Source organism: Schistocerca serialis, chromosome 4 (genome assembly GCF_023864345.2).
Source record: "Schistocerca serialis cubense isolate TAMUIC-IGC-003099 chromosome 4, iqSchSeri2.2, whole genome shotgun sequence".
In the NCBI taxonomy this organism is placed as follows: domain Eukaryota; kingdom Metazoa; phylum Arthropoda; class Insecta; order Orthoptera; family Acrididae; genus Schistocerca; species Schistocerca serialis.
In genome coordinates this window covers 882,704,263-882,776,351 of record NC_064641.1, presented here as the reverse complement: position 1 = coordinate 882,776,351, position 72,089 = coordinate 882,704,263, and the positions used below count along the sequence as shown (strand labels likewise).

Genomic DNA, 72,089 nt, shown 5'->3' with positions numbered 1-72,089 from the left:
AGAAGAGCAGATATGAGAACAGTGAGAAAATTAGCATCGTAATTGGTGATCATGAAGTAGATGAAGTTATGGAATTCTGCTACCTAGGTAGCAATATAACTTATGGTGGAGGGAGCAAGGAGGATACAAAAAGGAGACTAACACTAGCAAAACGGGCTTTCCTAGCCAAGAGAAGTCTTCCAGTATCAAATATAGGTCTTAGTCCAGGAAGACTTTTCTGATAATGTACGTGTGGTGTGCGTACTGTAAGACCTTCACTACACACACCATCGGATTATTTGGCTTGTCGCTCTAACGAAGTAGGCGAGTGTCAGCAATATGTCTCGTGGTCTTATCGTGGCGTGTTTATCTTCTGCTGTTACGTCAGACGATAGAAATGCCACTTGCATGCTTAGAGTAGCAGATTGACGGTGACCAACTTTAAACAGAACTTGATTAATTTTCACACACATTTATTAAAATAATAAAAATCATAGATATTACGTAACTTGATTCTGGATGCTGTTTACAATTGACAATCTGAAGTTTCTTTGGTCTTGGTACGTTAATCTTATTCTCACATATCTCTGATACTTGACAAAGTGTCTATACATTTCCCTTCATGGCTATGTACAGAAATATGATAATCTTAATAGGTGCGGACTGAAACTTGACTATAGACTGGTACAGACTAGTGCAGACTGGTACAGACTAATGCAGACTAATGCAATTGGAGGTCTGTACACTCGTTATAATACCTCGCGCGTTCAGGTATCATTGCGTGAGTGTGATCCGCAAGGAGAAAAGGTTCTACATTAGCAGCAATCTCATTGGCTGCGTTACATATTAATACGCGGATCGGCGGAAGCAGAATTTGGTCCGTCTCAAAGACAGCGCCATCTCGTAGTGCGGAGACGGACGACCGCTGTGCCTGCGCTGTTGTGCTTAGCGGGGCGCGCTCTAGTGGGAAAATTGTGTACGCGCTGACTACGCGGAACTGTGTACACAACAGTACGTTTGGAGCGCAGCATTGTATATTAGTGACATGGACTATGGGAAAACAGGAACATAAGAGAATCGAAGCATTTGCGATGTGGTGCTACTGATGAATGTTGAAAATTAGGTGCACTGATAAGATAAGTAATGAGGAGGCCCCCCGCAGAATCGTCGAAGATAGAATATATGGAAAACACTGAGAAGAAGAAGGGATGGGATAATACGAAATTTGTTAAGACATCAGGGAATAATTTCCATTGTACTAGAGGGAGATATAGAGGCTGAAACTGTAGAAGACAGAGATTAGAGTACGTCCAGGAAATAACTGAGGGTATAGGTTGCTAGTGTTGCTCCGAGGTGAAAAGGATGACACAGGAGAGGAATTCGTGAAAGGCTGGATGAAAACAGCCAGAAGACTGATGCTAAAAACCGATCGTTAGCAAAATGTAGCAGCAAGTCGCTAAGGTGCATCGATGTCTTCCTTTCATCCGAGATTCTGGGCATCCCAGACACTACTAAAAGAGTATTGGTCTAGTTCTCTAGCATTAGTGAATTTTTGTATTAAATTAACATTACAACGAATCTGTATACTAGATTATACTGTTGAAGGTATGTATACAAAGTAAGTTTGTTTTTAGACATATAAATTTCATTCCTTACCCTATTATGAGACTTGTATACGATATAGCAGTGGCACTCAGCATTGAAATTTGATATTAAATCCACATCCAGTTTTGGTAGTAATAGGTATAAGATCCTTTACATTCAGTTTTCTGTGCTCTGTATAATCTATATAATAATAGTTTCCTGTGATGCACATAAAATATTTCTTAACAGGCAGTTGTCTCCTAGTAATTCTATATTTTAAAGCTCATATGTACAGACCAGATCTCCAAAACAAAAGTTATAAAACTAAGTTCTTTTCCGAAACATGGATATGTCTGGTGCATAGTTACTTTCTAATAGAAGCTTTCACTGAACGAAATACGTTCTTAAGACAAAATGACAAAAAAATTAACGTTCACGAAAGAAAACATTCTCCGAAATTGACTGCTGAAAGTTAATGGAATGCAAACGCAAGTTGTAATTTATTGGTCACGGGTGTATTTAAGATACAGTTGTTTTTTACTTCGTAATTTACTAAGGCCAATGAAACCCTAGGTTAACATCCTGTGGCGCAATTTTACGCAACATTAGTGTTGTGTTTGCAATTTTCAGTTGCAGTTCAAGCACATGGCGCAGATACGCAATAAAGCGGTAAGGCATCTTCACTGTGGGACAAGTGGCATAGTAGGAGCACTAACTGGTTTCTTAACCTTGATAACGCTGTGGCAACGAGCACTTTGTTCCACCTACCTACGGCGCTGACGTAACTCAAGCCGTATGAAATTACACGCAGTAGAGGCAGAGGTGATAACAGGCCCTGATAACAACACGGCGGCAGTTTCCGCACAACCACTGTTGCAACACATCACACCGTGTGTAGGGCAGGACGCCGCTATGTAAACACTTCTTTCGTCTAGTTACCACAAGAGGCAGTTTACACGTGTGATACATGCCACTGGCCCCCATTTCATGAAACGAACTGCTTTATATTTTAGGAAAAAATTAACTCATAGCAGTTTTCGATTCAAAACAGTAATACTGTTTAATATTGTGCGCTTATGACTGTGCAGCTCCGGAAGCAGCAGATAATGGACCTAAAATTTTGTGTGTTTTCCAACAACTGAAGAATATATTCGTCGTAATTCACTGAAGTTGATTACAGAGTTATTACAAGTTGACACAAGAGTTCTATTTACATGTTCTACTATATTCTGGTATGCTTTGCATTATTGCCAACTTTCGCCTCAATGTCGTCCAAACTGTTTTCCACAATACTGTTAGAAACGCTACATAAAATTATTTGTTGACAGATCTTCACGCCAGTCGACGTTTTCCGTTAATCGAGAGAGTCGGACAACCAGAAAAAAATGTTCAAATGTGTGTGAAATCTTATGGGGCTTAACTGCTACGGTCATCAGTCCCTAAGCTTACACACGACTTAACCTAAATTATCCTAAGGACAAACACACACACCCATGCCCGAGGGAGGACTCGAACCTCCTCCGGGACCAGCCGCACAGTCCATGACTGCAGCACCTTAGAACGCTCGGGACAACAAGAATTCGAATGAATTAACTTAGTGATATTTAAGCTCACTTAATGCATTTATACGATTTTTTGCTTCATTCCTCTCATTAATTTTAGGCACAGGGAGAGTGTCTTTGCTATAAATTTGTGTACCATATATCAACGAACGATTTAATATTAGACCCATTCAGATACGAGAGCATGCTCATTCTCTCCCACTAAATCCCGTAGTATCAGGTTTCTACCTTTCAGCAAAGAACGTAGTTCCGCTATCGCAGCCAGTAAGAGTCCGGATTTCCATGCAAATGCATGTTACATGCATCTTTGCAAGTTTTAGCCATCTGCAATGCATCTTTCACAGATTTTTTTCTATGTAATAGCACGAATTTAGGCATTTATAATTTATATTACATCATTTTTCTGGCTACATTGCATAACTGCATTTATCACAGAACTTGCATGATGCCATCTTTTAAGTCATGTTGTTAAGACTCTGCCGGCCGGTGTGGCCGAGCGGATCTAGGTGCTTCAGTCTGGAACCGCGCGGCCGCTACGGTCGCGGGTTCGAATCCTGCCTCGGGCATGGATGTTTGTGATGTCCTTAGGTTAGTTAGGTTTAAGTAGTTCTAACAAGGGAACATCCCCATCGCACCCCCCTCAGATTTAGTTATAAGTTGGCACAGTGGATAGGTCTTGAAAAACTGAACACAGATCAATCGAGAAAACAGGAAGAAGTTGTGTGGAACTATGAAAAAATAAGCAAAATATACAAACTGCGTCGTCCATCTATAAGATAGGCAACATTAAGGGTATTATGAAGCGAGGAGTGCCGTGGTCCCGTGGTTAGCGTGAACAGCTGCGGAACGAGAGGTACTTGGTTCAAATCTGCCCTCGACTGAAAATTTTAACTTTTTATTTTCAGTTTATGTGAAAAACTCTTATGTTTTCATCACTTTTTTTGGAGTGATTATTACATCCACAAGAAAACCTAAATCGGGCAAGGTAGAAGAATCTTTTCATCCATTCGCCAAGTGTACTAGTTAGGTGGGTCGACAACATATTCCTGTCATGTGACGCACATGCTGTCACCAGTGTCGTATACAAAATATCAGACGTGTTTTCCTGTGGAGGAATCGGTTGACCTATGACCTTGCGATCAAATTTTTCGGTTCCCATTGGAGAGGCACGTCCTTTCGTCAACTAATCACACGGTTTTGCGGTGCGGTCGCAAAACACAGACACTAAACTTATTACAGTGAATAGAGACGTCAATGAACGAACGGACAGATCATAACTTTCCGAAAATAAAGAAAGCAAAATTTTCAGTCGAGTGCAGATTTTTTTTTTTTTTTTTTTTTTTACTTTAAGCTCAGAACTCACGACACTTGCCACTTTTTTTTTTTTTTTTTTTTTTTACTTAAGTGTCCTACATCTATACAAATACATAAATAAGATTTACATACAAGTTAAATGAAAGTGAAAATAAAAATTCGTATTCCAAGCGGATTTTTTTTATCTTGTTTTTGGGAGCAGGAAGGCAGGGTAAACAAACAATCTTTATTCGTACAATTGTACTATCTTAGGGATAAGAAAAGGATCGGGACAGCAAAAACAAAGCAAAACAATTTGGAAACCAGAAAATCAACGTAAAGGCCGCCCTTTTTTTGTGTAATATGAATAAAGTAAATGACAATCCTAGTCACGGGCGGCAGTGAAAATGAGGTTATCATCTGCATCACAATCCCGGCAGCACACGGTGTCGCATCATAAATCTGGCAGACAGCCATATAATCTTGACCATTTCTGCCTTTGTGGGCGGCATATATTTATGTATTTCTCCTGCGTCGACCATGTAGGGGCCAGTTTTCTTCTCAGTCTGCTATATGCCAATATAACTGAACCGCGCAGTATTGTCTCTAGTCGTTCTGCTGCAGGAGTCTTCTCAGTTCTGGGACACCCCAGCTGTCGGGCGGATTGTGAAAAACACTTCCTAAGAAATTGGAAAAGTAAGTCCTGTATTTCGTATGACTCCGTATGAGCTCGTGTTGTTCTTGTAAATACATCCAATAATCCATCACGGACTTAATATCGTACGAATACAAATATTTCGTCGCATGTCCAGCGATCCAATTGACCGCATACGTCTTTTGTTTGGGAAAAAAGGTCTTGTCCGGTAGAAAAAGTACATCCGATGTGATTTCTGTGTAGTTAGTGCGCCGAAGGAAGGCCAGTATTCGACGCGTCAGCATCCAGACGTCCCTCGCTGCGCCACACACTAAACCATGTTCTTCCGTTGCTAACAGGCCACAGTTTGTGCAAAGAGGAGAATCGACCATATGAATTGTATGTAATCGACTCCTGGTCACAAGTTTACGGTTTATAAGAATGTACCACATCGATCTCGCTGCTATTGACAGTAATGGAGTATGCACTGCACACCAAATGTGGTTCCACGTTCTCGACGGGTATTTGAATTCCATGACGTTGCGGGCATGGTGATCCATCAAGCACCTATAGATCTCCCGAGTCGTGGGTATTCTCGTCGAAGGTACTTTCAGACGAACATAACTGTAATCAACAAGAAATGAGGCAATGTGTGCAAGAGAAGGCGAAATATTGCCCACCGCAATAGGGGGTTCGTACGAAGGCGGAACAAGTGCTTCTATCAGAGCTGACGTTATGGTGTGCTTTCGTTGTTGCCAATTTCGTATCATCGCTCGCATGTAAAGCGCCAGAGCTTTGTTTCGCACGTTTGTGAGGTTGAGGCCACCGTTCCGGAATTGTAGCGTTAACGTGTCATATGTGATCTTAAACAACATCCCAGTACTAACATAGTAACCAAAGGCAGCCATGAGGCGGTCTGCAATACCCTTCGGTATTGGTAGGATCTGCGCTAAATGGGGCAGTCGTGACGCTATGTGAACGTTAGTGTATGCCACACGCTGGATCATGTCAAAGGCTCTCAGTGAGTTGTTCCGTATCGCCAGACGAACATTTTGCAGAAGCCGCCGAGAACTCGCCGCCGCTGACCGCCGTAGTGAACGGGTAAATGTGATCCCCAGACATCTCAGCGATTCCACCGTCTGAAACGGTCCCGGTATGTCTTCCAGACCCCGTCCAATGTGCATAATTTTGGATTTCGGCATGTTAATGACACTGCCTGCTGCCGTCCCGTAAGAGTCTAGATATTCAACAGCCTGATGCACTTCATGACCTGATCTGACAAGAAGGATCAGGTCGTCCGCATATGCGCGACAAACGAAAGAGTTGTCATTAAGCGCTATCCCAGTAAGTGAGCGCCTCATAACACACATCAGCGGCTCAAGCGCTATCGCAAACAGCATCATGGAGAGTGGGCACCCTTGTCGGACGGAGCTGTTAATAGGAACCGAGCCCGCTTCCCGACCGTTTACAATCACCTTCGATGTAGCCCCTCGTATTAGCCTCATAATGATGGAGATGAAAACAGGTGGAATCTCCATTCGGCTCATGACTGACGCCAAGAAGTCATGGTTTATCCTATCGAACGCACGATCGAAATCCACAGATATCATCGCTGCTCGCATTTTACACGTTTCCGCAAGGGCGATAACGTCACGGTTTCACTTAACGCCGAGGAGATGTTGCTTCGCACCCCTAGGCAAGCCTGATCAGGGGATATTGTCCTGGATATCGCCAGCTTGAGACGAGACGCTAGTAGCCGTGCAAAAATTTTATAATCGGTGTTTAGCATAGTGAGAGGCCGATATTGATTAACACTGCGACTCCCCGCCATCTTCGGGATGGGAAGAAGAAAGCCCGTCACAAAATCCGACGGTAGGCGCATGTTCGGACTCATCGCCTCATTGTACATCGACACCAACTGTGGCATCATCATGTCCACGAATTCTCGATAAAACTCTAGCGTAATCCCATCTGGCCCCGGTGATTTATGGGCCGCTCCTTTTGTGAGTGCCATCTTTATATCGTCTTCTGTGAGTGGCTCCATAAGCGCTGCCTTATCCGTCTCTGTCAGTGTCGTTTGCAGATGTTGCAGTATCTCTTCCCCTACCTGATGGTCCGTCGGTGTACCGGCATAGAGATGGCGGAAATGCTCTAAAAATTCATTTGCAATGTCCTGTTGTGTTGTCAGTTGACGGCCATCTAAACCGTGGAGCACTGTTACCAATGCCCGGCGGTAACGCTTATGTTCCCGCGACACATGGTGCATCGAGGTACGTTCCCCAGTGATGGTGTCAAGACATCTTGCCCGTATTGGGATGCCACCCAGTCGTCGTCGCGTGATCAATAGGATTTGTGCCTTGACACGATGAACTTCCGCATGATGTTCTGCAGACGGCACCTGGAAGGACAGCTCACGAAGCATGGTGTAATAATAATCAAGAGTGTCTCTCTGCCATCTCGCCTTATCCCGACCATACTGTATTAGAGCTCTTCTTATTGCCGGCTTAGTGCACTCGAGCCACCATTGAAGCACGGAGGTATACGTTGGTAGATGGCGTTGACATGTGGCCCATACCTCCTAGACTCTCTGACGACATTCGGGGTCCGCCAAAAGGGACGAATTGAGCTTCCATGTCCCGCGGCTTCTCCACACACTTTGCCTAGGGAGTGACATGGTACAAATGTAAGCCAGATGATCAGTAAATGCCGCAGGCCATCGTTCCGCGTCGACCACCTTATCCTGTAGGCCAACCGAAACATATATTCGATCGAGTCTGCTCGCCGAGTGACTGGTAAAAAAAGTATATCCCTCATGGTTCCTATGAATCATGTCCCAGGTGTCGCTTAACTCCAGATCCCGGCATAGCACATGCAATTCACGACAGGTATTGTAATGTGGTGTCTGGTCTTTTTGGGCTAAAACACAATTGAAGTCACCACCTATAATGAAATGATCGAATCTGCCGGTAAATAAGGGCACAATCTCTTCCGAATAATATCTCGCACGCGCCCGTCTGTTGTCTGTGCCGGAAGGGGCATAAACATTGAGAATGCGAATTCCATTAACAGTTATCGCCAGTCCTCGTGCCGAAGGTAGATAAGCCAGGTCTCGGACCGGAATCCCGTCCCGGACCAATATCGCCGTTCCACTGTCGTTGTTCGAGTGCGGCGAGGTGTAGGAGATGTATCCATGTACTTCCTGGAACTCAGGAATGTAAATTTCCTGCACCATCAGTATATCCACATCCGACGCGTATATCATCTCCCTAAACAACTTCTGTTTCACGGGCGATCTAATGGTATTTACATTCACTGTCCCTATTCTGTATGCCTGGGGTCGAGTAGCTGTCATCTCCACATGATGTTAAAATGACAAAGTTTCACAGTGTCGATAGTCCCTTTGCACATCCGCCGAGGGTCGGCCGAGAAACGTGTCCCTGCGGCATTAGGTTTCTTGAGATGCGGACGGATGCAAGGCCCCACCAATAGAATGGTCCGCATCGGTGATGTCGTCGTCCTGCTCATAGCAGCTGATACTATTGGTGTGCTCCAAATTTTCCTGTGCGGCATTGATGTGTGACATCTGTTGTTCTTTCGCAGCTGTAGACTCCACCGCCGAAGGGGTAGCAGGCCCCTGAGCGGATGCGTCGTCTGAACGATATGACATCATTTCACTGTCCGAGTTCATATGATCTGCGACATCCGAAGCTTGTGGTTCCATGTCAGACAGGTCCATAGTGTTAGACTCGTCTGGGCTCCCTAGAAGAGAAGGGAGCGTCTCCGCAGAGTTTAGTCGGCGCTTCTTGCGGCGCTTTGGCGAGCGTTGTTTGCGGGCCCTAACCTCGGCCTCTGGTGTTGGCGCATCTTGCATCTCCTGCGTTCCCGCCGCCGCCACAATACCCTGCGGCCGTTCCACTTCAGCTTCCATGCCTATTGTGATGCTCTCATCCTCTTTCTGCGCCACCTGTAGTGTCTGAGATTGGAGGTTGGTCGGAGCCATTCCTTCTTCAGTGGCGTCCGTAGGCGCCTCAATCAACTGCGGCGTCGGTTCGATGGTGCGCTCCGACCTCGGCGTCACCTCCCCGCGAAGTGCCGTCACGTAAGTCATCGGCAGTGACGTTGGTGTGGTCGGATTCTGGAAGTCTCCGCTGGGGAGTTGCACGAGTCTCCTCTGCATACACGCTGATCGAAGATGTCCTTCACCACCACACCCGGAGCATGTCCTGGGCTGTCCATCATAGATGACAATAGCTCTACAGCCGCCGATGCATATGTACGATGGCACATGTTTCGTAAGGGCAATTCGCACCTGTCGCACACCATTGAGCACTGGATACGTGCTAAAACTTGCCCAGCGTTCGGCCGTATGACTAATAACTCTGCCATATGGCTGGAGTGATTCAGTGACCAATGATTCGGGTACCTCGAAAGGCAGCTCGAAGATTCGAATCGTACGCACGCCCAGGCCCGAATGAGCGACTAAAACTTCGCCAATATGACCATCGGAGTGTCGGAACTGGAATCCTCGTTTGGTGGCTTCAATGATCCTATCACATGCTGCGTCGTCAATCATCTTTACGTAAAGAGTGCTGCTCACGATTGATAAATGAATTCCAATAATCTCCGTGTAATTAAGATGCACTTCGTCCCTCAAGAAACGTTCGATTTCGAAAGCCTTCGGTCTTGCATACTCGTTACACAACGTGAACTGTATCGTGGTTTTTCGGAAATTGTGTGCCATGGCGTTCGATTCAAACAGTAACACACGCGAGTGACGACGGTGTAAACACCGGTTCTTCCGCGACCGTTCGCAGCCGAGACGTAAACAAGTCCGAGCTGCTCCGCGGCGAAAGGCGGACTGCTTTTTGAATCAAGGACCTCTCGTTCCGCAGCTGTTCACGCTAACCACGGGACCACGGCACTCCTCGCCTGACATTGCGCTTATTGTTGCCTATCTTACGCATGGACGACCCAGTTTGTATATTTTGCTTATTTTTTCATAGTTCCACACAACTTCTTCCTGTTTTCTCGATTGATCTGTGTTCAGTTTTTCAAGGCCTATCCACTGTGCCAACTTATAACTAAATCTGAGGGGGGTGCGATGGGGATGTTCCCTTGTAAGTTCTAGGGGACTGATGACCTCAGATGTTAAGTCCCATAGTGCTCAGAGCCATTTGTTAAGACTCTGCTCCTCAATCAGTGGAAACGTAACTTTTAGACCGTCTGCTGTTTCTCCGTCTGTAAATACTTGTTTTTCTTAGGAACCGGTTGAGTCATCCGGTTGAAATTTATATCCATTACCAAGGCGGCGAAAAAAATTAAATCTTATCTACTGAATGGAATCAAAAGATACTGCCATTTATGTCACATACTTTGATACCTGAAAAGTCACTCATCAGAACTACAGTGGAACCATCTATATATACAGTTAAATTTTTAGCCCTAAAATCGAGTCCTACTCGCACTTTAACGTTTTTTTTCATATTAATTACTCTAAAATATTTACAGACTGCACACCACGTATTAAAATGCAGCAATAATTTGATATTTTTATTATTTCTTATGAGTATTGTGCCTAATAAATGAAATAAAAAGTGTCCTCTAGTTGTTAAGTGATGCAGCCTCGTGTATGGTAACGGTCGGGAAAGCAATTACAATATTTTGTGCTATCCTAAAATAATTTACATGTCTAGCCCACGCAGTACATCGTGCGGCTCAAACAGCACGTCTAAAATATAGCCCCATGAAATATAAATATTTAATAAATTTGACAACATTAATTAAATCATACGCAACATTTTTTCCATTAAAGATAATCTTGAAAATAGCTACCCGTATTGCCGCATTTAGAGATAGGCTGCCAGATTAAGCTATGCCACCATACCCTATTTAGCCAGATTGGGTGCGTGGATAACGCTGCCTTCTCTTACTGTGATGATTCTGATGATAGTAAGTCGGTAATAGACCGTAAATTTGCGCGTATTTGTTGACGTTAACATCTGTTTGCTTCATTCAATCGAAATTCCTTAAGGGGAGCCGGAACGATGAAAATGACAAAATTAACGTTTTTTGGTCTTTTTCATTATAAAATTATTTGGAGTTTTCTGAATAAAACAAATCAAGTTTCACCCACCTAAGTGAATTCAGAGTGTGTTTTTTATCGCTGCAAAGTTGACGCGCCGCGTAAACGGTTGTAGTGACTTGGTGTGTCACCTCTGACGGCGCCGCTCGCTGGCTGCAAGCAGGGTATCTTTGCGGAATTAGACAGTGTTTTGGTTTCCAACGTTGTATGCCTTCATCTCTGTGACAAGTGACTGTATCTATCCCGTTAATTGAATTTTTTTCCGTTTTAGGACGAAGGCACTGAAGCAGGTTGAATTAAAGACGGGCATGTGGTATTCAAGAAAACAGATTTGAAGCGAGATGTGATTTACATTAGATCAAATTCTGCCCATTTGCCTGCGACAATAACGAACAATTGGTGGAATCTTTCACAGTTATTCAAGAGGTTGAAAAAATTTGCAATCACCATACAGGGAGGTGGGTGTTGCAGAAAGAGTTAGGCTGAACAAGGTTATCGGATCAAACCCTAATTTTGAATGTATGAAGCTGACGAAAAAATATATTGCGACGCAAATGGAAGAGACTTTCACCTGATCTGGCTTTGCCCGAAATTTCTTCACTTCAGTATGCGGCTTATTGTGACGCACGAAGGTTATTTTCTACGTCCAAAAATATTCTGTCAGATAAGCGTTTGAGTTTAAATGCAGAAAATTTGGAGCAGTTTCTTGTGGTCCACTGTTGTAGAAGTTAATAGAAGTGACTATAGAACTGAAGTTTTATACTGCACACTTTTATCGCTTTGCTGCCTCATTGTGCGTGTTTAGTGAATGCATGCGTGTTTTACGATCTGATAGTGTACGACAATCCGGGCTCTAGTCCAGGGTTTTACTGTGTAAGATAGTCCTATGGAGCCTGTCGAGAAATGCTATTCTGTTCAGAGGGCTAAACGTTGTAAGTTTATCGTACGTCGTATTGTAATTTTTGACGTATGGTGGAATAGCTTAGAAACAATTTCGAGATATACGAGTCCGGGTTTGCAATGGCAGGCAGCTGTCTTTTCTTCTCGCCGACAGTGCGAGCAATGGAAACTTGCAACTTACTATTCCAGATGAGTAAGAACAAGAATAAGAATACTCTAGTCACTAGGTCAATTTCATTACATGCACGGACAAGGTGTAAGTAGTTAGTAGTCTAAAAATTTTATTTCACTTTAAAGATGTAGATTTCTATTATTTGTAAAACGCTGAAATTAGTGCTTAAATCAATAAAATAAAACTGTATCTAACTTACCGTCACATACTATATCGAGGCAATATAAAACGTTTAAAAACATGAGTACATATTTCTAATAGGGACTCCGTAGTTGATCAGTTTTACGGGCCCCTTAAACTGGCTCTGGTCACCAGAATATCTGCCACATACAGGGTGATCCCATGATTATGTTACAAACCTTCAGGGATGATGGACTAGGAAGGGTAAATGTATCAATTTGAAGTGAGGTACCCAGGTCCGGAATCGACAGAGTCGAAAGGTGTAAGCGTAAATCTGCTGAAGTTCCACTACGGCGCTCAAACTAAGGCCCCAACTTCCGAACTTTGACCACGACGTGCAGAATACTCGGCTGAAAGCCCACCAGAACCCCAGATAATTTCGCTTGTTAATGGGCTAGTAACAGCAAACTTAACTTTGTGTCAGAGGGATCTAAAATCCTAAGTCTTCCATACAGTAATAATGATTTCCATTTACCTGCACAAATTTCGAAATATGTTACATTTACAACTGTTGTTCATAATGACGTCACCTAGGTCAATCCAGACATGGCATCGTCGCGTAAAGTTTTGTCGTTCCCATACTAATATCCCCGTTGTCGTTTGAACAGTGCCGCAGGCAGCGAGAATTGTTGGCAGGAGATCCTCTTCAGTCTCGACAGGCGTTTCGTGCACAACGCTTTTCACGTAGCTCCAGAAAAAGAAATCAGGTGGGACGGGATCAGGTGAGCGTGTTGGGAAAGAAGCGAGACATCCACTTCCTATTTCCTTTTCAAGAAATGACTGAGCGTAGTGTTAACGAAGCTTGAGTCCAAAGTGAGATGGGACCTCATTATGTTGGAACCACGCTCGTTGACGAATAAGTGAGATATGTTCCAGGAACCTGGGTAGTATTTCACTTAATGAACACTGTGTACACTGGTGCATATAAATTCGAAGGAAAAAGAAACGGGGTTAGTAGGTAATCATTGACCATCTGCCCTATTGTTGACTGATAATCTGTGTTGATGGCTCTTCAGAACTGTAGTGTGGGGATTCTCATTGATCCAGAAATGACTATTGCGACTGTTTAACATTTCATCTCTGTTAAAACAGGTTTCACCCGTAAAAGGCAAATACGCAGGAAAGTGAGAACCGATTGTAAGGCGACGCAGGAACCATTGGCTGAACACGACACGAGATTCGAAATCAAAGCAGGAGCCAAAGCTTACACTTTCTGAGGGTGGTAGGGGTGTGGCTGCATTTCCCGTAATACAAGGTGGAATCCAAAATTTGCGGGACTGGTGCTGCCATCTGGAACGTAGGAGTAGTAGATCTTTGCAGCACTAGGTCGCGAGAGCTGCATATCTGATGAGTCAGTGTGGGGAGTGAAATTCAGCTGAGAGGACGTGTTGCGTGTCCACAGTGATTTCCGTAATACTCTGTGTTTGGTGTGTGGCGATTTTATGATGGATCCGCGAACCGAACAGCGCATGTGCATCAAATTCTGTGCGAATCTTGGGAAAAGTGCTACGGATACGCTTTCAATGATTCAACATGTGTTTGGGGGACAGAGCACGAGCCGTACGCGTGTGTTTGAGTGGCATTCTCGGTTCAGGGCCGGCCGTACAGACGTCGTAGATGATGCTCACACTGGAAGGCCTGTTAGCCGCACAACGCCACACATTGTTGCCAAACTTCAACAGTTTGTTCGTGCGGATTGGCATCAAACCATTCAAGACCTAGTGGATGAAGTGGGTATTGGTTATGGAACATGTCAACGAATGTTGACTGATGAATTGGGCATGCATCATGTCGCCGCAAAATTTGTGCCGAGGATCTTGACTGCCGATCAGAAGGCACAGCATGTTGAAGTGTGCACGGACTTTCGTCAGACCGCATCTGACGATCCAACCTTCATGTCACGCGTTATCATCGGCGAGGAGAGCTGGATTTACGCTTATGACCCAGAGACAAAGCAAAAATCATCCCAGTGGAAAAGCCTGGGCTCTCCAAGACCCAAAAAAGCGAGACAGGTGAGGAACAAAGGGAAGAGCATGATCATCGCTTCCTTCGATACCAAGGGAATTGTGCACAAAGAATTCGTTCCATCCAACCAAACAGTGAATTCCGCATATTACTGTGACGTTTTGCGATGGTTCTGTGAAAACGTGCGGCTACGACGGCACGAACATTAGCGTCAAGGGAACTAGCTGCTGCATCACGACAACGCGCCCTGTCACATGTCCTTGCTCATCAGGACCTTTTTGGCAGAAAACGACATGGCGGTTCTACCCAACCCACCATAATTGCCAGATTTGGCACCTTGCGACTTCGCGCTATTGCCAAAACTGAAACTCAAGTTGAAAGGCTGTCGGATCGACACTCCAGAGAGGATTCAAGAAGCATTGCTGGCGGTGATAAATACCCTTAAAGAACAGGACTTCCAGAAAACGTTTCACCAGTGGCAGAAGTGCTGGGGCCGGTGTTTACGTGCGGATGGGAACTGTTTCGAGGGTGATGGTGACCGAAGGTAAGATTTTCAACGGATGGCAGCACCAGTCCCGAAAATTTTGGATAGCACCTCGTGCTCACCACATACTACTCGGCGAAACAATCTTTTTAAGTGCAACTGCTCGAATGCTGGTTGCAGGAGTCCTATCCACTCCAGCAAACATTGCGTCTTCTTTGTTGGGAGTGCGTGTAGTCGTCGTACTGTGGTACCAATTGCCCTGCTCCACATAATCGTTGGAACAGTTTTGGACACATGGTGTCATCCGAATGTCTTCTACGCAGTTATTTGGTGCCGTACAAACTTTGTGTTTGTCTGCTACTTCCATTCGCGTGACCATACTCGAAAATCATGTCTGGAAGTCCCGTCACTGTGTGCAAGCCTATTTGATTAGGGCTAGTCGACGATAGTACTTCAACTTGTAAACACAGACTGCAGTCTGCTACAGTACAGAAGTTGTATACCGCGACTGCTCATCTCAGTACACAGTTCACCATCTGCAATATGTGCAATTCAGTGTAGGTCGGGACTGCCTACGCTAAAATCTTACCAACAACAGTACGGGTACATATATTCCACTGCCAGGGTATCAGAACGATTTTCGCATATAACTTTCAACTCAGTCGGTTCTGGACCAGGGTCAATTACCTCAAATTGATATATTTACCCTTCTCCATCATCCCTGAAAGTTTGTGTCATCATCAGGGGATCATCCTGTGTATCTGTTGGCCAGAGCCATTCAGTAGTAGGTCCTGGCTCTAGAGGTTAAACAATTTTGGACAGAGAACCGAATTTTGACGTAAATCGTTGTTCATGTTGTGGAACTATATGTGGTTGCAGTAAACTTGGAACGGGTGTTTGCTCACGCATCGTTTAATAAGGTGATGATTTTTATGCTGGTTCATTGAAGTCCCTTTCTCTAGTCTGAGCTGTACATTCGAGAAACCCCTAGAAAAAGAAAAAATATATTTTCTCCCTTCTCGAATCCAGTTTCGAAATAAGTGGTTAAGGAGAGGACCTGGTCACTGCAGTTATTATTGAGAAAAAGGCAGCTCCCTCAAAAGGATGATGCTTCAATATGCCGGTGCTGTTGTGTTTAAGATCAATCGCTCTCGTAATATGTATGGCAGAGAACAATGCAAAAGGTCTGCGTCTTCGTATAAGGTGTAGGTCTTTCTTCGGTTTTGTAGTGATAAGACTGTAGCCTTTTTGAAGTTTGGTGAGAGTCTACCTGATTCCATTAAGCAGCTGAAGAAGAAAGCAAGCCAGATCCACAGAATTTGAATTGCTCCGGTTACATCCCGTCGAAGATTACAACATTGCACCTCAGAGATTAGTTAAGGCTTCTTGCACTTCTCAACATATCAATGACTGGGAATGTAAGTCATGTCACAATCACTTGGGTCACCTTGAGCGCTTGACTGTTGGTCATTGTTACATGTATTTCTTAGATTTACCATTTACCTGCCGCTTTGTAACGGTATAAATAAGTTGCATGTGAGAACGCGAAGTTATTCGTTTCGCATAGCTGAAGGCAACTAAGTTACACCAGATAAATACGAATACAATCAGTGTGTGAATTTCCGAAGAATCTTTTCGTACCTTTGTCACATGTTTCGGACGTGTTGTTTCCTACGGCAGAGATCCGGGACTGATTGTTGTAGTTAGTCATTGGCTAACGAAATATCTGCAGCGATACTATGGAAGCACAGGAGTCGTATTTTACTGCAAACAGCTGCAAATATCTTTTCCATTGAGGCTTGGAACGCTGCATAATACAATGGGCGTATCTTGGTCATACGTGGTGGCACGATTTGTAATATATTGATGATTCCTTGCTACTATAGTGTTATCTTCAAGCTGTGAGAAAGGAGGACAGGCGTTCCAAAGCGCGGAAGCAGAGACGATGCTGAGGGCAGACGAAACAAGGAGAGATATTGTTACATGAAGTAAACAGTAAGGGGAGAGCCTTGCGAAAATGCAGACGCCCCAGACGGGGTCCCAGGGCGTTAGTTACTCTTCAAAGATTTAACATGTAACTTCATATGTGGTCTAGAAGCTGTAGTAGGTTGCAACCGTAGAACTTTGTAACCAACAGGCACGTACTAGCGTACAAAGCCAGCTTGATACCAGGCCTGAGAACAGCAACGTCAGTAAACTCACAAGGGTTAGCAAGAGAGCGAAAACTCCAAAAACTGTTGACCCAGCAGTCCCTACTCCGGGGAGCCCGAAGGACGGGGCTAAATGACGTACAACAATAATGTTGCAAGACTTATTTGGCAGAGCGGTTGCGTTTAGCTTTCAGCTGAACAATGTTGATACCAAATACGGACTTAGTGCAACTGCATTAACATCCCCGCCTTAGGAGCAGTAGAGGCGACCTGACTAAACCACGATTGGTAGGCCCCTGCAAGAGACCAACGGGATTGGCTGGATAGCTTTAAGTGGGGAAAAACAGTGTCCCCACGCGGCTCTTTAATACCCCTAGATTCCGCATTTTGGCAGAGTTCTCAGTCAGACGATCTGGGCGCCGTATCCGAGTCCGTCGACTCCAACCTCGGTCCAGCTCCGCGTAAGTCTGCTCTCTCTCACTACGAGTGCCTCAGTGAACAGTGTCACATTCATTATGTTTTGTTTTGCAACTAAATTGTTGCCTTAAGATGCTGCTAGTGTTTGCTACTGTGGTTAGCATCCACTCCTGGGATTTCTGCACTGGCTTCTGTTGTAACAGTGTTATTCATGCTTTTTTTCTAACCCTAGAACTAGCCTCCAGTATATTAGTTTGTCTTGTCTGGAATAAACAACTATTTCAGAACCCTGTTTGTCCAAGAGTCTCCACAACGAGTTCCCTACCGAGTCTCACCACCTGCATTTCTAGAGAATACCTGTAGCAGTGTTGGTTCAGATAGAAGAAAACAATCAAATGCCTTCACTGTGAATTGTCCTTGTGCCTTCTTCTCTGTACCACTCGGGAGCGCAGACTGACCAGCAACCCCTTTTTCCCCTCTCCCACTTATGTCAGGACACGACAGATTGAAAGAGCAATTTTTTTAGCTGAGAAATGGAGAAACGAATGAATAACGCTTGCTGAAATAGACGTGATCGTTAGCCTCCAGTTCACGACGAATTTTCCATAGTCACAGAAGTTCTATGGGAAATCATAAGGGTCCGTCTTCTGTCTTCACGTAGTCCGTGCAGTTACCAGAGGGTCAAGAGCGACTGCGGTGAGATCCACCGTACTCTTGCTTCTCACCTCCCGTTTATGAAGCAAAATACAGCATGGTTTTAAATAAATTTTCCTTACTTGAGAAAAGCCCCACGAAAAACGTTATCGTAGGAGAATGAAACTTTGTGGAAACATTTGTAAGGACGTGCTGAGGACAAATGACGAATAAGCCATTGAAAGAATCACATCTGAATTGGCATGAGAGAGGGTAATATTTGTTAACTGCGCACCATATTTACGTTGCAGGTTACAAACAGACGACCATCTGCATGCACGACAGCCTGGAGCAGCCTGATATAACCATCTGACAATTGCGCAATACTTGTCGAATGGTAGACTGTGGCATGTTAAGATGTCGTGACACCACTCGTGTACTGCTTGCAGATAGCACATTGCTTTCAACATTCTCAGCCATGGTAATAGTAACTTCTTCAAAAATTTGTGGCGCAATTGGCCGTCGGCCTCTCGAGGAGCAATTCCCAAATCGCCGTTGAATTCCAACTTCCGAATCACGTTCTTCAACCCCGGTGCGGAAAGAGCACCTGTCCATGTTCCTTTAATGCTTCGATACTCGCGAACAGCATTGCTGATGTTTTGATAAAACATCTGTACGAGTAATGCCTTGCTCACCTTGTCCAGACCCATGCTGACTGTCTGCAACTGTAATGCACACTGACGCTTGTGTTTGAACCCTACTGAACACTACGCCACCGTACCAATACCGTTGCCTAACTGTAAGTCATCACACTAACACTACTTTTCTTTGTTTTGGTTTTAGGGCGCAAAACTGCTATGGTCATTAGCGACTAACACTACTAACAACGCAAATTCTGCAAAACATATTCTGAACATCATGCCTATGAAGTTTGGTACCCATACAATAATTATTTTTGTCGTAACTCTTCAGGCTTTCCCGGCGATCTAATGACATCTTGGGTTGTCGGGCGTTCTGCCGGATATCAGCGTCATACTTGCACGATATTTCGATCACGTAGCTCGTAGCCTTCATCAGGTGCGACCTGAGACTGCTCCTCGAGTGGACTTGGTCCAGTATTTATGCCTATGGCCTTCCCCCTCCACCAGCGGCTGCAGGCGCTTCCCCTGTGGTCCGCGCCCATTCCCTGCGACCTGCTGGAGCGTTGCTGCTCCGTTTTCCGTCCGCTGCGGTTCTAGGTGTTCCCTCTGCGGTCCGCGCCCACCAAACCCGCTCCTGGGGGTTTCATCTATGGTCTGGGGTACCAAGCGTTCCCCCTGCGGTCCGCGCCCGCTCACCACGACCTGTTGGATCGTTGCCGCTCCGTTTTTTGTCCGCTGCGGCTCTGGATGTTCCCTCTGCGGTCCGCGCCCACCAGTCCCACTTCTGGGTGTTCCATCTTCGGTCTGGTGCGCCTGGCAGTCCGTCAAGGGCTCGTTTTCCATCTCCATGTCTCTGGTTCTTCTGTTTGTGTAGTGATGCAGCTGGCCCCATTGCTCCTTTAACAATTCCAGAGCCGGATCCCAGGCTCTGCTTAGCTGGTACCCTGTGTCACGGTTCATAAGAACGTCAGCCATTTTAATTTATATCGATTCTCTTATAACACTGTCCCAAAATCTGGGTGTTTGTGCTAGAATTCTAGCAGTCGAGATGACAGTCATCTTACCCACATGGCTGTAACAGATCGTGCAGCCACGTCTCGATCCCTGAGTCAACAGATGGGGACGTCTGCAAGACAACAACCATCTGCACGAACAGTTCGACGACGTTTGCAGCAGCATGGACTATCAGCTCGGAGACCATGGCTGCGGTTACCCTTGACGCTGCATCACAGGCAGGAGCGCCTGTGATGGTGTACTCAACGACGAACCTGGGTGCACGAATGGCAAAACTGTCATTTTTTCGGATGAATCCAGGTTCTGTTTACAGCACCATGATGGTCGCATCCGTGTTTGGCGACATCGCGTTGAACGCACATTGGAAGCGTGTATTCGTCATCGTCATCGTCATACTGGCGTATCACCCGGTGTGATGGTATGGAGTGCAATTGGTTACACGTCTCGGTCACCTCTTGTTCGCATTGACGTCACTTTGAACAGTGGACGTTACATTTCAGATGTGTTACGACCCGTGGCTCTACCCTTCATTCGATCCCTGTGAAGCCCTACATTTCAGCTGGATAATGCACGACCGCATGTTGCAGGTCCTGTACGGGCATTTCTGGATACAGAAAATGTTCGACTGCTGCCCTGCCCAGCACATTCTCCAGATCTCTCACCTATTGAAAACGTCTGGTCAACGGTGGCCGAGCAACTGGCTCGTCACAAAACGCCAGTCACTACTCTTGATGAACTTTGGTACGTGCTGAAGCTGCATGGGCAGCTGTACCTGTACACGCCATCCAAGCTCTGTTTGACTCAATGCCCAGGCGTATCAAGGCCGTTATTACGGCCAGAGGTGGTTGTTCGGGGTACCGATTTATCAGGATCTATGCACTCAAATTGCGTGAAAATGTAATTACATGTCAATTCTAGTATAATGTATTTGTCCAATGAATACCCGTTTATCATCAACATTTCTTCTTGGTATAGCAATTTTAATGACCAGTAGTGTATCTTGTTACAAATATCCACATAATTGTGTAGGCTCAACGAAATTTCTTAGCTCGAATTTTATTGTCCTCTGTCATTTCCAAGGATATCGATAGTCCTATCTACATTTAGAAATAAGTATTGATAATAATTTTATAAAGTTCCAATAGTACAGTCTGGTTTTACCGATAATTCTGAGAAGTATTTATTGTTATTCCATAAATAGAAAACAGATATGTGAGAGTGGTTTGAAAACTTGTCGGAATCACCACGAGAGGTCAGCGCTAGAGAAACTAGTTGTTCACGTGATATTCATGGGGCTGTTGCCTGTAAACACGTACCACGTCAGTGCTCTTGGAAGAGAGCTGGGACGGTGACGTGGCTCTGTTATTGTTCCTGCGTAGTGATTTGGGAAGATGGAAATATCGAGAATTCTGCAGTGATTAAGTACTTCGTAAAGAAAGGTATGAAAACAAAGGACATTCTGGTTCTAGGCGCTGCAGTCTGGAACCGCGTGACCGCTACGGTCGCAGGTTCGAATCCTGCATCGGGAATGGATGTGTGTGTTGTCCTTAGGTTAGTTAGGTGTAAGTAGTTCTAAGTTCTAGGGGACTGATGACAACAGATTTTAAGTCCCATAGTGCTCAGAGCCATTTGAACCCAAAGGATATTCACGCTGATTTCTAAAATACACTGGGGGATTCTGGTCCTTCATACTCAACCGTTGCCAAATGGACAGATGAATTTAAATTCGGTCGGGGAGCTTAGATGTGATCCGCCCAGTGGTCGATCAAGATGTGTCACTACTCCAGAAATCATTGCAAAAGTTCACAAAATGGTCGTGGAGGATCTCCGATTGAAAGTGCGTGAAATTGCTCACGCTTGCCAGATGTCATCTGAAAGATTATATTACATTTTAACTGAAGAATGAGAAATGAAAAAAACTATCTGCAAGATGGGTGCTGCGACTCTTGATGTTGGATCAAAAACGCATGAGAATGGACATATCGGAACAATGTTTGGCCCGTTTTAGGAGAAACGAACAAGGTTTTTTGCGCCTGTTTGTGACCATGGATGAAACATGGGTGCACTACTATACCCCAGAGAGAAAACAACAGTCAAAGCTGTGGAAACACGCTGATTCTCCGCCACCAAAGGAAGCAAAGACAATTCCTTCTGCGGAAAAGGTCATGACATCAGTATTCTGAGATGCGAAGGGGATTCTGCCCCACTGGGCAAACAATCACTGGAGATTACTATGCTAACCTCCTGGACAAATTGCGACTACAGATAAGCTAAAAAGGCCAGGTTTAGCAAGGAAGAAAGTCATCTTCCATCAGGACAATGCTCGCCCGCAAACATGTGCGGTCGCTATCGCAAAATTATATGAACTAATGTATGAACTGTTGCCACACTCGCCTTGTTCGCCTGATATGTCTCCGTCAGACTTCCATCTCTTCCCAAAACTGAAAATTTTTTCCATTGGACTTAAATTAACTTCAAACGAAGAAGTGATAGCCGGAGTTGACAACTATTTTGCAGTCCTCATTTTCGAGATGGGATCAAGGCACTGGAACATCGTTGGACCAAGTGCATTAGTCTACAAGGAGACAACACTGAAAAATAAAAATAAGTTTCAGTGATGTAACTACTTTTTTTCTATTCCGTTCCATGAACATTTCAAACCGCACTCGTACAAATAAATAACAGCCTCCCACACCACCATTCAATGAGATTCTTCAGAATTTTGTGGAATTTAAACACGTATGTGATGCTAGGTCTAGTGATAGGAATTTAAACGGCGGTATGACGCATAATATAGTGGTAAGGAATTTCACATCACCAACGCTGCTCATGTTTCCAGGAAAGAAAATCAAGCGGTGAAAACTTTTTCGCAAAATCAGGATTCGAACCAGTTACCCTATCGTCTAAGGAAAGGGTTAGCACCTACATCTACATATTGACGCTGCAAGCTACCGTGCGGTACGTCGCGGAGGGTTCCCTACACCACTACTAGGGACTTCCTTTCCCGTTCCACCCACAAACAAGCGAGGGAAAAATTACTGTCTAACGGCCTCCGTTGAGCCCTAATCTTTCTTATTCTATCTCCGTGGTCCCTCCGCGAAATGTACGTTGGTGACAGTAGAAGCGTTCTGCCGTCAGCTTCAAATGCCTGTTCTCTAAATTCTCTTAATAGCAACACTCGAAAAGAAGGTCGCCTTGCCTCGAAGGACCCTATTTTAGTTCCTTAAGCATCACTGTAGTACTTCCCTGTTGTTCGAACCTACTGGTAACAAACTTAGCAGACTGAAATGGTTCGCTGTCTTCCTTCAGTTCAGGCTTGGTACTCGAGCAGTACTCAAGAAAAGGTCGCACTAGTGTCCCATATGCGGCAGCCTTTACAGATGAACCGCTGTCCCGAAATTCTCCCAATAAACTTACGTCGACCATTCCGTTTCCCTACTACAACCATTACATGCTCATTCTGTTTCATGTCGCTTTGCAACGTTACGCGCAGACATGTAAACGACTAGACTTCTAGCACTACATCGCTAATGCTGTATTCGAACATTATCGATTTGTTTTTCCTATCAGTCTTCATTAACTGACATTTTTCTACATTTAGAGCTAGCTACCATTCATCACAGCAACTAGAAATTTTGTCTAAGTCATCTTATATCATTCCACAGTTACTCAACGACCACATATTCGTTTTACGATGGAGGTGGAAGAGGATGGTTGCCTTCCCTTTCTTGACGTGTTGGTCAGAAGGTAGGATGATGGATCATTGGGATATGCAGTCTACAAGAAACGTACTCACAGCGACTTGTACTTACAGGCTAATAGTTGTCACAAAATGGCTCTGAGCACTATGGGACTTAACAGCTGAGGTCATCAGTCCCCTGGAGCTTAGAACTACTTAAATCTACCTAACCCAAGGACATCACACACACCCATGCCCGAGGCAGGATTCGAACCTGCGACCGTAGCGGTCGTGCGGCTCCAGACTGAAGCGCCTAGAACCGCTCGGCCACCCCGGCCGGCAATAGTTGTCACCATCCGGCTCAGCATGAAGGGGTACTTCGTACTTTGGTATACAGGGTACATGTCGTTTCCGACGCTAAGACTTCGCCAGCTGAGCTGTCCCATCTTGAAGTTAAGTTTCTTCAAAATGGTTATAGTGATAGACAGATCGAACGTGCGTTGCGCTATCGGCCAACCGTACATCGGGTGATTGATGATAATTCTGAGTGTACACGTAAGTCTACCGCCTTTTTGCCTTACGTAGGAAACACCTCCAACAAGATCGGCCGTATTTTATGGAAATACTATGTGAAATGTGTTTTCCGACTTCCATATAAAATTAGAGTGCTTTTGAGTTCTGTTAAGGATGACTTTGGTCTGCGTAATGCGGGTGTATATCGCATTTCTTGTAGCTGCAGCATGGCATATATTGGTCAAACATCAGGACCGTGGAGGACCGATGTACTGAGCATAAACGGCACACACGATTACAGCAGCCAAGTGGATCTGCTATTGCCGAACATTGCTTGGATACTGGTCACCCCATGTTATATAATAACACGGAGATACTGGCATGCAAGTCCAGCTACTGGGACTGTGTTGTTAAGGAAGCAGTTGAGATTAAATTAGCGAGCTACCTCGTTAACAGGGATGGAGGTTTTTGTTTAAACTCTGTTTGGAATCCGGCTCTCTCCCTTGTCAAAACAACAGTGGGACAAAGTCAATGCTACCTCACCTGCGAGTTCGTAGTCTCACTATCGATATCTCTGACTTTGGTCATCTTTGGTGGCACTAGTGTTCAGTGTGTGTGTCATCTTTCCTGCATCAGTCCGAGAACTGAGGTTTTAAATTTTTTAAATTTGCATGTGCGTCGCCTGTCCGTTGCAGTTTGCCTTGAAAATGGCGGGGGGTGTTCTCCCTCCGAAATATCGGTGGTTGCTGAAAGTGTTACCTGGCTGAATTCCCGGAAGTTATTTGAAACACATATTCCTGTACACCACAGCATCATCAGTAAACCGTCGTAGACTGCTGCCTGCCCTGTTCAACAGATCATTTATATACACAGAACACAATAGCGGTCCTGTCACACTTCCATGGAGCACTTCAAACGATACCACAGCAACAGTTACGTACGTACTACAAAAATTTTGATTCGTTACTTCGACTTGTGCTATAACAATTTATGGCCTGATCCCCGCCTGCTTTGCCCTGGTGTTCTCTGCCTTTTGACTTGCCACTCCAACTGCCGTCTGCATGGTGTAGGTTAGGAATTTGACCTGAACTAATGATGTTCTTTCTCCCCACTACTTCTCATTTCAGACGTTATCTCTTGTCTGTGTGTATCGCCTTGTTAGTTGCAGTCTAGGTGATTGCTTAACATAAGCAGGTGGAGCAGTTAAAGTGTATACGTCGACCACGTCACGGCAGCAGATATCGCAGTGAAGAGCGGTGGCCCTCTGTGACGTAACTCATTTCGCGCCAAGGCCACAGCACGGCTGAGAGAGGCACCTCCTATCGTCTGATAAACAGCGGTCAGTGCCGCTCCGAACCGCGAAGCAGACACTGCTGGGGTAGTTGCAGCAGTAGCAGCAGCAGCAACAATAACAACAGCAACAGAGCCACACACGTGCGTACTTCCTGTAACACTAGAGTGGATTGCCATTGTTGTCGTGTTCTCCATTCTGAGGAATGGTTTGATGCTACTCTATCCCGTTCAGGTCCTTCCATCTCTGCCTAAATACAACATACATTCACTCGAACCTCTTTACTCAAGCCAGGCCTCTACAATTCTTATTGCTATACGCCCAAATTGCTTAATGAAGCAATATTTGATGATCAGAATGTGTCCTATCAACCTATTCCTTCTTTCAATAAAGCTGTGCTACAAACGTCTTGTTTTCCCACTTCGATTCAGTATGTCTTCATTAATTATCTGATCTACCTCCATACCCGTAATTTCCAGTATCCTGTAAAGTCAGGTTTTAAAAACTTCTCTTACTTTCGTGTCTGTTCTATTTACCGTCCGCGTTTAACTTCCGTACAAGGATACAATCCAGACAAAAAATATTAAATGATGACCAGTTTCTCTTTCTCAACAACGCTTTGTTTGTTACAGCGCGTCTGCATTTTATATCTTCTCTGCTTCGAACATCGGCAGATATTTTGCTGTCCAAATTACAAAACTCATCTACTGCTTTTAGTGTCCCATTTCTCAATGTAATTCTCTGATCCCCGCCTGATTTAATTAGATTATATTCTCATTCCATTGTTTTAGTTTTGTTGAATCCATCTTACAACTGCTTTTGGTGACACAATGCATTCTCCTCTAATGACTGTCCACTATCTTTAGCGCCTCTGTCAGAATTACCATGTCCGCTTGAAATCTGAAAGTTCTATTTTATCTCCATTGCGAGCCAGTGTGGCCGAGCGGTTTTAGGCGCTTCAGTCGGGAACCGCGCTACTGCTACGGTCGCAGGTTCGAATCCTGCCTCGGGCATGGATGTGTGTGATGTCCTTAGGTTAGTTAGGTTTAAGTTAAAAAATGGTTCAAATGGCTCTGAGCACTATGGGACTTAACTTCTGAGGTCATCAGTCCCCTAGAACTTAGAACTGCTTAAACCTGACTAACCTAAGGACATCACACACATCCATGCCCGAGGCAGGATTCGAACCTGCGACCGTAGCGATCTCGCGGTTCCAGACTGTAGCGCCTAGGTTTAAGTAGTTCTAAGTTCTAGGGGACTGATGACCTCAGATGTTAAGTCCCATAGTGCTCTGAAACATTTGAACTGATGACCTCAGGTGTTAAGTCCCATAGTGCTCAGAGCCATTTGAACCATTTTTTTATCTCCATTAACTTTAAGTCCCTTTCCTAATCGCTGGTTGGTTTCTATTACAACCCGTTCAATGTGCCGATTGAACAACATTGGACGCAGCCTGCAGCCCTGTCTTACTCCCTTCTCGATTACTGCTACCCTTTTATATATTTCGACTCTTATAATTGCAGTCTGGTTTCTGTGCAAGTTGTAGAAAACCTTACGCGTATTTTATCCTTGGTAACGGAGAGCTTCGAAGACTGTGTTCTAGTCAACATTGCTTGAAGGCCCCTCTAAATCCACAAATGCTATACACATATGTTTACCTTTCTGCAGTCTGTCTTTAACATAAGCCATTGGATTAGTATTTCGTCACGTGTTCCATCATTTCATCGAAATCCTTGCTGATCCGCCACGAAGTCGACTTCTACCAGACTTCCCAATACTTCCCGTCGATGCTTTGCAACAGTGAGATATTAAACTCATGGCTCTATAATATTCCCACCTGCTTTCTTTGGAATCGGAATTATTTCTTGTTGAAGCATGAGGCTGCTTTGTTTGTCTCATACACGCTACGTACTAGGTGGAATACTAAGTAGTAATATGTTTTCCCAAGGATCTCGATAGCTCTGAAGTAATTACTTATACTCCGGTTTCCTTGTCTCGACTGAGGTCTCTCATTGCTCTCTCAAATGCTCGCAATGTATCTTCTTGGTTTCATCTACTTCTTGTTCCCTTACCATGATAATGTCTTCAAGTTGGTTTCCTTTACACAGGCCCTCTACATATTCCTCACACCTTTCAGTGTGACGTTACAATTATGTAATGTACTAATTATGGGCTTGAATACATATCCGAGAACATTGCGTTACGAAAATTACCGTTCGCCACGTTGTAAGTAATTTTTGTATTTGAGCGATACTCTGCGATACTGAGACAGGTATCGTCGTCTATCCTGAGCATAGTATGTGCAAAAAGTTTGAAGCCATAGTCAGTCCAAGAAGGTACGGGACTGGGTTAATTATGCATAGCGGACTGTTTAGCTGCTGATTTTATTGCTTGAGGGGCTTTACATAGTCTCCCACAACTTGAGTACAAGGCTCAGAATGTTCACACAGCTGTTGAAGCTGTCAGAAAAGTTCTTATTTGGAATGATACTCAAGTCGCTCGCCACAGTGGCTTGATTATCGATTATGACTTCATAGCGTCGATACTTCATGTGAATTTCTGTACGTTGTTGCTTTGTGGCAGGTTCGGACAGATAATACCAAGTCTGGTCATTTGCGATAATTTGTTCTAGGAAAGGACTGGCTGTATTTTGAACTTTAGTAAAGTCGCGGCAGCCATCCGCTCGTCGTTGGTTTTGTTCAGGATTAAAAGTGAGCAGGGCAAACTTTGCACATGTTTTTTGTCTTCAAAACATTCTGGACATTGTCTTGAAGAGTTGATTTAGAGATGTCGCTCCACTGCGACGTGCGACAAGAGTAGGGCCGCTCGTCCAGTACGTAACACCGCAAGCTCAGAGCGGACTGTTGTCTTCAGTCGTCAGTCCAAGCCGCCACCGTAGTTGCTGCGTTCGCACCGCTTGTACAGGGTGGTCCATTGATAGTGACCGGGCCAAATATCTCACGAAATAAGCATCAAACGAAAAAACTACAAAGAACGAAACTCGTCTAGCTTGAAGGGGGAAAACCAGATGGCGCTATGGTTGGCCCGCTAGGTGGCCCTGCCATAGGTCAAACGGTTATCAACTGCGTTTTTTTAAATAGGAACCCCCATTTTTTATTACATATTCGTTTAGTACGTAAAGAAATATGAATGTTTTAGTTGGACCACTTTTTTCGCTTCGTGACAGATGGCGCTGTAATAGTCACAAACGTATAAGTACGTCGTATCACGTAACATTCCGTCAGTGCGGACGGTATTTTCTTCGTGATACTTTACCCGTATTAAAATGGACGGTTTACCAATTGCGGAAAAGGTCGATATCGTGTTGATGTTTGGCTATTGTGATCAAAATGCCCAACGGGCGTGTGCTATGTATGCTGCTCGGTATCCTGGACGACATCATCCAAGTGTCCGGAACGTTTGCCGGATAGTTACGTTATTTAAGGAAACAGGAAGTGTTCAGCCACAAGTGAAACGTCAACCACGATGCCCAATGATGCCCAATTAGGTGTTTTAGTGCTGTCACGGCTAATCCGCATATCAGTAACAGACAAATTGCGCGAGAATCGGGAAGCTCAAAAACGTCGGTGTTGAGAATGCTACATCAACATCGACTGCACCCGTACCATATTTCTATGCACCAGAAATTGCATGGCGACGACTTTGAAAGTCGTGTAAAGTTCTGCCACTGGGCACAAGAGAAATTACGGGACGATGACAGATTTTTTGCACGCGTTCTATTTAGCGACGAAGCGTCATTCACCAACAGCGGTAATGTAAACCGGCATAATATGCACTATTGGGCAACGGAAAATCCACGATGGCTGCGACAAGTGGAACATCAGCGACCTTGGCGGATTAATGTATGGTGCGGCATTATGGGAGGAAGGATAATTGGCTCCCATTATATCGATGGCAATCTAAATGGTGCAATGTATGCTGATTTCCTACGTAATGTTCTACCGGTGTTACTACAAGATGTTTCACTGCATGACAGAATGGCGATGTTCTTCCAATATGATGGATGTCCGGCACATAGCTCGCGCGTTGTTGATGAGGTATTGAATAGCATATTTCATGACAGGTGGATTGGTCGTCGAAGCACCATACCATGGCCCGCGCGTTCACCGGATCTGACGTCCCCGGATTTCTTTCTGTGGGGAAAGTTGAAGGATATTTGCTACCGTGATCCACCGACAACGCCTGACAACACGCGTCAGCGCATTGTCAATCCATGTGCGAACATTACGGAAGGCGAACTACTGTTGAGAGGAATGTCGTTACACGAATTGTCAAATGCATTGAGATTGACGGAAATCATTTTGAGCATTTATTGCAATAATGTGGTATTTACAGGTAATCACGCTGTAACTGCATGCTTTCTCAGAAATGATAAGTTCACAAAGGTACATGTGTCACATTGGAACATCGAAATAAAATGTTCAAACGTACCTACGTAACGTATTTTAATTTAAAGAACCAAACCTGTTACCAACTGTTCGCCTAAAATTGTGAGCCATATGTTTGTGACTATTACAGCGCAATCTATCACAAAGCGAAAAAAGTGCTCCAACTAAAACATTTATATTTCTTTACATACTACACGAATATGTAATAAAAAATGGGGGTTCCTATTTAGCGCCATCTGGTTTCTCCCTTCAAGCTAGACAAGTTTCGTTCTTTGTAGTTTTTTCGTTTGACGCTTATTTCGTGAGATATTTGGCCCGGTCACGATCAATGGACCACCCTGTACACCAGAGAAAAGCCAGCCTCGGAAGTTTCTGCGAGCTGATCTTGATGAATGGCTGTGTGCTCAGTGCACTGCATTGTCAATGCTGTTGTATTTGAGGGAATGGTGTAGCTGAAACCAGGTTCCTGCACATAGATAGCTACTCTATTCCAATTGCATTATGTTCGTCCCCCCCCCCCCCTCCCCTCTCTTAGTTCAATGGTCCAACTACGTTCTAATGCAGAGCGGCAGCGCCGAAGTTGGGTAAGTGTGTAAGGAGACCAAACAGCTAATCTCACAAGTCTCGTATTCGCCTCTCAGGGCAGTAGGAATGTGCCCAATTGGCCTCCACATAGAGAAAAATCTGTATTCAAGTGTTAGAAAGTGTTTTAAATCTTTGTGTAGCGTGTATCTGAGGTATAACATGAAAACCAGCCCGGTATTCACGCAGTGGGATGTGGGAAACCGCCTCCACGCCCAGGCTGGCCGGCACATCGACTCCTCGTCGGACGGATTCGACCCGTTGTCGACATACCTCCCAGTCTCGGAAGTGGCTGCATTAACGCGCGCGAACACCCGGGCGGGTAGAGGGGCAGTCCTTCACTGCATGAGTTACTACGTAGCTGGTCAGGACAAAAACTAGGACGACAGCGCTCTTCCTGGTGATCACGTATTGTAAGCTGTTGGGAAGTTGTGGTAAGGTCTTTTGGGACCAAACTGCTGAGGTCATCGGTCCCTAGGCTTACACACTACTTAATCTAACTTAAACTAACTTACCGCTAATGAAGACACCCACACCGATGCCCGAGGGAGGACTCGATTCTCTGAAGGGGCGAGCTGCGCGAACCGTGGCAAGACGCCTTGACCGCGCGACTACCCCGCGCGGCTATTGTAAGCTGTGACCTCTCATTACAAAAGGAGAATTCGAACCCGCTACCTCTCGATCCAACCTCACAGCACTTTAATAGGCGTCACTCGAAGGCGGCCTTTGTTTTGAGTTGTTTCGTAAATCTACCACCACCATACACTGGAAGCCATTGGTTGCCTTCAAGGCAACTCGCCATGGGTAATGATGGACACCATTATACTTTTCTAATGCCAGCAGAGGGAGCAAACAAGCAAACACCTCTTGTAGAATAGCTGGAAAAGTCTCCGAACAAGATTGAACATTGAAAACTTCCCGTCTCCTCTATATCTCTTTTGTTACACAACCTTCCCTTATGATTTCTGTCTCTTGCTTAATAATAACACATGAAATCTTCCCTTTGAAATTAATTCTCTTTCTCAATAAAAATAAGTGCAATCTTCGCATACAAATTTAAATGCTGCGTATTTAAAGTGTTTTGCTGATTATTTCGACGAAACATAGAATGTGTCGTCGTCGTGGCCCTCAGTCGTTACGTGCAACAACCCAAAACTGTTCCTTACCTTTCTGTACTGTTAGTGGATCGCCATCTGACTGTTACATCGAGCTGCCACATGAATATACTTACTCTGTTTTACTATACTCTGTTAGCTGCTGGTGGGCTGTCATAATAAGTGGTTGAATTTGTTACCAAAACTGACGTTATTCCTTAATAGCAAAGCTGACGTTATTCTTTAATTAATTTGACTGAAGTTACGTAATTAATAGTTAAACTTTTTCTTGACAACAATAAAATTTTGCAAAGTTTTACGTTGATGTCTTTCGGATGGATTATAATCAGTAATGCAATATTAATTATATTCTGAAAACGATTCTTCAAATATTTACTGTTGGTAATGAAATGATTTACAGACGTTCAAATGGGACTTACTTTTTACAATAATCTTACAACTAACATTGCGCAAACATACCTTCAGTCTCTCAAAAAATCAATAATATTAGTTCCTCTTATGATATAGTTCGCTGATGTCTCTGTACATCCGTTTATAATCGCTTGTAAATCGTAGCTGGTGGCTGGCAGGCACACCACTCCTCTCGGCCTCTCGCTTCAGACCTGCTACCGACTCGCTTCACATCTCGCTTACTACAGACTTCCTACTAACGCTAAAGTGCGGTCTCTCCCACCAACAATGCTTCCTGGTGCAGACAATCCCTGCTACTATTACAAAATGTATCAATGAGCGCTCTTTCCCGCTCTTTTCTTAAAATGTATCCATACGCGGTATCTCCCACCCTTTTTAAAATTATACCAATGTGCGGTCTCTCCCGCCAACCATACTTCGGTGCAGACATTCCCTGCTACCATAGTTATTTCGAAAATGACAAATATTGATTATGCCTACTTAATCCTATTAATAAAATATAAACATCTTCCATAAATTGTGGTTTGACAATAGACAATAGAAATATGCACGTCGTGGTTTGACAATAGACAATAGAAATATACAAGTCTTACAGCATGTGGTTGATAACAGAATTTACGTGTCGAGTTTGAAAAACACTGCGACTTATTGTGATGGATGTGGTTGTGTCCTTGGGCCATAACAGACCCAGCGTCTTCGGACCTAACACCAACAAGAGAAACAACTGGCAAAATCTGCGCCCTTGTCTTTGATTGTCTTCCAGTAGTGACAGCGGCAATGGACTCGCTTTCAGAACGAATCAGCAATGTTTAGAACGTGTTAAATTAAACGTGAAAATGAAGGAAATAAACATGACGGATGCGAGAGCCCTTGTAAAATAAAGCGTATGACCCATCTGTTGCAGCACCCAAAACAAAAGTCATCTTCACTAATATGTGCACAAATACAGGGAAACTTACAACAAGCATGACTGGCGCCGTCATCTCCTAGACCTGCTTCTCTTTTAATGATTGTAGAAGTAAATCAGTGTGCTACCAATAACAGTATACTGGAACGTTACATAAATTTACTTAAATTACCTGGAGTTGAGGATACGCGTGTAGGACATCAGCTGAACGCAAAAAACTTGTCAGTAATTGCAATGGGGACATCAGTTCTTCAAAATTTTTGGGGTCACTGAAATTGTTGGGAGATGTGCTACAGTTTCAAAGCAGAATTAATTTGGCACTGCAAGAAGCAGTACAAGCGAAAAGCTCTAATAGTTGACAAATACTGGAATACGCAAAGCAGATTATAACCGATGTGCTGTGAATGAGGGTTGTGCACAGATTATGATGATTAGAACAAGACGGCATGACATAAAAACAATAGAAGTGGTGGCACACCAAATATATTACTTGTGCCTGGTCTGATCTATTGCACACTATTATTATTCCATAGTGCATGAAGCAAGAGAAGTCCACAAATTTCCAAGCATATGTCTAATATATCTGCTGACAGTCGACAACATTTTTTTTTTCGTCGGAGTACCTATTTTGCATATGTGACTTTGAGGAATTTACAATCTGTTCGAAATCACCGAAATCAGGAGGCCCCCTTTAATAATGTAAGTGTATTGATTGTTTTCTAACGAAAATACAAAACAGCATGTGTTGGGTTTTGCTGTTACTGAGAGGCCTATGAATAACTGCCAAAAAGAGTGCGTTTCGATTAGCACATTATTTGATTCCCTAATCAGAATCTGATCTTATTCTATCGCAATGTGCTATCTTTGGCGTTATCTGTTTTGAGTTGAAGGATACACTACTGGCCATTAAAATTGCTACACCAAGAAGAAATGCAGATGATAAACGGCTGTTCATTGGAAAAATTTATTGTACTAGAACTGACATGTAACTACATTTTGACGCAATTTGGGTGCGTAGATCCTGAGAAATCAGTACCTAGAATAACCACCTCTGGCCGTAATAACGGCCTTGATATGCCTGGGCATTGAGTCGAACAGAGCTTTGATAGCGTGTACAGGTACAGCTGCCCATGCAGCTTCAACACAATACCACAGTTCATCAAGAGTAGTGACTGGCGTATTGTGACAAGCCAGTTGCTCGGCCACCATTGACCAGACGTTTTCAATTGGTGAGAGATCTGGAGAATGTGCTGGCTAGGGCAGCAGTCAAACATTTTCTGTATCCAGAAAGGCCCGTACAGGACCTGCAACATGCGGTCGTGCACTATCCTACTGAAATGTAGGGTTTCGCAGGGATCGAATGAAGGGTAGAACCACGGGTCGTAACACATCTGAAATGTAACGTCCACTGTTCAAAGTGCCGTCAGTGCGAACAAGAGGTGACCGAGACGTGTAACCACTGGCACCCCATTCCATTACGCCGGGTGATACGCCAGTATGGCGATGACGAATACACGCTTCCAATGTGCGTTCACCGCGATGTCGCCAAACAGGGATGCGACCATCATGATGCTGTTAACAGAACCTGGATTCATCCGAAAAAATGACGTTTTGCCTTTCATGCACCCAGGTTCGTCGTTGAGTACACCGTCGCAGGCGCTCCTGTCAGTGATGCAGCGTCAAGGGTAACCGCGGCCATGGTCTCCGAGCGTTCCGTATTACCCTCCTGAACCCACCGATTCCATATTCTGCTGACAGTCATTGGATCTCGACCAATGCGAGCAGCAATGTCGCGATATGATAACTCGCAATCGCGTTAGGCTACAATCCGACCTTTATCAAAGTCAGAAACGTGGTGCTACGCATTTCTCCTTACACGAGGCATCACAACAACGTTTCACCAGGCAACGCCAGTCAACTGCTGTTTGCTTATGAGAAATCGGTTGGAAACTTTCCTCATCTCAGCACGTTGTAGGTGTCGCCACCGGCTCGACACTTGTGTGAATGCTCTGGAAAGCTAGTCATTTGCATATCACAGCTTCTTCTTCCTGTCGGTTAAATTTCGCGTCTGTAGTACGTCATCTTCGTGGTGTAGCAATGCTAATGGCCAGTACTGTATTAGTTTACTAGCACATGAGGGAAATGAGTTGAACCGGTATGGACCGCTGAGGAACAGCACAGTTCACAGTGTAGAGTTAGAGCGATTTCGTTAAGTGGAAAATTTGTGATGTATATCATATAAGTCAGTTAAACTACGAGGGTTGCACATAAAGTAACGCACTGTATTCTTTTCTTCAACACTTCTTTATTGAACATAGTGAGAACTGCATACACGAAAGAATGGCGCTTTATCTACACCATTTTTCCACGTAATCTCCATTCCGTTCTATGGCCTTCCTCCAGGGCGAAACAAGGGCTTGTATGCCCTGTCGAAATCTATCCTGTGGCGGAGCCCGTGCAGACTTTGCACAAGAACATTCCCCACAGTTTCTTTTATCTGCAGTGAGATATTCAATAACGGCACGTTGCTTGTAACGTGCACCACCTACAGATGCCATTTAAAACTGTTCTGCAGCTATGCTATCTGTCGGAAGTGATGGAAACTAGGCGCGCCCACTTAGGAGACAACAAATAATGCATATGTAACGTTTCGTATTCGTAGCATTGTTTTCGGCTGAGAAAAATAATGCGGTGCATCTCTTTCTGGGCAACCCTCGTAAATCTACGAAGCAGAAAAGTAGTCTGCTGCAAGCGTTTCCTGCAGCAGCCGCTGGAGATAGGAATGTCTACAGCGTGTGTTGTTTTCTCTTTGCAGGCAGTCCACTATGAATGGCGCCCCTTTGCTGGTGCTATTGCTGGCGGTGGGAGGTTCTGAGGGAGCCAAGATCTTAGCCGCTTCACCCTTTCCTGCCATCAGCCACGTGCTGCCCATGAGGCAGATAGTCCTGGAACTCGTTAAGAGGGGACACGACGTCACGTTCATCTCAACAGATCCGATGAAAGTACGTACTCTCATTCTGTCTGGGATCTCTTCAATGGAACCTAGAAGTGTTTTGCATGATTTGTATCATAAAGGTACTTCTCACGAAGATTACTATGGGCAACTGACCTGAAATAGCGTAATCCTGCGTCATATCGCAGGATACAATAAACTGACTAGTAACAGCTCTTGTGGAATATGCAATGAGTTTATGTTCTTTTTTTTTTTTTTTTTTTTTTACCTTAATGTTCCTTATAGCACTCGTGCTCAGAGAAAGAATATATTCCGCTATCTACATCTACATATACATGATTACTCTCCTATTCACAATAAAGTGCCTGGCAGAGGGTTCAATGAACCACCTCAAGCTGTCTCTACCGTTCCACTCTCGAACGGCGCGCGGGAAAAACGAGCACTTAAATTTTTCTGTGCGAGCTCTGATTTCTCTTATTTTACCGTGATGATCATTTCTCCCTATGTAGGTAGGTACCAACAGAATGTTTTCCCAATCGGAGGAGAAAACTGGTGATTGAAATTTCATGAGAAGATCCCGTCACAACGAAAAACGCTTTTGTTTTGATGATTGTCACTCCCATTCACGTATCATGTCTGTGGCACTATCTGCTGTATACGATTACTCATCCCCCCCCCCCCTTCCCCGAATTCGATTCAGTACCTCCTCATTAGTTGGACGATCATCTTCAGCATTTGTCTATGGCACCACTTTTTAAAAGCTTGTATTCTATTCTTCTCTGAATTGCTTGATGTTGACGTTTCACTTCTGCACAATACTACACTCGAGACAAATACCTTCAGAATAGACTTCCTGCCGCGTGGGATTAGCCGAGCGGTCTAAGGCGCTGCAGTCACAGACTGTGCGGCTGGTCCCGGCGGAGGTTCGAGTCCTCCCTCGGGCATGGGTGTGTGTGTTTGTCCTTAGGATAATTTAGGTTAAGTAGTGTGTAAGCTTAGGGACTGATGACCTTAGCAGTAAGTCCCATAAGATTTCACACACATCCAGAATAGACTTCCTAACACTTAAATTTATGTTACGAAGACGTTGACAAACTCCTCTATTTCAGGAACCCTTTCATTGCTATAACGTGTCTCCATTTTGTATCATTCCTACTTCGGCCAATTTCAGTTGTTTCTCTGCTGAAACAGCAAAGCTCATCTACTACTTTTACTGTGTCATTTCCTAATCTAATACCTTCACCATCACCTGATTTAATGCGAATGTATTCCATTATTCTTGTATTACTTTTGTTGACGTTCATTCATAATCACTTTTCAAGACATTCTCCATTCTGTTCAGTTGCTCTTCCAGGTTCTTCGCTTTCTCTAACAAAATTGCAATGTAGTCGATAAACCTAAAAGATTTTCTTTTTCTTTACCTGAACTTCAGTTCACTTTCCAAATTTCTCATTGCTTTCCTTTACTGCTTACTCAGTGTATAGGTTAAACAAAATCATGGATAGGCTACAACTCTGTCACTCCCTTCTCTACATCTGCTTGCCTTTCATGCCCACCTCCTGTCTTTTGTTCCAGCTTACCTCATAATTTCAAATAGTGTATTCCAGTCAACTTTCTTCAGAACCTTCTCTATTTCCACAAATTCTATAAACGTACATTAAGAAATCTTCTAAGATAAATAATAGGGTCAGTATTGCCTTGCCTGTTCCAAAATGAACATCTGCTTTTAAAAGCTTTTCCATTCTTCAGTAAATAATTCCTAATAGTATTATGCATCTATGGCTTATTGAACTCATAGTTCAGTAATATTCACGCCTGTCAACACCTGCCTTCTTTGAAATTGTAATTATTACATACTTCTAGAAATCTGAGAGTATTTTGCGTGACTCATAAATCTTGCATACCAGGTAGAATAATATTGTCATTGTTGGTTCTACCAAGAATTTTAATGATTCTGAGGTAATTTGTTTAATCCTGGTGCGTTGTTTCCACTTAGATTTTTCAGCGTTCTCTGAAGTTCTCCTCGCTGTATCACATCTAACTTCTCCTCCTTATCTATTTTCTCGTCCCTTTTCATTGCACTGTCTTCAAGTTCATTTCCATTGTATAGACCCTATTCATGTAACTTCCACCTCCCAGCCTTCACTTCTTTGCTTAGTACTGGTCTGCTTTCGGAGCTTCTGATTTTCATAATGCTGCTTATCTTTTCTCCAAAGGTCTCTCTGATTGTCCTACGGACGGCATCTATCTTTCCACTAGTCATGTATTCTCCTACAGCCTTACATTTCTTGTCTATTCCCTCTCGCTTAGCCATTTTGTGTTATGTATCAATTTCATGTTTTAAACGACTACATTCCGTTTCTATTGCTCGATTTCAGCAGTTTTATATTTTATCCTTTTGTCATTTAAATTCAATGTCTCCTGTAGTATCCATGGACTTCTGCTAGGCCTTGCCTTTTTACCTATGTATTACTCTCCTCGTCTCTCAAAGCTACCCGCTCGTCTTCCGTTGTGTTGCGTTCCACTGTTCATTCAATTGCTCCCTAATGTCCTGTCCGAAACTCTCAACAAACTCTAGTTCTTTCATTTACTATAGATCACTTCTCCTTAATTTCCTACCGCTTTGCGATTTCTTCAGTATTTGTCTTCAGTTCATAAATGTCTGAAACTCTCAACAAAATCTAGTTCTTTCAATTACTGCAGATCCCATCTCCTTAATTTTCTACTTCTTTGCGGTTTCGACTGTATTAGTCTGCAGCTCTTAAGTAACAAATTATGGTCAGAGTCCTCATCTGCCCCTAGAGTCTTACAGTTAAAAATCTGATCTCGAAATCTATGTTTTACCATTACATAATGGATCTGAAATCTAGGGCTGTCTTCAGCTCTCGTCCATGTGTACAACCTTCTGACTTGGTTTTTGAACTAAGTGTTGGCGATTATTAAATTTTATGTGCAAATTTCTACAAGGTGCCTTCCTCTTTCGTTCCATTCCCTCATTCTATGTGCTCCTAATATTTTTCCTTGCCTACCTTTTCGTGCTGCTGAATTCTAGTTCCCCATCACAGTTCTCGTCTCCCTTAACTATCTGAACAACTTATTTTATCGGATCATCATCAGAGGCCAAAACACTCGCAGGATGACTTTTTAAGTTTGTTTCATCTATCTTCAGTTAATCGTGAATCTGTATGAACGCTGAAGTTTTACGTTGGATTATCTACTCTTTTTATATAAAAGCCAAAATAAATGTCTTTGTGATGATTATTTATTCCTTTATTATTAAAAACAACAATGAGTGTAAGAAGAAAAAACAGTAGGTAATGATTTTAATCGTCTGACGTGTTTATTTGGCTTTCTATCGGATCATACCTCCCTGAAAAGCAACCAGTGGCAGCTCGTGCGAAGTTTTACCACTATATAACAATGTGGTGACCTACAGCCTTTTGACTTATAAGTGTAGTAAGCATCACTAAACTGAATGTATAATTTTACGTATGTAAATTGAACTGTTAAAATATATTCAAATTTTATAATTAATCGTTTAATACTGCGAGGAATAAAGTAAAAAAGAAGGCGTCATCAGGAACCGAACCCAAGCTAACAAACTGCCATTCGGTATGTCTAACCACTGGGCTATGACCCTAATATGTGAAGTGCTTCTCAAAAATTCTCAAACTCTACGTATAAATCATTAGACAGCGTTTTATCTTTTCCTACGGCCCACTCTAGCTAAATATCCAATTAGAATGTATTAATTTTATGTATATAAATTGAATTGTTTAGATATATTTAAATTTTATTATTAACAGCTTAACCTTATCACAAATAAAATAAAATGAAATATATAATGGGACCAACAAATTGCCAGAAGTGCACTAGACCAGTCAGACACAGCACCATTACGTCTAGTGCTGCTCAGAAATCCCTCATACTCCACATCGCACAGTACATTACATACACATTCAAAGAAAAATAATGACCTGTTGCTGTGAGCAACGTACGTAGCACTCACGGGACCGGAAGAGACACAAAGTCGAAAACAGACGGCTGCGTCCCTTCTCTGAGTTGATCATCACGCGGCTGACCATCATTACAGCACATGACACTGGTTCAATTGGTTCAAATGGCTCTAAGCACTATGGGACTTAACATCTGAGGTCATCAGTCCCCTAGACTTGAACTACTTAAACCTAACTAACCTAAGGACATCACACACATCCATGCCCGAGGCAAGATTCGAACCTGCGACCGTGGTAGCAGCGCAGTTCCAGGCTGTAGCGCCTAGAACCGCTCGGCCGCAACAGCCGGCTCATGACACTTGTTTCTAATTATTGTGGAGAGAGTGCCACAAAACATGTTTTCGTCCATTTCATAGCAGCACGCATTCGAAAAGAAATGGGATAATTTTAGTGGGATTTCCAGCTCGCATTCGAAGAGAAATAGCATAATTTTAGCGCGATAGAACGAAATTAGAATTAAATTAATACCGTCAGCTGCGCACGGACGTTGATATAGATTAACGGGGACAGATGTGTGCCCCGACCGGGACTCGAACACGGGATCTCCTGCTTACATGGCACACATTTTCACCTGTCCCGGTTGATCTATATCAACGCCCGTGCGCAGCTGACGGTATTAATTTAATTCTAATTTCGTTCTATCGCGCTAAAATTATGCTATTTCTCTTCGAATGCGAGCTGGAAATCCCACGGGGACAGATGAAAATGTGTGCCCCGACCGGGACTCGAACCCGGGATCTCCTGCTTACATGGCACACATTTTCACCTGTCCCGGTTGATCTATATCAACGCCCGTGCGCAGCTGACGGTATTAATTTAATTCTAATTTATATTAATGTTGTCGGACCCAAAGTATTTTCTAGTTATTGTGAAGTAATTCTGTGCAAAATATGTGACGAGTCAGTGAAGATTTCATTTCTCAACAAAGCAGTACAACCAAACATAAAAATGCAGTTTCCAAGGCTACTGGGAAGAATATCTCTTTACTCCCAGCGGATTGGAAAATTGGATCGCAGTTTGTATTCCACTTGTGTAAACTTTTTATTGATGATGGTATTTCTACTCCAGAATCCTGTGTTAGAATAGTTTTTGGGGAAGTATATGGATGAATCAGAGGTCCGTAAATCAAGTTTGGGAAAGTGTTACTTACGTTGATATTACTATGAACTAATTAGAATCATTAAAGATGAAGCAAAAACTAAAATGATCTGGATTTAGGATGTCATAAGAGATAGAAAGCTTATTTTCGGATGTCGACAGACTGGTTTCCTGTTTTAAGACGTTGCCCTCTCAGCCTTTCATAAAGAGATGCGGCATATGTACTTCAGCAGCAGCTTATTACGCTACAAATTTCTCGAGTATAGCGAAGGTGCTTGTCGCTCTGAAGGTTGAAGTATCTTCAGTTGTAACAACAAAGAAACTTCTCGAATCTATGGAAGTGATAAATGACTTAACTTTCTATGCAGCCGAGTTTGGTTTCCGGCAGCAAGTGATCTGCCAGCTTCAAGAAACAGGGTAGCCTTTGGTGTGTCAATAAAAACTGTGAATGCTGCAGTGCAAAGATTGGAGATTAAGGCAGGGAAAAGTGTAAGACTATTTTCGAATAATCCTGATTTTGCGAAACTTAGAAACATTTCAAAAGATTCAACAAGGTGACGCTTCTGTAACACTAGAAACGGGCATTACAACAGTCCAGTATTTGATTTGCTCCAGTTTCCTCTGCAGAAATTGAGAGGTCACTTTCTCCGATGAAAAACGTATTATCTGACAGGAGACCCCAGAAAATATAAAAAAGCTTTTGGCTGTCATGTGTAGCCAACAAGCCAGCAAGTCACTGTAATCCACAGTCTTTCAAGAAAATTTTCATTTTTATGTCAAGTACAAACAGCAGTTTGTTTAAAATTTTAAACTTACTTTAAAAATAAAATACATCACGATGTTAAAATAAATGTGGTGAATGAGTGATTGTTTGACTAGTAAATGAATAGGCATAATGGAGAGTTTTTCTATATTGCCTTTTACTGCCTATTTAACTATTTCTTTCAGCTATTTTTGCCTGCCTTTTTTAATGATTTACTCTTATAACCCCTAAACTCTCTAAATCTCCTAATCATCGTGGAGCTAGTTCGCATATAGATTTATTCTGCTGTGGTGAGTTCTGGCTTTTTATCTATCTTGACTACGATAATGTGTTAACTACGCTGTTCATGGTAGCTTACCCGTATTCCTGTTTTATACTCATTATTGGTTCTGCTCCTGCGTTACTCCTGCTTAATTCAGTATTTATTGAAATGGTATAGGAGCCGGGGATTCGGAAGTGGTGAACAACTGAGCCCAGGTTCAACAGAAAAATTAAATAATTTTATTTTAGTACAATAAATGTGCATGAAGCACACCCTGCTCACACTAGTGCGATTACAGCACTGTAAAGGACCCAAAATATAACTATTACAGAGGCATCATTAACAATATCAAGGAATAATTTAAATGGGTCCAAAAGCAGAGTAGACCACTTATTAGAGTTAAAAACACAAGTAACGCAAAATACTTTAGAGGCGCACATGAGAAACGGTATCGAATAATTATTTAAATGTGCCCAAAAACAGGTTACACCACTTACTAAAATTAATTTCGAAACACCAGTATGCAAAATAGTTTTAATTAAAACCCATGATTTACCGACGAAGAAAGCCAAGGACTCGGTAGGAAAACTTTGTTCAGAAGCCGTTATTTACATTTGGCAACGGAAGCAAGAGAGCAAGAGGCCGTTCTCTTAATTTTACATGGGTGAAATTCAAATGGTTCTAGGACTCTAAAAAGAAAAACAATAGCGTTAATACACATGCAATAAAAAATGGTTCAACTTGCTCTAAGCACTATAGGATTTAACATCTGAGGTCATCAGTCCCCTAGGACTTAGAACTACTTAAACCTAACCAGCCTAAGGACATCACACACATCCATGCCCGAGGCAGGATTCGAACCTGCGACCGTAGCAGCAGCGCGGTTCCGGACTGATGAGCGCCTAGAACCGCTCGGCCATTTCCACCGGCTACATACAGTAGCATCTTAAAAGAAATATATGTATTTTAAGTTAAGGTAACAGTCCGCCGCTTTTTCTTTTATCATTTAAGAACGAAAACGAGTTTACCAAATGATACGAGTACCAGTCAGAGGATTAAGCACGTAAATAGCCTCATATATGACACCGCCCAGACTGTACGTAGTTACAGTTACTAGAAACACACAAAATGCACACGAGTTGCTACTGACACTCCCTTTTGGAAATTTTAAACGAAAGGAACAATTTACTGCGGACTTCCACGAGCACTGTCAACATTAAATTACACCCAAAAATAAGTTCATTTCCTTTGTGCCCCACTATGTAATATGGTACGCGGGAGGTCACCATCAGCATCCGTTTTATGATGATAGCCACCGCAATGGTCTCGCAGCAAATACAGCTCAGCGAAGCAGTTTCGAGACAAAATTAGAAGCAACCTTCCCCATATAAATGCTACAAACTAGCAACGTAATGACACTAAAGATGCGACGAGTCCATACATGGCTTCCCATCACGTAGCCACCCCAGACAGGAAAACATGCCGCCCTTGCAAGCCAACACTCGCCGTTGTTCTTAGCAATCCTCACGTATTTGTGACTGCTTGCAGACTGTCGCCAGAGTACCTATGAGTCTCCCCCCCACCCCCCCCCCACCCCCCCACCCTCCTCTTGTGCCTTTGTGCGGCATCCCTCTACCGATGCGCGATTAGAAAACCAGTGCTCTTGCGGCATGCCAAAGAAACTGCAAGGACTTCGGTACGAAATATGATTTAAAACCGTGTAATCAGCTTGAGCTAAAGTCCTTTTTCTTCTACCACCACACTTCGCTAATTTCCACTGTATCTAACTTCATTCTGTCCATTCTCCATTTTAAATTCTCTAACCTACCTACCCGATTAAGGGATCTAATTTAATTTTCCACACTGCGACCCCTAGCATATTAGGTTTCTTTTCCTGTTGACGACATCCTCGAGGGAATGTCCCTCCTGGGACTCGAATGGGGGACAGTCTTACCTCCGGAATATTTTACCGAAAGATGCCATCATCATCTGACCACGCAACAGACGACAATGCCCTCATGGAAAATAAGGGCTGTAGTTTTCCCTTGTTTTCAGCCATTCACAGTACCAGAGCAGCAAGTCATCTTGGATGATATTATAAGGTCAGATTGGTTAACAATCCAGACAGTTGCCCCTGCAACTAGTGAAAAGGCTACTGCCTCTCTTCAGGAGCCATAACGTTTGTCTGGCGTCTGAACAGATACCCTTCGTTGTCGCTGTACCTGCAGTACATCTGTCTGTGTTGCTGAAGCACTCCAGCCAACCGATATTGGCAAGTAGGGAGTCTCCCATCGAACCTGTTAAATACCTGTACCTACATTGCCAGTTTACCAGGGTCGAAATGTGTAGGGCTGAGGCCGTCACAGATTGCTTTTATCACTGTTGGAAGATTCTGTAGATTTCAGCATCGCCGGCCGCGATGGTCTGGCGGTTCAAGCGCTCAGTCCGGAACCGCGGGACCGCTACGGTCGCAGGTTCGAATCCTGCCTCGGGCATGGATGTGTGTGTTGTCCTTAGGTTAGTTAGGTTTAAGTAGTTCTAAGTTCTAGGGGACTGATGACCACAGATGTTAAGTCCCATAGTGCTCAGAGCCATTTGAACCATTTCAGCATCCTATTAATTTTATTGGTAAGGATTGAATAGATGCCTGTTATCTTTCTATTTAAATTTTTTGGTTTACAGAAGCCAATGAAAAATTTGACTGAGGTCGACATATCTCCTGCATACAAATTCCTTAGGAAGTCTGTCAACTGGATGGAAGTGGTCATGCACGAGTGGAACCCTATGGTGATGGTGTCACGGATGACCGGTATGTCACCTGCTCTCTGTGAAGAGGGGCTTAAAAGTCCAGAGATGATGAGCTTCATAAAGTGCGTGTTTTTACTTACTCTAAACATTCAGTTGCTTCAGTACAGAAGACACGTATCCACCTACACATTTGCTGTTACAGGTCGCCGTCGAAGTTCGACCTGTACATCATGGAGAGAGCGCTGGTGCCGTGCTTCTACGGCGTGGCTCACGCAGTGGGTTCCCCACCAGTGGTGGGGTTCGTGACCCTCGGAGCGTACCCTTACACCCACTGGACGCACGGCAACCCAGACAACCCAGCCTATTCGCCGTGGTGGGTCCATGCTTACCCGGACCACTTGTCGTTTTGGCAGAGGCTCTACAGCTCCTACGTGTGGCTCTACTTCAATTATCTGTGGTTCAATGTTGTGTTGCCGAAACACGACGTTATATTGAAGAATTACTTTGGTTCTGAAGTCCCATCGATCTTCGAACTTGAGAGAAATTTCAGTCTGATGCTCATCACCAACCATTTTACCGAAAGCTACCCCAGACCTAATCTACCCAATTTCGTGGAAGTCACTGGGCTACACATCCAGCCGGATATTAAACCTCTTCCCAAGGTATAGTATATTTAGAATATAAGCAGTGGTATTCAATAATTTACGTGTCACTTATTCTTTTATTCAGACAGTGGTACTGTACGAGGTGCATTCAAGCTCTAAGGCCTCCGATTTTTTTTCTCTGGACTGGAAAGAGATAGAAACATGCGCATTGTTTTAAAATGAGGCCGCGTTCATTGTCAATACGTCCCAGAGATGGAAGCACCGTATGGCAGATGGAATTTTACTGCCAGCGGCGAGCATGAGAACTGTTTTAAATACTTAAAATGGCGACGTTTTCCTTACTTGAACAGCGTGCAATCATTCGTTTTCTGAATTTGCGTGGTGTGAAACCAATTGAAATTCATCGACAGTTGAAGGAGACATGTGGTGATGGAGTTATGGATGTGTCGAAAGTGCGTTCGTGGGTGCGACAGTTTAATGAAGGCAGAACATCATGTGACAACAAACCGAAACAACCTCTGGCTCGCACAAGCCGGTCTGACGACATGATCGAGAAAGTGGAGAGAATTGTTTTGGGGGATCGCCAAATGACTGTTGAACAGATCGCCTCCAGAGTTGGCATTTTTGTGGGTTCTGTGCACACAATCCTGCATGACGACCTGAAAATGCGAAAAGTGTCATCCAGGTGGGTGCCACGAATGCTGACGGACGACCACATGGCTGCCCGTGTGGCATGTTGCCAAGCAATGTTGACGCGCAACGACAGCATGAATGGGACTTTCTTTTCGTCGGTTGTGACAATGGATGAGACATGGATGCCATTTTTCAATCCAGAAACAAAGCGCCAGTCAGCTCAATGGAAGCACACAGATTCACCGCCACCAAAAAAATATCGGGTAACCGCCAGTGCTGAAAAAATGATGGTGTCCATGTTCTGGGACAACGAGGGCGTAATCCTTACCCATTGCGTTCCAAAGGGCACTACGGTAACAGGTGCGTCCTACGAAAATGTTTTGAAGAACAAATTCATTCCTGCACTGCAATAAAAACGTCCGGGAAGGGCTGCGCGTGTGCTGTTTCACCAAGACAACGCACCCGCACATCGAGCTAACGTTACGCTACAGTTTCTTCGTGATAACAACTTTGAAGTGATTCCTCATGCTCCCTACTCACCTGACCTGGCCCCTAGTGACTTTTGGCTTTTTCCAACAATGAAAGACACTCTCCATGGCCGCACATTCACCAGCCGTGCTGCTATTGCCTCAGCGATTTTCCAGTGGTCAAAAGAGACTCCTAAAGAAGCCTTCGGCGCTGCCATGGAATCATGGCGTCAGCGTTGTGAAAAATGTGTACGTCTGCTGGGCGATTACGTCGAGAAGTAACGCCAGTTTCATCGATTTCGGGTGAGTAGTTAATTAGAAAAAAAATCAGAGGCCTTAGAACTTGAATGCACCTCGTATATTCCATCATGAGGTACTTCATGGATTTGGAACGAATCGACGTTTACATTTGTAGATAGGGTATTGTGACTGCTTCTGGGTGTTGTTCTATGTTCTAAGGATACAAAACAAAAATATCAGTAATCCCCAAAAGACATGACATTTGTACCATTTAACAGCTCCTGTAGCTTTGATAGATGGTGAGCAGAGTACACACTTCTCTGCAGGTGTGCCATATCCCACAGAGCTGCCAAACTGTGGGAAGTTCGTCACCAAATAGTCTGAGATGTTTTCTGTGGCACTGTTGTTGTTGTATCTCTAAATAACTACCGAAACCTACATCTTTCTGAATCTTTTTACTATATTCATCTCTTGGTCTCCCTCTACGGCTTTTACCCTGACACTACCCTCCAGTGCTAAATTGATGATCCCTTCATGTCTCAGAATGTGTCATGTCAACCGCTCCCTTCTTTCAGCCAACTTGTGCCACAGATTTCTTGTCTCGCTAATTCTGTTCAGTACCTGTTCAATAATTACATGATCCGACCATCGAATCTTCAGCACTCTTCTGTAACACCACATTTCAAAAGCTTCTACTCTGTTCTTGTCTAAACTGTTTATCGTCCATGTTTCACTTACTTGCGTGGCTACGCCCCAGACAAATCAGAAAAGACTTCCTAACACTTAAGACTATATTCGATGTTAACAAATTTCTCCTCTTCACAAACGCTTTTCTTACCATTACCAGCCTACATTTTATATCCTCACTAAATCGGCCATCATGAGTTATTTGTCTGCCTAAATAGCAAAACTCATCCATTACTTGAAGTATCTTGTTTTCTAATTTTCCCTCAGCGTCACCTGATTTAATCCGACTACATTCCGTTATCGTTGTCTAGCTTTTGTCAATGTTCATCTTTCCTCATTTCTAGTCACTGTCCATTCCGTTCAACTGTTATTCCAAATCTTTTACTGTCTCTGACAAACCACACAGTTTTTATTTCTTCTCCATGCACTTTGATTCCTACTTCATATTTTTATTCAGTTTTCTTTACTGTTTGCTCAATGTACAGATTAAATCACGCCGGGGATAGGCTACAGCCTTGTCTCACTCCCTTCTCAACGACTGGTTACCTTTCGTGCCCATCAATTCTTATAACTGACATCCGGTTTCTGTACAAGTTGTAAATAGCCTTTCGCTCCCAGTATTTTACCCCTGCTACTTTCACAAATTCAAAGAGATTATTCCAGTCAACATTGTCAAAAACTTTTTCTAAATTTTCAAATGCTGTAAACATAGGTATGTCTTTCCTTAACCTATCTTCTAAGGTAAGTCGTAGGTTTGTTTGTTGTTTGGGTGAGGAGACCAGACAGCGAGGTTCAAAAATGGTTCAAATGGCTCTGAGCACTATGCGACTTAACTTCTAAGGTTATCAGTCGCCTAGAACTTAGAACCAATTGAACCTAACTAACCTAAGGACGTCACACACATCCATTCCCGAGGCAGGATTCGAACCTGCGACCGTAGCGGTCGCTCGGCTCCAAACTGTAGCGCCTAGAACCGCACGGCCACTCCGGCCGGCCGACAGCGAGGTTATCGGTCTCATCGGATTAGGGTAGGACGGGGAAGGAAGTCGGCCGTGCCCTTTCAAACGGACCATCCTGCCATTTGCGGCATTTGCCTGGAGTGATTTAGGGAAATCACGGAAAACCTAAATCAGGATGGCCGGGCGCGGGATTGAACCGTCGTCATCCCGAATGCGAGTCCAGTGTGCTAGCCACCTCGCTCGGTCTAAGTCGTAGGGTCAGTATTGGCTCGCGTGTTCCTGCATTTCTCCGAAATCGAAACCTATCTTCCTCGAGGTCGGCTTCTACCAGCTTTTCCATTCTTCTGTAAAGACTGGTGTTAGTATTTTGCAAGCATGACTTATAAGGCGGGTAGTTCGGTAATTTTCACAACTGTCAACACCTGCATTCTTTCGAATTGAAATTACTGCATTCTTCTTGACTTCTGAGGATATTTCTCTTGTCTCATACATCTCGTCCACCAGATGGAAGATTTTTGTCGTGGCTGGCTGTCCCAAGGTTATCAGTTGTTCTGACGGAATGTTGTCTATCCCGAGGCCTTGTTTTAGATTTAGGTCTTTCAGTGCTCTGTCAAATTCTTCTCGCACTATCATATCTCCCATCTCATCTTCATCTATGGCCTCTTCCATTTCTACATTGTTGACTTGAAGTTCATCTGTCTTGTACAGATCTTCTATATACTCCTTCCGCTTTTCAGCCTTCCCATCTCTGTTTAGGAGCCCTTGATATTCATGCAGCTGATTCTCTTTTCTCCAAAGGTTTCTCTAATTTTACTGTAGCTCAGCATTTATCTTTCTCCTAGTGAAATATACCTTTAATCCCTAACATTTGTCCCCTAGCCACTGGTGTTTGGCCATTTTGCACCTCGTGTTAATCTCATTTTTCATCAGTTTGTATTCCCTTTTGCCTGCTTCCTTGGCATTAATACCGAATAATTTGGAGGACCATTGGGAGTGAAATAGGTGTTCGGCAAACCAAAAATGTGCACGTACAGCACTAAGAACACGTCTGCTATCATCTTAGAAGATAGAGCTGTCCACATAATACACATCATGAAGAATTCCGTATGTTCACGGTAACATGAAAAGTGGGCTCAAGTCTTAGAGCGGAAAAGACCGCGGGAACATCACAGACCACCTCCGGCCTTAACTTCATACTCTGCAGATTGCGGGGTAAATGCCTTGTTGCAGTGTCTCAGAACACGACGCCTAGTATCATCTGAAGAGAGACAAATTAGCGTTTCGTTAGACCACACTCATTACCCCAGCCTGTTACTGTCCAGTTTGTGCGTTGTTTGGTTCACTGAAGATGTGTTGCCCTAAGTGAAACACCATCCCTTGTAGTCACGTTGGGCAGTCCTCTTTGGCTTACTGAAGACGTGCTGCTGCAAGAGGTACACCATTCGCTGTAGACACGTTCAGCAGTGGTCGTTAATTCGCCAACAAATCGGGAAACTTCGTTCATAGTGTGCTCTTGGGCTCGTCAAAACACTATACTTTCTTCCTGCGATTGTGTCATCTGCGCGTCAACACGCCTTACTGCACTGACTCCATACAAACAGCTGGTACATGCACATCGCTCCATTGTCATTATTTACGTTAGAAGGGTCTCATGACCGTTTGATACCAATTCCACACCACCTACAGCTCTTCAGAAGGAACAGGGTATTCTTTTAAGTTAAGCTGAAAAGTAACATTATGTACAAATAGCTCAATTTTGGGTCTAACGCGAACTAGATCTGATGACGTACCAATTCCCTTTTGTTTTCCTAATATTATTTCCTTAGGATTTAAATTTTTTCTTCTTTCCTGTGTTGTCGTCAGTCATACGACCACACCGCCGCCTGAGAAATCGATCCGCCGGATGCGATTCTCTTGATAAACGGAACAGAAGAGCGGCTGTGCTAGCCATAAAGTAGAAATATCTCTGGAGCGAGCATAGCGTCCTGCGCATGTTGTCAACATTAAACTGGAACTGTCACGTGATCTAGGGACGACGTAGATTGTTTACCGCCAATTCGCGTCCGCCATCAGGTAACGTCACGTCTCGTCACATAACACCAAAACATTCTACAATGCCTTTCGAATGGAGGTATTCCCGCAGGTCGTCAACGGAACGTCACGTCATTTCACGGTACGTCAAGGTTTCTCGGGAAGAACACTTTAACGGTACCAGTCTGTTAACATCTGAAGTTAACCTATTTTCGTCACGCTCATTCTCCTTATAATAGTGGATTTTGTACTGTTGTATCTTCATAATCTTTGTTTTATAATAGCTCTCTGTTTTTGTGACAAATTGGAGATGTTCCATGACGACTGGGATATTTTTTCCACTTCCTTACACAACCGAGGTCGTATATCTGAAGGCGAAAAGTTACTTAGGTTTTACGATAACACAACGGCGCTGACGCTCACAATGTATATGTATATGAACATAAGTAGGCGAAGCAAATTCCACCATATGACATTTTAAGCAAAAAAGTCAGCTTTAATGAAGATGTAAAATACAATTGTTTATGACGTTATTAATTACGTAAGAAAAAACATAATGGATAAGTTTAACAGACTTCATTAATTCGTTTGAAGCTTTTTTTGATGTGTATGAATGTACATATTTTCCATAGCAAATAATTGCCGATGTTTTGAAACGTTGTCTCACTTCTCAGTAATTTACCAAACATAGTTGATCAAGAACATAGGTTATAAAGTTTGCTTTGGCCATTGACAAATTCTGTCGTTGTTAGCTCCTCAGTTCTGATACCATACTCTAACATGTTATGCATATTAGGGATGGTGACTCAAAACACCAATTTCGCCGTTCAGTACTGTGTTAAGCGACATGACGAGACGTGACATGAAAGACAATGTAAATACATGCTGACGTGAAGCTTGACGTCATGCTCGTTCAGCTTGCTCTTCAAACCTAAGAGCCCAATTTATTTCAAATATCAGACGTAAACTGCTATGGTGCCTGCAAAACGTCTATACTAAATCCACAGCACTTACGAACGGAATCTGTCTTCACTAGCGATATGACAACATTCAAAATTTATAGGATAAATGTCGGACAAATCTACGGCGTCCCGAGATCACGTGACCGGGCTGGCAATGTATGTTGACAACACAAAATCTGTTCTGCGCATGTGAATGCTCACTCCAGAGATATTTACTCCATGGTGCTAGCCAAAGAGTACACAGCCAGTCGCAGTACCTATACTCGCCACGTGGCGCCGCTAGGCCACTTCATGTGCAGCAGGAGAGTAGTGCAGTTTTGCCAGTCTACAGTTCGTAGCCGCGCTCAGTGGTTAGCGAGCGCCGATGTTAGTCAGTCATCGTCTGCAGCTCAGTCGTTGCTGCCATCAAGTCTTTGTAGCCCAGTTCCAAATTCACCGGATTCGACATTCAAGATTACGAGAGATTAATTCGTCACTGCAAGATTTGTGACTTGTAAATTATCTCATTCTACAGACGCTTAGTCTAGTCGCGTCTTCTATAATTGTCAACCAACAGATCATGGACTACAACAAAGTTAAGTAATATATACTTCCTTATTTTGTACTCCTGCTAATTAATTGTGCTTTCCTTTGTAGCTACCAAGCAGTCTTGGCATAGTAGAACCCACGTTTCCACCTCCTTTTCTACCTCATATTTTCTACCACATGTTTATGGACTGGGTTATGGTGGGAGATCGAGAGCCATCACTTTCCTCACAGTTTTTCTCTGGACAACGAACAGAAAATTTCTGCGGTGTGGTAGGCTCTATGGAATCGCAATATATTAGAAACTTAATCTTCCCAATTGTTTCTAAGGGTAATTTTGTTATGGGTCCATAGCCTGCTTGATGAACGCTCAGGCGTCCTAAACACACCTCGAGCGGCCCGCTAAATCACTCTATTTTCATCCTACAAGAACTGTCCAGGACCATTTGGAACAGAGGGCAAAACGTTGCTATGAACCTCTCCACAATTCGGTAGGTGTTATGTCCGCACTATAACACAACAAATATTCCGTGATAACCAAATTATTTGACCTTCTGTCACTCAAAAACAAAACTTAAGTTCGACCACACACCACTTCGCTGGCTGTAGCGCCAAGGAGAAATCAGAGTCACTAGTAGAGAATAAAAGTCCAAACCACTGCCAACCAGTCGATACCGACGCGTCGCAAGTTTCCAGCCAGGGAGTCCATAGTACGGTTCGGTCGTCGTGAATCCAGCAGCCGGGTAGTGACACAGTCATCGGCGAAGATTGAACTGGTTAAACGGGCTCAGGGAGCTCGCTTAAATCCGCAGGTCCGGCCAATCAGGGTGTTGGTAAATGGCGCCCTTATACGGTTGCTCACTCTGGTGGCAAGGGCGGCGCCGCCAGGGTAATCCGTATCGATAGTGGTGTGTACGCTGCCGCTAACCCCGCGACGACGCGTTCACTTGCGCCAGTTGTTGACATCGTGTGCGGCGCCAGCGGTACTCTCTGTGTGCCGCGCGTGTTGTAGCACGCCGCGCCGAGTTGACGGCTGCTGTGCGCCGGCCGATACGACAGTAGGTGTACGACTCTAAGGGATCGGCTGGATATGGCAACCCAAAGAAACTTGGTGACTCTCCTCCACACTTATTTGAGGCTGTTATAGAGGGGTGGCCGTGCGGTTCTAGGCACTTCAGTCCGGAACCGCGTGACTGCTACGGTCGCAGGTTCGAATCCTGCCTCGGGCATGGATGTGTGTGATGTCCTTAGGTTAGTTAGGTGTAAGTAGTTCTAAGTTCTAGGGGACTGATGACCTCAGATGTTGAGTCCCATAGTGCTCAGAGCCATTTTTTTTTTTTTTTTTTTTGTGTGTGTTATCGAGGCTGGAGCTGATGTAACTCGATTTTAGCATCATACCTGCGGGGGTGACTAACTTCTTTCCTGAAGGCATGCCAGTTACACAATGAGAGAACAGACAGCATAAATAGGGGTAAAAACTTAGTGTCCAGAGTTATTGGAGTGTCATAGCGGACTTTTTCAAATATATGCGTCACACTGTATCCCATATCATAGCCATGAAAGAGAAATATCATATAGCCACTGTGCGCTAAAACGAATGTTATTATACGGGGGCCATTTTCCTCCTAAGGAAGTGTTCCATTAATGCAGTGTATTCTATTCTGAGGACAGACGTCACGTGTTTCGATACGGAATTAATAAAACAAAGGAAACCTTGTATAGGAGTGCGAAACTGTGCTGCGGACTCTCCGAAATCCTACATAACTCACGGAGGGTGGTGGGAGCAGAATCTAAGGCAAGCTCCTGAGACAATGCCAGTCGTACCCCAGAAGACTGAATTCAAGTGACTGGAAAGTTTCGAGAAATAACTATGAGGAGAAGTTGTTGTTGATTATCAGCTACAGACCTACAAACTCGCTCTCTCTCTCTCTGAAATTTGTAGAAGATCAGAAAGTATCATGGGAGTGTATTCGTGTCTGTGGAGCGTTCATCCAATAGCTCCGCTAATTCAGTAGATTGCATAGAGCGTTTTCCATACCACTTGCATTACACCACCAGTAAGATGTCAGTGAACTAATAAATAGATACGAAGAGTCATCAGAGGAAAGATGCGGTGCAATGATCACGTGACGTACGTCTATTGCTAAATATGCCCCACAATTAACTGAACACTTCTCGATCAGGAGAAATTTTTGAGTATTGTTCGATCAAACGCGGCCGGAGAGCTACCTTTGTCTTGAATGAGATTTTCACTCTGCAGCGGAGTGTGCGCTGATATGAAAGTTGCTGGCAGATTAAGACTGTGTGCCGGACCGAGACTCGAACTCGGGACCTTTGCCTTTCGCGGACAAATGCTTTGCCATTTACCCGCGAAAGGCAAATGTCCCGAGTTCGAGTCTCGGTCCGGCACACAGTTTTAATCTGCCAGGAAGTTTTTTACCTTTGCCTTGTTCATTTGCTGATCATGGTATTAGTACGTTCTGTTACTGTGGGCACTACAGAAAGAGGTTATCGAACACCTGAACTCCGTGACTGATCAGTAATTTTCGTTTCGTGTCAGAGGATACAACGGGATTTACACATTAATACTCTCCGTGTCTCACCGACAGGACATCCAGGACTGGCTGGACGGGGCTACTGAGGGTGTGATCTACTTCAGCCTGGGCACCAACGTGCTGGGAAGCACAATGCCGTCCGACAAGCGACAGGCTTTTCTCGACGCCTTCTCCCAGTTGCCGCAGAGGGTGCTCTGGAAATGGGAGAAAGACGATGCGACAGACCTGCCACCTAATGTGAAACAGTCCAAGTGGATTCCACAACAATCCGTATTAGGTACGTCGATTTTATGTCAAAGTGTTCAGGGAACGTTGTAACTGTTGTTGTGGTCTTCAGTCCTGAGACTGGTTTGATGCAGCTCTCCATGCTACTCTATCCTGTTCGAGCCTCTTCATCTCCGAATAACTACTGCAGCCTACATCCTTCTGAATCTGCTTAGTGAATTCATCTCTTGGTCTCCTTCTACGATTTTTACCCTCCACGCTTCCCTCCAATACTAAATTGGTGATCCCTTGATGCCACAGAAAGTGTCCTGCTAACCGATCCCTTCTTCTATTCAAGTTGTGCCACAAATTCCTCTTCTCCCCAATTCTATTGAGTACCTCATCATTAGTTACGTGATCTACGCATCTAACATTGAGCATTCTTTTGTCGCACCTCATTTCGAAAGCTTCTATTCTCTTCTTGTCTAAACTGTTTATAGTCCTCACTTAATACTTCCGGGCTGATAGGCCGTGGTCTAAGTATAAAACTGTCTCCCGCAGTCGGAGACGAAACGTCAGGAGACAGTTTTATACTTCGACCACGGCCTATCAGCCCGGAAGTTTTAAGTGAAGACAATACCGGCCGTGAAAGTTTACGTTGTATGTTTATAGTCCATATTTCACTTCCGTACATACCTACATTCCACACAAATACTTTCAGAAAGGACTTCCTGACAGTCAAATCTATACTCGATGTTAACAAATTTCTTTTCTTCGGAAACGCTTTTCTTGTCATTGCCAACCAGCATTTTATATCCTCTCTACTTCGACCATCATCAGATATTTTGCTCCCCAAATAGTAAAACTCATCTACTCCTTTAAGTGTCTTACTTCCCAATCTAATTCTCTCAGCATCACCCGATTTAATTCGACTACATTCCATTATCCTCGTTTTGCTTTTGTTATTTTTCATCTTATATCCTCCTTTCAAGACACTGTCCATTCCGTTCACCTGCTCTTGCAGGTCCTTTCCTATCTCTGACAGAATTACAAAGTCGTCGGCAAACCTCAAAGATTTTGTGATTCTTGAGTTTCTCCCGGCGTATTTGATAATCAAAATATCCACGGGTATGCTGCCGGTCTATAGTGTCCAACGGGCACAATATTTCGGCGATCAAACATGTCGCCATCATCAGGTGAACTGACGGACTGAGCTCCTGTGAACGTGCCGGCACGGAGATCCGTACGCTATGGCTGCTCAGAGGAAACTGGGTTCGGTCGCGGCGGCGGCCGATTTAAATACCCTCCGCCCGCGGCGCGCTCCCTCCGCCGTCCGCGCCCAGCGCCACGGTCGCGCGGTGGAACAGATTGCGACGGCGTCTGAGCTGACGTCGGTGTGATGGCTCTGTCCGCCGTGGTCGTCACAACTATACGTCTGCTCGATTTACTCTTGATTAACCCGATCGCTGGTTCCCAAGCCTTGCTAAGATTATAGCCACAGTCACGGTTTATGAGGTCGTCATTGGTGCGAATTTCGATGGCCTCTCTAACAACGCTGTCCCAGTATCTCGACGTCTGTACCAGAATCCTCGTGCGGTCATACTCCATGGCGTGATTTTCCGACAAACAATGTTCACCGACCGCCGACTTGCTCGGATACATCAGTCGAGTGTGCCTCTGGTGTTCACGGCATCGATCCTCGACGGTACGCATCGTCTGACCAATATACGACTTGCCACATTGACACGGAATCTGGTACACGCCGGCCTTCCTCAAACCGAGGTCATCTTTGGCGCTCCCCACCAGTGCACGAGTTTTATTTGGAGGACAAAACACAGTTCCGACCCGGTGTTACTTCAGAATGCGGGCGATTTTTCCCGAGAGTGCGCCTGTGTATGGAATAAATGCAGTGCCTACCTCCTCCCTCGTGACTTCATCCATCTCAACAGGTTGTGCTGCAGTGGTTGGGCGGAGAGCACGTTGAATCTGCCACTCTGAGTACCCATTTTTTCGAAATACAGTTCTCAGATGTTCCAATTCCTGGGGTAGACTCTCTGCGTCAGAGATAGTGCGCGCCCTATGTACTAGAGTTTTAAGTACCCCATTCCTCTGTGAAGGGTGGTGGCAGCTGTCTGCATGCAAATACAGATCAGTGTGCGTAGCCTTCCGATACACCCCATGACCTAGGGTGCCGTCAGCCCTTCTCTTGACCAAGACGTCAAGGAAAGGTAATTTACCCTCCGTTTCAGTCTCCATAGTGAATTTGATGTTGGGGTGTATGGAGTTTAGATGTGTAAGGAAGTCAAGGAGTTTATCCATACCATGTGGCCAGATGACGAACGTGTCGTCAACGTAACGGAAAAAGCAAGTAGGTTTCCATACGGATGACGACAGGGCTTCCTCCTCGAAGTTCTCCATGTACAAATTCGCTACCACCGGTGAGAGTGGGCTACCCATGGCGACTCCCTCCGTTTGTTCGTAGTATTCTCCATTAAAAAGAAAATACGTGGAAGTCAAGACATCCCTAAAAAGTTCAGTGGTCTTCTCGTCAAACTTCTGACTAATCAATTCTAGTGACTCTCGCAGGGGTACCCTCGTAAACAAGGAAACGACGTCAAAACTCACCATGATATCTGACTCATCCAACCTGAAGCTATCAAGGCGTTTAACAAAATCCACGGAATTACGGATGTGATGAGGGCATTTACCCACATAAGGACTTAATATTCCCGTCAGGTATTTGGCCAACAAATATGTAGGTGCCCTGATGTTGCTGACAATGGGGCGTAATGGTACCCCCTCTTTGTGAACCTTCGGGAGTCCATATAGTCTAGGCGGTACCGGACCTTGGGGTAACAATTTCTTAGCGTCACCCTCCGGTAAATCTGCGTCCTTGAGAAGCGCCCCGTCTTGTTCTCCACCTTCTTTATAGGGTCAACGCTGATCTTCCGGTAGGAATCGTCATTTAGCAGGCTCTGCATCTTATCAGTGTAGTCCTTATGGGAGACAACAACTGTAGCACTGCCTTTATCAGCCGGTAAGACAACAATTTTAGAGCGCTCCCTCAGATCACGAATGGCCGCCCTCTCTTTACTGCTGATATTTGACTTCATCGGCTTGGATTTCGTCAACGCACGACAAGTTTCACGACGTATTTCCTCGACTGATTCTGGCGGAAGTCGAGCTGCAACCTGTTCAACCTCCGCGGGCGGAGGGTATTTAAATCGGCCGCCGCCGCGACCGAACCCAGTTCCCTCTGAGCAGCCATAGCGTACGGATCTCCGTGCCGGCACGTTCACAGGAGCTCAGTCCGTCAGTTCACCTGATGATGGCGACATGTTTGATCGCCGAAATATTGTGCCCGTTGGACACTATAGACCGGCAGCATACCCGTGGATATTTTGATTCTCAAAGATTTTATTTATTCTGCCTAGACGTTAATTCATACTCCAAATTTTTCTTTTGTTTACTTTACTGTTTGCTCATTATACAGATTGAAAAACATCGGGGATGCACTACAACCCTCTCTCTCCGATCTCAACTACTGCTCCCCTTTCATGCCTCTCGACTCTCATAACTGCCATCTGGTTTCTGTACAAATTGTAAAGGGCCTTTCGCTCCCTGTATTTTACACTTGCCACCTTCAGAATTAGAAAGATAGGAAATCGATCAAAATTGTCAAAAGCTTTCTCTAAGTCTACAAATGCTAGAAATGTATGTTTGCCTTTCCTTAACTTGTCTTCTAAGATAAGTCGCAGGGTCAGTCTGCTGAACCTCGTGACGCCATAGGAGTATGAGTGTGGCTGGATGAGTATGAAGACCAGCACAATGACACGGAAACCTCAGAAACTGCGTCAGTTCCAAAGGCTTTCACCAGGCTGCCTGTACCGCGATATTTGTATGTATTTCTTTTTATTTATACATAGGACCAATTTTTTTCATTAACAGAGGATCTAACTCTGAAAGTTACTTATATTCGCAATGAGTTTTGCCATTTGGGGATCAAAATATCTGATGATGGTCGAAATAGAGAGGATATAAAATGATGATTGGCAATAGCAAGAAAAGCGTTTCCGAAGAAAAGAAATTTGTTAACATCGAGTATAGATTTGAGTGTCAGGAAGTCTTTTCTGAAAGTATTTGTATGGAGTGTAGCTGTGTATGGAAGTGAAACAGGGACAGTGTAGACAAGAAGAGAATAGAAGCTTTTGAAATGTGGTGCTACAGAAGAATGCTCAAGATTAGGTGGCTGCCGTAACTGCGGTAATCAACACTGTCAACACTTACTCCGAAGTATATAATGCTAAATTACCTAATAATTTTTGACTAATTCACTCAGTCTACCATGCTCTTATGGTTTTTCATGTCCTGTGATAGCATTCACCTTATTTAACGATCAGGTGTGTGCAAACTCACTGAACAAGAGAAATGAAGAAAAGGATTTAATGTAGTACTTTTAGTGCAATTTCCAAATATAACTATCTGGTCAAATTAGTCTTTCCTTGCAATAAGTGATGGGTAGAGTGTACGTAATGTTACTGCAATATGAAAGAGATTAATTTTTCTATTTGGATTTCAAATTTGCATGCCGCGCCATTCTTTTTTCTCAACAGAGAAGCTCTATGCTTTGTATTGATGGTGATAGCTAATCAAAGTCAGTCAAGACTTCAAATTCTTTTTATCTCTTTGCTACATATTTATAAAGTGATTTATTTTGTATGATGACTATATCTGTTTTTCAATCTATTCAAAGGAAAGGTTTCATTAGTTATAAAAAATTCTCATAGATGAAGAAGTATTGTGGGCGCTCATTATATCGGTCTAGAGTGCCCTAAACTCAAACGAAAACGACGGGGCTGTGACTATCTACCTCATTTGTGATTGTTTTCTCTCTGTTCCATTCCCGATAGTTTGAATATCAAGACGAAAACATCCTTAATTTTCTTCTACAACCTTCAGTATTGCAGTACATGTTTTTTTTATAACTATATTCTTCTAATGAAAATTTATTCTAAAATCTCTGATATATTTTGCTGGATATCACTTGTGTCCCACTCATCAATTACTAGAAGAATTCAGCACTTGTTTTATATTAAAAAACTCTAAAAAATTTTCATATGTTAAAGTTATCAAGCCACAGTGACTTCTGTGTCATTAGTAACACACTTGTGTGCTGTCCACAGCACATCCTAACGTCAAAGTCTTCATCACGCAAGGTGGCCTGCAGAGTTTCAATGAAGCCACTTACTATGGTGTTCCTCTAATTGGAATTCCGTTCATGGGAGACCAGCACTACAATATCGAAAAATCCGTAGCTGCTGAGATTGGCTACAGATTGCAGTTCCGGCACGTCACGAAGGATACCGTTTTAGAAGCTATACGAACAGTTCTTGGGAATCCAAGGTTTGTAGTAATACAGATGCTGCGAATAATACAATTCATAATTTCATTGATTTCACCATGGTCCCAGTCCAAATAACAACCTAATTTATTGATTTAAAAGTAACACTAAAACTAAATGTGATATTCAGATACACAGCACTGATGTAACTATTCACTAAACAAGTTTAACAGTCTGCATTCCATGAAGTTACGTGGTTTCGTCATCTTACCACACATAGGAATGAGTTTGTAGCAAGGAGAAAGTAAGTGGGTCAATTAGTCCATCATTGCAACATGGTTTATGTTTAAAATCAATATTAGATATCATTTGTCGTTGCTATTTATGCTCTACATCTACATCTACATGATCACTCAGGAATTCGCAATTAAGTTCCTGGCAGAGGGTTCATCAAACCACTTTCTAGATGTTTCTCTACTGTTCCACTCTCGTACGCCACGCGGTAAAAGCGAACACTTAAATATTTCTCTGCGAGCTGTGATTTCTCTTATTTCGTTATGATAATCATTGCTGACTATGTAAGTGGGAGCTAACAAAACACTCTCAGAGTCTGAGGAGTAAGTTGGTGATTCAAATTTCGTGAGAAGACCCTGCCGCAACGAGAAACGTCTTTGTTTTAATGATTGCCACCCCATATCCGTGGTGCTTTCTCCCCTCTTCTCTATAATTTAAAACGAGCTGTCCTGCTTTGAACATTTTCGATATCCTCCATCGACCTTATCTGATCCGGATCCCACACCGTACAGCAGTACTCCAGAAGAGGACGTACAAGCGTAGTGTAGGCAGTCTCTTCAGTAGACCTGCTGCATTTTGTCAACATCCTGCCAATAAATCGTAGTCTATGGTTTGCTTTACCCACAACATTATCTATGTGATCGTTCCAGCACAAGTTAATCGTATTTGTAATCCCGAAGTATTTAGTTGAGTCTACGGCCTTTAGATTTGAGTGATTTATTGTGTAACCGAAATTTAGCAGACTGATTTTGGTACTCTGTGTTATTACTGTATTATTGATTTCTTTGCTATATATCATATGTAACACATTACATCAGCTACATATGTTTAGACTATTTTCTCTATCTGCAGTATCAACAACTCCTTGCACAGTGTTTGTGTGTTTCTGTACAAATTTAAAAAAAATATTTTTTGTTGGTTTTCCATTATGTCAGCAATTAGAAGCTTACGCACATATTTCTTGGTCTTCTTACTGCTTTCGGTTCCATTTTAGTTAATGAACCTCCTGTATTTCTATGTTCTAATATTTGTTTTCAATCCTCTTCTGAATACTCTCCAACTACACCAAAAATTTTAATTTATCTCATTTTGTAATCTATTTCCTCAGTGCTGCACAACTGGATTTATTTCTAACAAGTTACTCTTCCAGTGCGCAGTTCTTCTCTCAGTTTGTCATTTTCCAGCAGCATTATCTTCATAAAACGAGAGACAACTTTCATTTTGTGATTCTTGAGTTTCTCCCGGCGTATTTGATAGTCAAAATATCCACGGGTGTACTGCCGGTCTACAGCGTCCAACGGGCACAATATTTCGGCGATCATACATGTCGCCATCATCAGGTGAACTGACGGACTGAGCTCCTGTGAACGTGCCGGCACGGAGATCCGTACGCTATGACTGCTCAGAGGGAACTGGGTTGTTACAGAAATACACTCATTGATTTCACTTAGTGCGTGCCTCTACTATAATTTGTTCTTTGAGTAAGGTAGGAGAACCTCTCCCTTTTTTTAGTACCAGTTTATTTTTCGCAACTCATAATTCTTTTTGTTTACAAAGTTAGGAGTACTGCTTCGACTGCATTCTGCTTGAGCAGTCAGTTTCCCTCCACTTTGTTACCGTTGTGACTTAAACTGACGTAACACATTGTAACCTAGAACAGTAACGAGGCATATGTAATTGTACTACATATTATGATTATTATTTGCTTGCTGGATGGAAAAATTTCTTACAGGAATTCAATATAGATGGAAACAAACCACCTGACACATTTTCAGTTTTCTTTCTGAAAATTGATTCTTCAATTATTAAGCAATTAGCAAGTCGGCGCACACACAGACGCACACACACACACACACACACACACACACACACGTTATACGACAACTTTCCGCGAGGCCCAACTCAAAATGAACACGGCGATCTTGGCTTTAGAAATTTTGTACCAAGTAAAACAGATCGCTCCTTCTAATTACTCAGCATGAGAAAATTCGATACAAATATTGAATTCACACTTCTAAATTTCTCATAAAAGAGTTAAAATAACGTTTGAAAGCATCAAAATATAAAAAATAGTCCTGGAGGGTCACAATACCAGAACCTCTTTTTTTTTACAAACCAAGCACTTCGTTCTTTTCAACCAGATATTCCAGCAGGCGCGGTAGCGTTCTCGCTTCCCGAGCACAGGGTCCCGGGTTGGATTCACGGCGGGGTCAGGGATTTTTCCTGCCTCGAGATGAGGCAGGAAAATTTGAGAAACCTCAAAATTGGAATTTTATTTTTCTGCAAGATTGATTTCGGTGAACTCTTTCGCAGTTACTCACTTACGAGTGAAACCTGTTTACTTGCAACACTTAACTAGTCTGCTTTCGAATATTCCGTTTAGTCTCAGTATGAGTGTTTAACTTACATTATTTTCTTCAATTCGCCAGCTTGCCCTTCATCCTGTTCTGTCTTTTATATATTCCGTTGTGTATTCATTGAAGCTTCTATGTATCATGTTACAGTTGACACTCATTCTAAAGCTAAATGCTTACAGATAAGCTGTCAAACCACTGTGTATTTTCAATTTTTTTTAGTTTGCTTCCTAATGCTTCTACTTATAAATTTCATGTCTTATCAAGTTCCTAATAGCTTTAGATAAATTTCGTGTCTCATCAAGTTCCTAATAGCTTTAGATCTTCTCGGAAAACATATTTCTCTCTCTGTGTTGAGTCTAGCGTTCTTCATACTGTAATATAGCTTTAACAGTTAAAGATCACGTTTTGAACCTTACTCTCGTATTGTGACTGATCTTACTGTTTCACAGTTACCAACGAAACTGATACACCCTATAAAGATTGTAATACACTACTGGCTATTAAAATTGCTACACCACGAAGATGACGTGCTACAGACGCGAAATTTAACCGACAGGAAGACGATGCTGTGATATGTAAATAATTAGCTTCTCAAAGCATTCACACGAGGTTGGCGCCGGTGGCGACACCTACAACGTGCTGACATGAGGAAAGTTTCCAGCCGATTTCTCGTACACAAACAGCAGTTGACCGGTGTTGCCTGATGAAACGTTGTTGTGATGCCTCGCGTAAGGAGGAGAAATGCGTACAATCACGTTTCCGACTTTGATAACGGTCGGATTGTACCCTACCCCGATTGCGGTTTATCGTATCGCCACATTGCTGCTCGCGTTGGTCGAGATCCAATGACTGTTAGCAGAACATGGAATCGGTGGGTTCAGGAGGGTAATACGGAACGCCGTGCTGGATCCCAACGGCCTCGTATCACTAGCAGTCGAGATGACAGGCATCTTATCCGCATGGCTGTAACGGATCGTGCAGCCACGTCTCGATCCCTGAGTCAACAGATGGGGACCTTTGCAAGACGACAACCATCTGCACGAACATTTCGACGAAGTTTGCAGCAGCATGGACTATCAGCTCGGAGACCACGGCTGTGGCTACCCTTGACGCTGCATCACAGACAGGAGCGCCTGCGATGGTGTACTCTACGACGAACCTGGGTGCAGGAATGACAAAACGTCATTTTTGCGGATGAATCCAGGTTCTGTTTACAGCATCATGATGATCGCATCCGTGTCTGGCGACATCGCGGTGAACGCACATTGGAAGCGTGTATTCGTCGTCGCCATACTGGCGTTTCACCCGGCGTCATGGTATGGGGTGCTATTGGTTACCTCTTGTTCGCATGGACGGCGCTTTGAACAGTGGACGCTACATTTCAGATGTGTTACGACCTGTGGCTCTACCCTTTATTCGGTCCCTGCGAAAACCTACATTTCAGCAGGATAATGCACGACTGCATTTTGCAGGTCCTGTACGGGCCTTTCTTGATACAGAAAATGTTCGATTGCTGCCCTGGCCAGCACATTCTCCAGATCTCTCACCAACTGATAAGAGCTGGTCAATGGTGACCGAGCAAATGGTTCGTCACAATAGGCCAGTCATTACTCTTGATGAACTGTGGTATTGTGTTGAAGCTGCATGGGCAGCTGTACCTGTACACGCCGTCCAAGCTCTGTTTGACTCAATGCCCAGGCGTATCAAGGCCGTTATTACAGCCAGAGGTGGTTGTTCTGGGTACTGATTTCTCAGGATCTATGCACCCAGATTGCGTGAAAATGTAGTCACATGTCAGTTCTAGTATAATATATTTGTCCAATGAATACCCGTTTATCATCTGCATTTCTTCTTGGTGTAACAGTTTTAATGGCCAGTAGTGTAAATGCCTAATCTGTAGATGGACGTAAAGTGGGGTAAAGTGGAACCTGTAAAGAATCTGAAGTTGTTGACAATTTCAAAGAAAGCTCCAAGCAACTTTTGCCTGAAACAAGAAAAATGAACTTAGTAGATGACGAATAGGTAGCTTTGAGGGATGTAATAGTGATGACAGCAGACCAGCTACTAGGCATAAACACAAGGACCAGTAGAAATTGTTTGACAGTACACGAGATAATGAATTAAAATTACAAAAGGAGAAAATATAAACACGCAGCAAATGAAGAGGGAAAAAATGGATGCAGGCATCTAACAAATGAAATTGACAGTAAGTGTTAAATTGGTAAGCAGCGGTACCTAGAGGATATGGAAAGCTAGAGACACATGCGTGACTCTGGGAAAGATAGACCCACATACAACATAATTTAGTAAATGTTGATGAAAAGAGATGCAACGGTATAAATATCAAAAATTCATATACCCAACCAGTACTAAGTAAAAAGGAAAAGATTAAAAGGTGAAAGGAATACATGGAAGAGTAATACAAAGGAAAGAAGCTTTAGAACAATATTGTGGAAAGGTAGGAGGAAGTAGATGAAAATGAAAAGACAGATGTGATACAGCGAGCAGAGCTTCAGAGAACATTGAAGGACCTAAGACAGAACAAGGTACCTGAAGCAGACCACAGTTTCTCTAATTTATTGAAATCCTTGAGACAACCAGCCATGAGGGATCTATTCTACCTGGTATGCAAGATACATGAGGCAGTCGAGGGAACAAACGAGGCAATATTGAACTAAGATTTATCTTAGTAGGTAGGCTGAAATAAGACAATTAACATTTACAGAATTTTTAGATTTAGAGAACGCTTTTGACAATATTGATTGGAACATACTCTTTGAAATTTTGAAGGCAGTGGGGATGAAATAAAAGGAGTCAAAGATGATCAATAGACTGAATAGAAAAAAGTGGTTCAAATGGCTCTGAGGACTATGGGACAACATCTGAGGTCATCACTCCCCTAGAACTTAGAACTACTTAAACCTAACTATCCTAAGAACATTACACACATCCATGCCCGAGGCAGGATTCGAACCTGCGACTGTAGCGCCTAGAACCGCTCGGCCACTCCGGCCGGCGATTGAATAGAAACCACACTTCAGTTGTAAGAGAGAAGAACAGGAAAGGGGGGCGATAACTGAGAAGAAAGTGAGAGAGGTTTCTAGCCTATCTCCTGTGTTCTGCAGTCTGTACATTGAGAAAACGGTTGTTGCAGCCCCCGATATTGCGGCGTCACAATGTTGAGGTCGCGTTCTCGTCAGTAGGTCAAACATGGAGTGAGGGTTAGTAGTTCAGTGCACGCCCAAAGGCGTCAGTGATACAGAGATATCCGTAATAACATTAACTGATCGAGCAGAGTTTACAAAGATCTTCAGAGCTGCCATCAGCGGCCAGGTGAATGTGCACGTCCTGTGAAGGACTGCTGACGCCTCATCACCGAGTTGTGACGTCACTGCCACAGGTCAGTGTCACGACCACATGCTGTGCTGGCATCGGTGATGGGTCGAGGAAGGCGCTGTCCGCCCAGAGCTTTTGCGATGAGCCAGTACAACTACCACCTCAGTGCCCTCCGAAGACAACCCAGGTGGAGACTGCTCAGTGTGGTCCAGGATGCTGGTTGTCGTGAAGACTAGCTACATCCTGGTCAGCCACCACGAATCTACCAAGACTGCAGCCACTCTTCACGAGTCGACCAAGAAGCTGCGTCGAGACGCCTCGCCCGATCTGTGCAAGGAAGGCAGTTTGCAGGTCATTTGCGATGAGCCAGTACTGGAGGAGGGCTGGCCGCTCACCAGTCTTCTCATCCGCGATGATCCAGTAGGCAGGAGTGGCAGACCACGGCTGTGGTATGCAACAGGTTGGCTGGCTCTCAGTGTTGGAGTCAGCAAGCAAGTAGCAGGCTGATCATAATCGAGCAGCATGTCGTTGTTTCCATGAAGCTCAATAGTGTGTCATTCTCTCTGGTTCTAGCGATGTGGACAGAATGACATCATGACAGAAGGTATTTTTGAACTCCAAAAGTCTATTTAACGGATCAAGACCACGCGTATGATGTGGTGGCTCTGGATGTACGAGCGCATTTCTCCTCATTTATCCGTCCTGTTAGCGCTCCTTGTCTCATTGTGGTAATATCAACAACGATTCTGGGTCGCTGAGCTCAGTCCTTTCTGTCTACGTTCGATTTTGTGTGATACTGCACTGCTTCTGTTGTTACGAAGAATGACCCAATTTCCTTCAGGCACTCACGCATGTCTAAAGGTACAGGAACTGCAGCGACTACAGCTGTTATGAAATACATGAAATTTATTCGCTGTTGCTGACACAAGCAATCATATGCTGTATAAGCGAATGACGACAGTGAAAATATGTTCCCGACCGGAATTCGAACCTGATTTCCCACATTACGCGAGCTGTCGCCTTGACCAAATGGCTAACCACGCACAAGCCATGGCCAGACTCAAACTTCCATACGTCGTCGTTGCTGCATCTCAACCTGTACACGTTATGTAATTCCTGTACAGGAGAGGACATTTTAATGAAAGTCGCTGCCTGGTGCATGTTAGAATTTAACACCGAAGTTACATGCTGTTACCTCACCCAGCCTTTTTATGTAGCACAGGAGTGCTTGGAGTTCTGTCCCGTTTCGACTTCCGCTGCATTGGCGGTACATCTTGTTGACGTAACTATTGGCGCACCAGTCCAGTGGTAGCCTAAATTGTTCCAAGCTCGCCTAGGAGAACTTCAACAAAATTTAAAACCTGCATAGTGAATTAATCTTCTGTCCAACTCAGTAAAGGATCTCATGGAGAAATTAGTAAAGGCAGTTAAAAGTTCAAGAGAAGAAATAAAACTTTAAAGTTTTGCCGATGAATTTATAATTCTGTCAGAAACCACAGAGTACTAGGATGATCAGCTGACTGGATCTGATAGTGTCTTGAAAGGAGGCTATGAGATGAACATCAACAAAAGTAAAACAAGGGTGGTGGGATGTACTATAATCAAATCAGTTGATGTAGATGGTATTCGATTAGGCAATATGACACAAAGTAGTGACAGAGTTTGGCTTTTTAGGTAGCAAAATAGCCGACGATGGGATAAGAAGCAAGCAAAAATTTCTGAAAAAGAGAAATATTTTATCATCTAATAAAAATTTAAGTATTACGAAGTCTTTTCTGAAAGTATTTACGTGTTGCATTTTATGGGAGTCAAACCTTGACTTTAAACAGATCAGACAAGAAGACAACAGAAGTTTCTGAAATATTGTGACACAGAGGAATGTAAGAAATTAGATGGGCAGATCGGTAAATGTTATCGTCACTGTTACAACGGAGTTACAAAAAATGGTTCAAACGGCTCTCAGCACTATGGGACTTAACATCTGAGATCATCAGTCCCCTAGAACATAGGACAACTTAAACCTAACTAACCTAAGGACATCACACACATCCATGCTCGAGTCGGGATTCGAACCTACGACCGTAGCGGTCGCGCGACGAAGTTACAGAATTATGGACCAAGCCGAAATGGACTACTTTCTTTAGCAGTTCTTTTATCACACAAAATCTTTTAACGTCAATGTCAATAGATATATGTTAATCTCTCAGATTTACCGACTGTCACGACATTTTTTCATTGACACCCACATGCAGGTTGTCTTCTTTGTTTCTCGCCTTCTTGTCTTCCCAGCTGCTGTTATACAAGTGATGTAGGTTAAATAGACTGCGATAAAGTCTAATAGAGACCAACTGCGTTTCGTTTCATTTTGAAGCATCTTCGGTGATCACTGTAACAATATAGTTTTCCTTACAATTTTGATTTGCAAGGATCATGGACGGGTCACGTCCTTTAACTTACTACTACCATAACAGCAGTAAGTTAAAGCACGAGAACAGTTCATGAGCCTACCAAACCAATATTTAAGAAAAACGGTATTGTTGTAGTTACCACCGAATATGCTTTAAAACAAAGCAAAACGCGCTTGGTCCTAACTAGACGTTACTGCAGTTGCAAAATACGATATTGAATCTACAAAACTTGGATAACTGCGTAGTATGACTAATAATTTTACTGATCTATTTTGGGCAAGTTAATTAAAAACACGTAAATATGTCTGTAGATTCATTTAGATCCTGATATTTACTCAGCTGCAATGAACTTTTGTGAAATATTTTCAGAATATCCTGATTTTGACGGCACTCCATTCTTACCACTTTGAAAGAACTGTATTGTGTACATTTACTCTCAGGATGTATTAATGATATGGTATGATGTCAACAGGTATCGGGAAAACATGAAGAAGTTATCAGCAGTGTACCGTGAGCACCAGGCACAGTCGCTGCCACAAGCCATCTGGTGGATAGAATACATACTACGGCACCAGGGAGCTCCACACCTGCGGAGCGCTGCTATGGATCTCAGCTGGTACCAGCTGCTGCTGCTAGATGTCATAGCCTTCGTGCTGGTTGTGGCAACAGTTGCTGCTATTGCGCTGTACTCACTGGCGAGATATCTGATGTCTGTCATATGTAAGACCAGAAAACAAAAGACTCAATGATGAATAACGTTTCACTAGCGTCAAAGGAGAAAGGCCTTAGTGCAAGTGACAGCCATTGGATACATAAAAAAACGATATGTTATGGCTTCTTAAAAGCAAGCTATGGTTTGATAAACACCGCTGTTTGTATATTTAGCTGTTTTTGTGTATGTGTGATAGTTGTATGCGGCCACCTGCTAGAAATTTATGCAAGATGATGTGAGGAGGATTGTACAGCTAATTGTAGATTGTCTCATCTATACAGAGACACTGAACTTGCAATTAAATGTTACATCTTCGTCTTTGATGTGTGCTGATCAAATAAATTATATTTATTGTTATAATGTGTTACCGTTTTGTAGGTAATTAACAATCAGCCTAATTTCACTTTTTACGATTTTCCTAAACAAAAAATTACTTTGTTTCCCAAAATTAAAAATTAAGCCCTTTTTCTGTAGAGAGCCGACAAGCAATGCGTTAAGATTAAAGAAATTTGGCAAGAGCATTGGTTAGAACCTATTACCTGCTGGTCAGAAATGTAAGTGCCCTAGTTGTCCTGTAAGCAGTTGGTTGTGTGAGAAATGGACAAATGGTATATTAAATTGACGAGAATGAGCTCTAGTTTTGCAAAAGTGGGTTCATTTGCTTGAAAGTAATCAAGGTAATTAAGAAAAAAATAGTCATTGATTTGAGGGAAAATTTTTGTTCCCATTTTCATAGCCAAATATGAGTGAGAAATTGATAAATGGGGTATCAAGTTAACTGGCGTGAGATCGCGTTGTGCAGAAGAATATTTACTTGATTGAAGATGATCAGGGTAACTAAAAATCTTCATTAGTGATTTCAGGTAAATTTGAAATATTCACCAGTAGCTGTTGCTAGCTATGTAAATGAAGTGTCAAAAAGTTCATTTCCTCAAGGAACCGTTACTTTGCATGTAAATTTTAAAATTTTTTCCTGCAAATATGCACTAAATTTGCCAAGGCAAATGACATGTGAGACGATAAAGCTCCCAAAAAGGTGTCCATAAACTTTGAGAGTGGTCATCGCTGTGAGTGCATAGTTAGTTGTGGATCGAGTGACAGAGACAGCCGCGCCATGCCGTGTTTGACGGTGAAAGAGGTGTGGTAACAGGCCACGTGGGACCGCGCTGAACTGTACACAGCGGCGCCAGCTTTGAAGTTCCACCTCTAGATGTCGGCGCTCTTTGAGCCCCTGTTACTGGATCATTCTGGAAGTATGAGAAATCCCGTGACTAGCAGACGTTGAGGATGATCCAAAGACACGTGATCAGAATTTCCCGTGCTCTCTGACCGTTGGGAGGTGGCGGGGGGAAGGGAGGCAGAGGTGGGGGGGGGGGGGGGGGGCGAGGGAAGGATGGAGTGGGGAGGGCAAAGAATTGTGGAAAAGGCCGTCATGACTGGCCAGAGGAACCAGCTAAAATGCTGGATATAAGATATCTCAATTAAAAAAAGTGAACCCATTGAAGGTACTGGAAATCCGTTACCACAAATAAACGGAGAAAATTATGACGAGTGCGAGGATTTAGATGCACACAAGGACCAATGTATTGATTTTAAGTTTTTCGTGTTAAATATTTTGTGAAAAGTGTATACTTGAAAAATTAATAACTTGACGACACCTTTACCGATTTTCATAAATGAAGTGTCCATGAATAGATTTCGTAGAGACCTGTCGATTATCAAAAACAGAATTGTTAGAAATATTACCAGTTTTGAAATAAAGGCTGGCATATGTATTCCCTGTGGGAAAATAGTGAATTTTAACCAAAATTTAATTGATATGTTGAAAGCAGTGTCCGTATTGCAAAATAAACATACACACATAAAAAAGTTTTGCATCACCTTGGTTCTGAGAGTTCCAGAACCTGTGCAGAAAATTGGAATAGAGATCAATGTAAACGTCATTTCTGCCCTCATTACCGCTCATGAAAACCACACATTGCATGTTGTACCACCAGGCAGCGAGACCTTCAGAGGTGGTGGCCCAGATTGCTGTACACACTGGTACCTCTTAACACCCACTAGCATGTCCTCTTGCATTGATGCATGCCTGTATTCGTCGTGGCATACTATTCACAAGTTCATCAAGGCACTGTTGGTCCAGATTCTCCAACTACTCAACGGCGATTCGGCGTAGATCCCTCAGAGTGGTTGGTGTGTCATCCATAAAGAGCCCTTTTCAATCTATCTCAGGAATGTTCGTTAGGGTTTGCATCTGGAGAACATGTTGGCCACTCTAGTCGATGTCGTTATCCTGAAGGAAATTATTCACAAAACGTGCATGATGGGGGCGCAAATTATCGTCCATGAAGACGAATGCCTCGCCAATATGGTTACACTACCGGTTGGAGGATGGAATTCACGTATTGTACAGTCATTACGGCACCTTCCATGACCACCAGCAGCGTACGTCTGCCCCACATAATGCCACCCCAAAACAGTAGGTAACCTTCACCTTGCTGCACTCGCTGGACAGTGTGTCTAAGGCGTTCAGCCTGACCAGGTTGCCTCCAAACAGGTCTCTAATGAGACTGCAGAAGTCGCCCTTGGGCGGCCTGAGCAGGGCATGTCATTGACAGTTCCTGTCTCACTGTATCTCCTCCATGTCCGAACAACATCGCTTTGGTTCACTCTGAGACGCCTGGACACTTCCCTTGTTTAGAGCCCTTCCCGGCACAAAGTTACAATGCGGGCACGATCGAACCGCGGTACTGACCATCTAGGGATGGTTGAACTACAGACGACACGAGCCGTGTACCTCCTTCCTGGTGGAATGACTGGAACTGATCGGCTGTCGGACCCCCTCTGTCTAATAAGCATTGCTTATGCATGATTGTGTACATCTTTGGGCGGGTTTACTGACATCTCTGAGCAGTCAAACAGAATGTGTCTGTGGTACAATATCCACAGTCAATGTCTCTCTTCAGGAGTTCTTGGAACTGGGGTGATGCGAAACTTTTTTTGATGTGTGTAGTTCAGGGAGCATGAGTATGCTTATTGTTAATCGTTTATATTTATTAACGATAATATAACGTCAAATAACGTTTTCCATGATAGAATTTAATGGAAAACTAGTGCATGTAATGAGGAACTGAGAAAATTTGCATGAATATTCATGTATAATACATGTTCATAGTGATATATTTACAGCTGCTACACATCATAGAAAAAAGAAAGTATATGCGGGAATGCAGACTTTCTCAGCAGATCTCGTGGATGAAATTTTCTTGGGTTATCGGCCGAGCCAAGGAGACGCTCTGCTGCAACATTTCGACAAGTTTTATGATGATACCTAAA

At 43.5% G+C, this 72,089-nt stretch overlaps 1 protein-coding gene across 1 annotated transcript; it reads left to right on the top strand.

The window, feature by feature from the left end:
- Window positions 1-25,222: 25,222 nt before the first annotated feature.
- Window positions 25,223-68,954, top strand: LOC126475024 (UDP-glucosyltransferase 2-like). Its single transcript, XM_050102565.1, has 7 exons — window positions 25,223-25,316; window positions 35,413-35,599; window positions 44,372-44,559; window positions 44,640-45,099; window positions 54,156-54,378; window positions 59,489-59,708; window positions 68,514-68,954. The coding sequence occupies exons 2-7, from the start codon at window positions 35,423-35,425 to the stop codon at window positions 68,788-68,790; spliced, it is 1,545 nt and encodes a 514-aa protein (XP_049958522.1). The 5' UTR covers window positions 25,223-25,316; window positions 35,413-35,422; the 3' UTR covers window positions 68,791-68,954.
- Window positions 68,955-72,089: the final 3,135 nt, after the last annotated feature.

Coding starts and splice junctions, on each gene's coding strand:
- LOC126475024 (XM_050102565.1), top strand. CDS start 35,423: ATGAATGGCGCCCCTTTGCTGGTGCTATTGCTGGCGGTGGGAGGTTCT. Junction 54,379..59,488: donor TCCACAACAATCCGTATTAG/GTACGTCGATTT, acceptor TGCTGTCCACAG/CACATCCTAACGTCAAAGTC. Junction 59,709..68,513: donor ACAGTTCTTGGGAATCCAAG/GTTTGTAGTAAT, acceptor TGATGTCAACAG/GTATCGGGAAAACATGAAGA.